The sequence below is a fragment of the Neoarius graeffei genome, chromosome 18 (assembly GCF_027579695.1).
Source record: "Neoarius graeffei isolate fNeoGra1 chromosome 18, fNeoGra1.pri, whole genome shotgun sequence".
Classification (NCBI taxonomy): Eukaryota; Metazoa; Chordata; class Actinopteri; order Siluriformes; family Ariidae; genus Neoarius; species Neoarius graeffei.
Window position 1 is genome coordinate 27215722 of NC_083586.1, and position 72089 is coordinate 27287810.

At 42.3% G+C, this 72089-nt stretch overlaps 1 protein-coding gene across 1 annotated transcript; it reads right to left on the reverse strand.

The window, feature by feature from the left end:
- Positions 1 to 15724: 15724 nt before the first annotated feature.
- Positions 15725 to 55257, reverse strand: LOC132866060 (sodium/potassium-transporting ATPase subunit alpha-1-like). Its single transcript, XM_060898622.1, has 22 exons — positions 55171 to 55257; positions 54957 to 55058; positions 54720 to 54779; positions 42470 to 42673; positions 42276 to 42389; positions 42061 to 42195; positions 38450 to 38567; positions 38089 to 38357; positions 37581 to 37889; positions 37240 to 37374; positions 36963 to 37155; positions 36703 to 36878; positions 36465 to 36601; positions 30385 to 30535; positions 30125 to 30293; positions 29884 to 30038; positions 21898 to 22021; positions 21641 to 21786; positions 21374 to 21504; positions 21166 to 21267; positions 17008 to 17099; positions 15725 to 15966 (listed from the first exon to the last, which is right to left on the reverse strand). The coding sequence occupies exons 1-22, from the start codon at positions 55180 to 55182 to the stop codon at positions 15938 to 15940; spliced, it is 3063 nt and encodes a 1020-aa protein (XP_060754605.1). The 5' UTR covers positions 55183 to 55257; the 3' UTR covers positions 15725 to 15937.
- Positions 55258 to 72089: the final 16832 nt, after the last annotated feature.

Consider the following 72089-nt stretch of genomic DNA (forward strand, 5'->3'; position numbering starts at 1 on the left):
GAAGTGAGGTAATTTTACTTTTGTGCGAAATGCATGGCCACGAAGACGGCGCAACTCCTCCTAGACCGTTCATGGGAATGTCACCAAAATTGATACACATCATCTACAGACATGGCTGACAAAAGTTACTAAATACGTTTCACGTAGGATAAAACGTTCAGAAGTTATACGTCAATCAATTTTCACTTCAAAATTTTACATGCTAAAAAATTCATAACAAATCTTCTAATTGCTCAAAACTGCTCATACTTCACACGCAAATCACTCATTGGGCTTCTGACATGTTACCCAATTTCTGTGATATTTCGCCACTGGGGGCGCTATTTTTGGGCAAAAAATCCAATCTTTCCTCACATTTGGTCAAACTTCACGGCCACCCTCTTACTACCTCCCATGTCATGTATACCGCATTTTGGGAATTTTCGTCCATGGGGGGCGCTGTTTTTGGCCGACGCAATTGCTCCAAAACGGGTTTTTGGTAAATAATTCCATAATGCTTTTCCTTCACACCACTACCTTGTGATAGTGCGTTCCTGTTGTAGACACTTATTTTTCCAACTCATAATCGCTCATGTACAGCATAGCGCCACCTTCTGACATGGGAAAAACCAAAAAATTTATTCTTCAAAAATCTATATCTCATCTTCTATTTACTCAATTGTCATCAAACTTCATACGCAAACTCTTCATAGCTCACCTGACATGTCCGCCAAATTTTGTGCACTTTCGCCCCTGGGGGTGCTGGTTATGGCGGAAATGATATTGCAGCTTCTGATTTGTCAAACTTGGCAAGCAAACTCTTTTCAAGACCCTTATTGGGGCGCTTGCCATGGTCGACAACGCACGAAATTTGGCTCCTTTTTCTTAGACTGCCACCGCTACTGAGAACCAAAAGCCCAGATCCAGCCGGGCCTCAGGGCCTCTATAGCGCCCCCTAACTCGTTGTGATTTTGGCCTCCCGCTTTAAGGTGCCTGGTTGCCATGTAGTTTGTAGGAGTGGCATGCCATTTGGTACGCATATGTATCTCACTAAGCCGGACAAAAATGTAATGCCAATGCATTAGCCACGCCCAACAGGAAGTGAGGTAATTTCACTTTTGTGCGAAATGCATGGCCACGAAGACGGCGCAACTCCTCCTAGACTGTTCATAGGAATGTCACCAAAATTGATACACATCATCTACAGACATGGCTGACAAAAGTTACTAAATAAGTTTCACGTAGCTTAAACCGCTCAGAAGTTATACGTCAATCAATTTTTAATGCAAAATTTTACATGCTTAAAAATTCATAACAAATCTTCTAATTGCTCAAAACTGCTCATACATCACACGCAAATCCCTCATTGGGCTTCTGACATGTTCCCCATTTTCTGTGATATTTCGCCACTGGGGGCGCTATTTTTGGGCAAACAATCCAATCTTTCCTCAAATTTGGTCAAACTTCACGGCCACCCTCTTACTACCGCCCATGTCATGTATACCACATTTTGGGAATTTTCGTCCATGGGGGGCGCTGTTTTTGGCCGACGCAATTTCTCCAAAACGGGTTTTTGGTAAATAACTCCATAATGCTTTTCCTTCACACCACTACCTTGTGATAGTGCGTTGCTGTTGTAGACACTTATTTCTCCAACTCATAATCGCTCATGTACAGCATAGCGCCACCTTCTGACATGGGAAAAACCAAAAAATTTATTCTTCAAAAATCTATCTCTCATCTTCTATTTACTCAATTGTCATCAAACTTCATACGCAAACTCTTCATAGCTCTCCTGACATATCCGCCAAATTTTGTGCACTTTCACCCCTGGGGGTGCTGGTTATGGCACAAATGATATTGCAGCTTCTGATTGGTCAAACTTGGCAAGCAGACTCTTTACGGTATTTCGCGGGGACGCATGCCCCCGCCCCCCCTGGCCGCTGGCGCGAGGGCCCGTCAAGGCCGCTTGCGGCTTTAATTATTATTATTATTATTATTCCTTAGTCGCGGTCGCTGTTCGGCCTTTTTTGGGGCACTTCCTGTGGACGAAAACGCGCATATTTTGGATCATTTTATCGGCATCCCCTACGCTACTCAGATCCAAAACCCCAGATCTGGGCGGGGCTCTGGGCCTCTATAGCGCCCCCTAACGCCTTGAAAATTTTGCCTTTTTTCGAAGGCTCCTGGTTGCCATATAGTTTGTCGTAGAGGAACGAAATTTGGTTCACATATGTATCTTACTGAGACGAACAAAAAACGTTCTATGAATGCATAGCCACGCCCAACGGGAAGTGAGGTAATTTTACTTTTGTGCGAAATGCATGGCCACGAAGACGGCGCAACTCCTCCTAGACCGTTCATGGGAATGTCACCAAAATTGATACACATCATCTACAGACATGGCTGACAAAAGTTACTAAATACGTTTCACGTAGGATAAAACGTTCAGAAGTTATACGTCAATCAATTTTCACTTCAAAATTTTACATGCTAAAAAATTCATAACAAATCTTCTAATTGCTCAAAACTGCTCATACTTCACACGCAAATCACTCATTGGGCTTCTGACATGTTACCCAATTTCTGTGATATTTCGCCACTGGGGGCGCTATTTTTGGGCAAAAAATCCAATCTTTCCTCAAATTTGGTCAAACTTCACGGCCACCCTCTTACTACCTCCCATGTCATGTATACCGCATTTTGGGAATTTTCGTCCATGGGGGGCGCTGTTTTTGGCCGACGCAATTGCTCCAAAACGGGTTTTTGGTAAATAATTCCATAATGCTTTTCCTTCACACCACTACCTTGTGATAGTGCGTTCCTGTTGTGGACACTTATTTTTCCAACTCATAATCGCTCATGTACAGCATAGCGCCACCTTCTGACATGGGAAAAACCAAAAAATTTATTCTTCAAAAATCTATATCTCATCTTCTATTTACTCAATTGTCATCAAACTTCATACGCAAACTCTTCATAGCTCACCTGACATGTCCGCCAAATTTTGTGCACTTTCGCCCCTGGGGGTGCTGGTTATGGCGGAAATGATATTGCAGCTTCTGATTTGTCAAACTTGGCAAGCAAACTCTTTTCAAGACCCTTATTGGGGCGCTTGCCATGGTCGACAACGCACGAAATTTGGCTCCTTTTTCTTAGACTGCCACCGCTACTGAGAACCAAAAGCCCAGATCCAGCCGGGCCTCAGGGCCTCTATAGCGCCCCCTAACTCGTTGTGATTTTGGCCTCCCGCTTTAAGGTGCCTGGTTGCCATGTAGTTTGTAGGAGTGGCGTGCCATTTGGTACGCATATGTATCTCACTAAGCCGGACAAAAATGTAATGCCAATGCATTAGCCACGCCCAACAGGAAGTGAGGTAATTTCACTTTTGTGCGAAATGCATGGCCACGAAGACGGCGCAACTCCTCCTAGACTGTTCATAGGAATGTCACCAAAATTGATACACATCATCTACAGACATGGCTGACAAAAGTTACTAAATAAGTTTCACGTAGCTTAAACCGCTCAGAAGTTATACGTCAATCAATTTTTAATGCAAAATTTTACATGCTTAAAAATTCATAACAAATCTTCTAATTGCTCAAAACTGCTCATACTTCACACGCAAATCCCTCATTGGGCTTCTGACATGTTCCCCATTTTCTGTGATATTTCGCCACTGGGGGCGCAATTTTTGGGCAAACAATCCAATCTTTCCTCAAATTTGGTCAAACTTCACGGCCACCCTCTTACTACCGCCCATGTCATGTATACCACATTTTGGGAATTTTCGTCCATGGGGGGCGCTGTTTTTGGCCGACGCAATTTCTCCAAAACGGGTTTTTGGTAAATAATTCCATAATGCTTTTCCTTCACACCACTACCTTGTGATAGTGCGTTGCTGTTGTAGACACTTATTTCTCCATCTCATAATCGCTCATGTACAGCATAGCGCCACCTTCTGACATGGGAAAAACCAAAAAATTTATTCTTCAAAAATCTATCTCTCATCTTCTATTTACTCAATTGTCATCAAACTTCATACGCCAACTCTTCATAGCTCTCCTGACATATCCGCCAAATTTTGTGCACTTTCACCCCTGGGGGTGCTGGTTATGGCACAAATGATATTGCAGCTTCTGATTGGTCAAACTTGGCAAGCAGACTCTTTACGGTATTTCGCGGGGACGCATGCCCCCGCCCCCCCTGGCCGCTGGCGCGAGGGCCCGTCAAGGCCGCTTGCGGCTTTAATTAGGGCCCGAGCCCTATAGGGCGAAGGCCCTATTGATCTTGTTCGGTTTTTTATTATTATTATTATTATTATTATTATTATTATTATTATTATTATTATTATTCCTTAGTCGCGGTCGCTGTTCGGCCTTTTTTGGGGCACTTCCTGTGGACGAAAACGCGCATATTTTGGATCATTTTATCGGCATCCCCTACGCTACTCAGATCCAAAACCCCAGATCTGGGCGGGGCTCTGGGCCTCTATAGCGCCCCCTAACGCCTTGAAAATTTTGCCTTTTTTCGAAGGCTCCTGGTTGCCATATAGTTTGTCGTAGAGGAACGAAATTTGGTTCACATATGTATCTTACTGAGACGAACAAAAAACGTTCTATGAATGCATAGCCACGCCCAACGGGAAGTGAGGTAATTTTACTTTTGTGCGAAATGCATGGCCACGAAGACGGCGCAACTCCTCCTAGACCGTTCATGGGAATGTCACCAAAATTGATACACATCATCTACAGACATGGCTGACAAAAGTTACTAAATACGTTTCACGTAGGATAAAACGTTCAGAAGTTATACGTCAATCAATTTTCACTTCAAAATTTTACATGCTAAAAAATTCATAACAAATCTTCTAATTGCTCAAAACTGCTCATACTTCACACGCAAATCACTCATTGGGCTTCTGACATGTTACCCAATTTCTGTGATATTTCGCCACTGGGGGCGCTATTTTTGGGCAAAAAATCCAATCTTTCCTCAAATTTGGTCAAACTTCACGGCCACCCTCTTACTACCTCCCATGTCATGTATACCGCATTTTGGGAATTTTCGTCCATGGGGGGTGCTGTTTTTGGCCGACGCAATTGCTCCAAAACGGGTTTTTGGTAAATAATTCCATAATGCTTTTCCTTCACACCACTACCTTGTGATAGTGCGTTCCTGTTGTGGACACTTATTTTTCCAACTCATAATCGCTCATGTACAGCATAGCGCCACCTTCTGACATGGGAAAAACCAAAAAATTTATTCTTCAAAAATCTATATCTCATCTTCTATTTACTCAATTGTCATCAAACTTCATACGCAAACTCTTCATAGCTCACCTGACATGTCCGCCAAATTTTGTGCACTTTCGCCCCTGGGGGTGCTGGTTATGGCGGAAATGATATTGCAGCTTCTGATTTGTCAAACTTGGCAAGCAAACTCTTTTCAAGACCCTTATTGGGGCGCTTGCCATGGTCGACAACGCACGAAATTTGGCTCCTTTTTCTTAGACTGCCACCGCTACTGAGAACCAAAAGCCCAGATCCAGCCGGGCCTCAGGGCCTCTATAGCGCCCCCTAACTCGTTGTGATTTTGGCCTCCCGCTTTAAGGTGCCTGGTTGCCATGTAGTTTGTAGGAGTGGCGTGCCATTTGGTACGCATATGTATCTCACTAAGCCGGACAAAAATGTAATGCCAATGCATTAGCCACGCCCAACAGGAAGTGAGGTAATTTCACTTTTGTGCGAAATGCATGGCCACGAAGACGGCGCAACTCCTCCTAGACTGTTCATAGGAATGTCACCAAAATTGATACACATCATCTACAGACATGGCTGACAAAAGTTACTAAATAAGTTTCACGTAGCTTAAACCGCTCAGAAGTTATACGTCAATCAATTTTTAATGCAAAATTTTACATGCTTAAAAATTCATAACAAATCTTCTAATTGCTCAAAACTGCTCATACTTCACACGCAAATCCCTCATTGGGCTTCTGACATGTTCCCCATTTTCTGTGATATTTCGCCACTGGGGGCGCAATTTTTGGGCAAACAATCCAATCTTTCCTCAAATTTGGTCAAACTTCACGGCCACCCTCTTACTACCGCCCATGTCATGTATACCACATTTTGGGAATTTTCGTCCATGGGGGGCGCTGTTTTTGGCCGACGCAATTTCTCCAAAACGGGTTTTTGGTAAATAATTCCATAATGCTTTTCCTTCACACCACTACCTTGTGATAGTGCGTTGCTGTTGTAGACACTTATTTCTCCATCTCATAATCGCTCATGTACAGCATAGCGCCACCTTCTGACATGGGAAAAACCAAAAAATTTATTCTTCAAAAATCTATCTCTCATCTTCTATTTACTCAATTGTCATCAAACTTCATACGCCAACTCTTCATAGCTCTCCTGACATATCCGCCAAATTTTGTGCACTTTCACCCCTGGGGGTGCTGGTTATGGCACAAATGATATTGCAGCTTCTGATTGGTCAAACTTGGCAAGCAGACTCTTTACGGTATTTCGCGGGGACGCATGCCCCCGCCCCCCCTGGCCGCTGGCGCGAGGGCCCGTCAAGGCCGCTTGCGGCTTTAATTTATTTTTGTTGTTGGTTGTTTATGCGTTAATACAATACACATAAAACTTACCTGTGAGTTGTGTGTGTTTTTGCTCTTCTACTCAATGCAATTTCTGATACCTCTTTCTCCAGTAGCGAGCCTAATCTTTTGATGTGCTGGTCCAAAAGGTAAACATATAGTGGTACAGGCATCTGTAAACTCCAGCGGTTACTCTTAGTAGTGTGAGCTGAAGTAGGTTACATGTTCCAAAGTAATTATGAGCCCATGTGGTTATATCAGATGGCACTGCATCAAGAACCATCATTCATCTAAAGATGAATTCAATTTACTGCATATAATTTGACACATCTTCTGAGCAACGATGCTAGTGGATCACTTGAACCCCAGCTTTTATGAGAGGGAGAGCAAATATGCAATTTTAATTTTCAGCGTAAAGGCTAAGGTGTTTGACTAAACAATATGTTTTCCGTTTCCCTTAATGCCAACAGCATGTTCTAGTCTATCACAGGGAATAGTCTGATCAATGGTGTCAAAATCTGCACTTAAAGTGAAGCAACACAAACAAGGAAACACAACCTTGATCAGAGGCCAGTAGTAGGTCATTTACCACTTTAATCAGTGCGGTCTCTGTGCTATGATGAGGCCTAAATCCTGAGTGATAGATTTCATGAATGTTATTCCTATGTAGGTATGAACATAACTGCTGTACTGCAACTTTTTCTAGGATCTTGGAGATAAAGAGGAGGTTTGATATTGGCTTATACAGTGGTGCTTGAAAGTTTGTGAACCCTTTAGAATTTTCTATATTTCTGCATAAATATGACCTAAAACAACATCAGATTTTCACACAAATCCTAAAAGTAGATAAAGAGAACCCAGTTAAACAAATGAGACACAAATATTATGCTTGGTCATTTATTTATTGAGGAAAATGATCCAATATTACATACCTGTGAGTGGCAAAAGTATGTGAACATTTGCTTTCAGTATCTGGTGTGACCCCCTTGTGCAGCAATAACTGCAACTAAACGTTTGCGGTAACTGTTGATCAGTCCTGCACACTGGCTTGGAGGAATTTTTGCCCATTCCTCCATACAGAACAGCTTCAACTCTGGGATGTTGGTGGGTTTCCTCACATGAACTGCTCGCTTCAGGTCCTTCCACAACATTTCCATTGGATTAAGGTCAGGACTTTGACTTGGCCATTCCAAAACATTCACTTTATTCTTCTTTAACCATTCTTTGGTAGAACGACTTGTGTACTTAGGGTCGTTGTCTTGCTGTATGACCCACCTTCTCTTGAGATTCAGTTCATGGACAGATGTCCTGATATTTTCCTTTAGAATTCACTGGTATAATTCAGAATTCATTGTTCCATCAATGATGGCAAGCCATCCTGGCCCAGATGCAGCAAAACAGGCCCAAACCATGATACTACCACCATCATGTTTCACAGATGGGATAAGGTTCTTATGCTAGAATGCAGTGTTTTCCTTTCTCCAAATATAACGCTTCTCATTTAAACCAAAAAGTTCTATTTTGGTCTCATCCATCCACAAAACATTTTTCCAATAGGTTTCTGGCTTGTCCATGTGATCTTTAGCAAACTGCAGACGAGCAGCAATGTTCGTTTTGGAGAGCAGTGGCTTTCTCCTTGCAATCCTGCCATGCACACCATTGTTGTTCAGTGTTCTCCTGATGGTGGACTCATGAACATTAACATTAGCCAATGTGAGAGAGGCCTTCAGTTGCTTAGAAGTTACCCTGGGGTCCTTTGTGACCTTGCCAACTATTACACGCCTTGCTCTTGGAGTGATCTTTGTTGGTCGACCACTCCTGGGGAGGGTAACCATGGTCTTGAATTTCCTCCATTTGTACACAATCAGTCTGACTGTGGATTGGTGGAGTCCAAACTCTTTAGAGATGGTTTTGTAACCTTTTCCAGCCTGATGAGCATCAACAACGCTTTTTCTGAGGTCCTCAGAAATCTCCTTTGTTCATGCCATGATACACTTCCACAAACATGTGTTGTGAAGATCAGACTTTGATAGATCCCAGTTCTTTAAATAAAACAGGGTGCCCACTCACACCTGATTGTCATCCCATTGATTGAAAACACCTGACTCTAATTTCATCTTCAAATTAACTGCTAATCCTAGAGGTTCACATACTTTTGCCACTCACAGATATGTAATATTGGATCATTTTCCTCAATAAATAAATGACCAAGTATAATATTTTTGTCTCATTTGTTTAACTGGGTTCTCTTTATCTACTTTTAGGACTTGTGTGAAAATCTGATGATGTTTTAGGTCATATTTATGCAGAAATATAGAAAATTCTAAAGGGTTCACAAACTTTCAAGCACCACTGTAGCTGGACAGCTGACGGGGACCAAGGTCAGGTTTTTTTAACCAGGGGTCTGATAAGGCCTAGTTTAAAGGTTTTAAGACAGTGCTAAGGGAAGAATTGATTCTTTTTAGAGGAGGTTTGATTGCTTCTGTTGGTATCTGTTTGAATAAATGGTAATAGATCTAATACAGGGGTTGGCATGGTGGTGGAGTGGTTAGCACTGTCGCCTCACAGCAAGAAGGTCCTGGGTTTGAGCCCAGTGGCCAACGGGGGCCTTTCTGTGTAGAGTTGGCATGCTCTCCCCATGCCTGCATGGGTTTCCACTGGGTGCTCCGGTTTCCCGCACAGTCCAAAGGCATGCAGGTTAGGCTAATTGGTGGCTTTAAATTGACCGTAGGTGTGAGTGTGAATGGTTGTTTGTGTCTATGTGTCAGCCCTGCAATGACCTGGCAACTTGTCCAGGGTGTACCCTGCCTCTCGCCCATAGTCAGCTGGGATAGGCTCCAGCTTGCCTGCGACCCTGTAGAACAGGGTAAGCGGTTACAGATAATGGATGGATCTAATACAGAAGCTGATGATTTTGCTGAGGAAATTAGTTCACTCTTGAAAGGGAGTAAAACCTTCTAATCGCTGATCTGATATGGTTATATTGCAATCTACATGGTTAATTATCAAATTGCACTGCTTTTTTCATTAAATTAATAGGCTAAATTTTTGCCTGATAGTTTCAATTTTGTCACTGAAAAAAAATTCATGGTCATTGTGTGGCAGCGGGGGCGTGGTTGGGCATCAGTTTGTAAATGGAGGGTAGGGTCAGGAAAGGTGAGTGGCCAAGTCGTCACACCTGTTGTCAAAGTGTGTGTTTCTTGCAGTAATGATGGAGCATAAGAGGAGTGCAGAGAAGGGCTGGCTGGGACCAGAACATGACTGTGTGTATGTCTTAGAGTGCCTGTTACAAAGCTGAAAAGCTATAATAAACGTGTTTGAATGCTAGCTCCTGCCTGCTGTACTTCTATACTCCACCCACATCAGGGAAACGATCACAGTGGTGCCAAAACCCGGGAGTACAGAAGAGAACCCATCCATGGAGTCCTTGCCATTCAAGGACCTCATTCATGCCCTTGCTACCACACAGCAGAACCAGCATCAAGCCCTGATCACCCTCTGGAAGGAGCAGGAACCACACTTTGAGGCCTTGATGTTGGCCCAGCAAGAACACCGCCCGGTGTTCCAACACCTGCTTGTGTCAGTGGGGTCCCCTCAACGGCCACCGCAGTGGACCCTCCCCACCTCACCCTAATGAAGATGGGTTTGCATGACGATCCGGAAGCCTTCCTCGCACTCTTCGAGCAAGCAGCCAAAGTGTGGAGGTGGCCGGTCGAGCAGCGCATCTACTTCAGCTGCTGACTGGCGAGGCACAGCTCGCCACGCTGCAGCTCCCCGACAACAGCCGGCTCATATATGCTGACTTAAAGCGAGCCATTCTACAGCGTGTCGGCCACTCCCTGGAACAACAGTGTCAGTGCTTCCAGGCGCTGAAGTTGGAGGAGGTTGGCTGGCTGTTTGCATTCTGCCAACAGCTCCAGGATGCCTGCTGGCGGTGGCTGAGGGCAGATGACCGTGATGCTGAGGGAATTATGGACCTGGTGACACTGGAGTAGTTCATCGCATGACTTCCAGAAGGAATGGTGGAGTGGGTCCAGTGTCATCGCCCAGTGTCACTGGAACAAGCCATTGGGCTGGCAGAGGACCACCTGGCTGCAGTTCCGATGGCAGGAAGACGTGTTTCCTCTTCTCCTCTTTCCTCTCTCTCTCCCCTCCCTCTGCTTCCTGTCCTCACCCTGTTCCCCCAGCCAGTCTGATGCACCTGTGGTGTCCTCCCGTTTTCCCCTTCTGTGTCGGTGTCTTCTCCCCCTCAGGTGAGTGACGCCCAAAACACCAGTGCAGAGGGAGAGCCTGGGCCGGTGTGCTGGCACTATGGAGAGCTGGGACATCTTCAAAGTCAGTGTTCCGCGATGGAGGTGGGAGCGGTGGTCTGGATCCCTGATATACCAGAAACCGCCCTCGATTGGGCCAGAACATATCGTATACTGGCTAGTGTACAAGGGGATACGTATCACGCCTTGGTGGATTCTGGCTGTAACCAGACCTCAATCCACCAAAGCCTGATGCAAGGTGAGGCACTGGGGAGAGTGCAAGTGGTGAAGGTACTGTGTGTGCATGAGGATCTTCACAACTACCCTTTAGTGTCTGTCCACATTCTATTTCAGGGAGAAAAGCATAGAGTAAAGGTGGCAGTTAATCCTCATCTCACCCATTTGCTGATTTTGGGGACTGATTGGTCAGGGTTTAAAGAACTAAGGGAACACATAGTAAGAGGTGGGTCCTGGATTAATACGTCATGGGAAGATCATGGTTTGGCATTGGCTGGGGAAGCGGTCACAGAGCCATCTATGTCAGCACCGTGTCAGGGCGATACAAGGATCGAGGAGCAGCCTGCCCCTCCTCCGTCTCTCGGGGATTCCCTTGAGGATTCCCCATTACAGCAGTCGTGAGATGAAACTCTGCATCATGCATTTGACCAAGTGAGAGTAATCGATGGTCAAATTCTCCAGCCGAGCGTGACACTGTCCTTCCCCTATTTCGATGTTATTAAGGACAGGTTGAACTGAGTGACGGAGGACACTCAAACTGGCGAACAAATAACTCTGTTATTAATCCCAAAGAGCTGTAGGGAACTTGTATTCCATGCGGCTCACTTTAATCCCATGGCTGGACACTTAGGGCAGCCTAAGTAACACTAGCCTGAATAATGGCCCAGTTCTATTGGCCAGGGATTCACGGGGATGTGCGTCAGTGGTGTGTGGCGTGCCACAAACGCCAATTAGTAAAGCCCGTGGCCACTCCAAAAGCACCTTTGCGCTCTCTCCCTCTAATCGAGACCCCTTTTGAGAGAATTGGGATGGATCTCATCAGGCCATTAGATCAGTCAGCACGGGGATATCACTTTATTTTAGTTCTGATGGACTATGCAATGCGATGTCCAGAAGAGGTGCCTTTCTGTGGCATCTCCACATGCAGTATTGCGGAAGTGCTCTTCCGTATTATCTCCTGGGTCAGGATTCTGAAAGAAATCCTGACAGACCAAGGCACTACATTTATGTCACACACACTGTGCGAACTGTATGGGTTAGTGGGAATTAAGTCTATCCGCACCAGTCTATCACCCACAAATGGATGGCTTAGTGGAACGGTTAAATCAGACACTCAAAAACTTAATTAGGAAATTTGTAAGTGAGGATGCGCTTAATTGGGATAAATGACTCGAACCCCTGCTATTTGCAGTTTGAGAGGTCCTGCAAGCCTCCATGGGTTTTTCACTATTCAAATTATTATATGGACATGAGCCACGCGGCATTTTTGGATGTGCTATGTGAAAATTGGGAGGAGGGACCTTTGCTTAGCAAGAACGAAATTCAATACGTTCTCGACCTGCACACAAAACTCCACACACTCACTCACTTAACCCAGGAGAATTTGCAGTAGGCACAAGAACGTTAAGTCTGACTGGTGACGGGGCATGCACCCTAGAGAGTTCACACTGGGAGTCAAAGTGCTCGTACTATTGCTCATGTCGAGCTCCAAATTAATCGCCAAGTGGCAAGGGCCCTTTGAGGTCACACGGCAAGGCAGGGATGTCAACTATGAGGTGAGGTGAACAGACAGGGGTGGGGCATTGCAAATTTACCACCTCAACCTGTTAAAACGTTGGAATGAGGAGGTCCCCATGGCATTGGTGTCAGTAGTCCCAGAGAAGGTGGAGCTGGGGCCGGAGGTACAAAAAAAAAAATTAACATCTCATGCCACTCCAGTCCCTTGTGGAGACCACCTCTCACCAGCCCAACTCACGGAGGAAGCTAAGTTGCAGAGGGAATTTTCTGACGCGTTGCTGCACCCACCTCACAGAACACCAAATTGAGATGCCCCTGGGGCTGGTGGTGTGTGGCCACCCTTACCGCTTGCCTGAACACAAAAAAAAGATGGTCTGGGATGAACTCAAGGCCATGCTTGAAATGGGCATAATCAAGGAGTCTCACAGTGACTGGAACAGCCCGGTGGTCCTGGTTCCCAAGACCGATGTGTCGCTCTGGTTTTGTGTGGACTATAGAAAGGTCAATGCGGTGTCTAAATTTGACACATACCCAATGCCTTGCATTGATGAGTTGCTTGATCGATTAGGCGCTGCTCATTTTTATTCGACACTGGATCTAACGAAGGGATATTGGCAGAGCCCCTTGACTCCTCTATCCTGAGAGAAAATGGACTTTTCCACACTGTTTGGGTTACACCAATTCGTCACGCTTCCTTTTGGGTTATTTGGGGCTCCACCGACATTCCAGCGGCTCATGGACAGGATTCTCTGCTCTCACACTGCCTACGTGGCAGCAATGACATTATCTATAGCAATGATTGGCCGCGGCACCTGGAACACCTTAGGGCCGTCCTGAAGTTGCTGAGGCATGCGGGTCTCACTGCGAACCCGAAAAAGTGTGTGGGTGGGTGGAAGTACAGTATCTGGGTTTCCACTTGGGTCATGGGCAGGTGTGTCCCCAAATTGCGGCCTGCCCAAGGCCCAAGACCAAAAAGGGGGTGAGACAGTTCCTGGGGTTCCTGGCTACTATCGTAGGTTCATACGATAATTATTCAGATGTCACCAGCCCACTGACTGATCTCACTAAAAAGGTAGCACTAGATCTGGTCCAGTGTACAGAGCAATGCCAACAGGCTTTCTCCTAAGGTAAAAGCTGCACTGTGTGTGTGTGTGTGTGTGTGTGTGTGTGTGTGTGTGTGTGTGTGTGTGTGTGTGTGTGTGCGAGCGAGAGGGGGCACTTTTACACTCCCCTGACCTCTCTCTCCTTTATTTTACAGATGGATGCATCGGACAGGGGGCTGGGGGCTGTTCTGTCCCAGAAGGTGGAGGGTGAGCACCTTCTGGGACAGCCGTAAGCTTTCGATGCATGAAAGCAAATATAGCACTATCAAGAAGGAGTGTCTGGCCATCAAGGGGGCAGTCCTCGCCCTCCATTACTACCTGCTGGGATGCCCTTTCATCCTCTGTTTGGACCATGCGCCCCCCCAGTGGCTCCACCTCATGAAGAATGCCAATGTGTGGATCACCTGTTGGTATCTCACCCTCTAGCTGTTGAAATTCGAGGTGGTCCACAGGCCGGGGGCGCAGATGGTGGTGGCAGACTTCCTGTCCCGTGTGTGTGTGTGTGTGTGTGTGTGCATGTATAGGAGTCTGCTGCAGGCCGGACAGTTCCCCGTCCTGAGTTGGGCAGTGGGGGTATGTGGCAGTGGGGGCATGGCCGAGCATCAGTTTGTGAATGGAGGGCGGGGTCAGAGAAGGTGAGTGACCAAGTCATTACATCTGTTGTCAATTAATGTGTGTGTTTTTCTTGCAGTGATGGTGGAGCATAAAAGGAGTAGGAGAGCAGAGGAGGGCTGGCTGGGATCAGAATACGACTGTGTGTGTGTCTCCTAGAGTGCCTGATACAAACCTGAAAACTATTATAATAAACGTGTGTTTGAACACTAGCTCCCGCCTGCCGTACTTCTGTACTCCACCTACACCAGGGAAACTATCACACATTGCTACTACATATTGATTGTGTGCGTGCTTTGTTGATTGTAAGCATTCAGTCATTTGATCAAGTTCTGTGGGGTCACATGGTGATTCAAAGTTGATAACTCTGGGAGATTATGGATAAAACTATGTACAGTAGCTGATGTGAATCTATATTTGACATGGTAGTGTGGCAAGGTGCATATATGATGACTAAGGACACATTTTAAATGAAATGGGATAATGATCTGAGACTGGAAATGTGGCTATATTTTCTATATTTAATCCAAATGTTAGTATTAGATCAAGAGTGTGCTTATGGTTGATTACATTCAGGTCTGCTACATTCTAATTAACCCCTACGCAAACTACAATGGATGCAATCACCGATTTCAGGGTGTCTTTTATGTTATCAAAATGAATATTTTAAAGTCTCCAACAATTAATGCTTTGTCTAAAAAACAACCAGGTTCATTGAGAAAACCATCCATATCTCACTGATGAACATAACTTGTAAATGCAGGGCAGAGGATATCTTTTTTGGACTTTGTGATATTTGCACGTGCAAATGCCACCTGCTTTGTTTTCAATGACAACATTTTGAGAAACGTAGGGTGAGACAAAAGAAAACTGGAGTATGCAGTCTGAAGGAAATTTAAGAAGTTGTTTACATTACTATAGTGGCCAGTGTTGCCCCAGTAAAAAAAAAAAAACCTGCTGCCCAGCTCAATTTAGTCATTTTGGATATGGACTAATTCAATAACTTCATATATGCACTCATGGTTTTAAAGATGTTCAAATATTAAGTTTTGCTGTGAGTATTATTTAATCCTAGTGTTTTTATTTTCCTGTCACTCCTGTCAATTGATTTTTGATCTTGGCTCAGTAAATAAGAAATAGAATAAAACACAGTTACAACACAGAAAAGAGCCATAAAACTGTGCATTTTGTATAATATTTGCTTTGAATATGTATCCCAAAGTATAATTAGTTTGCAACAAGTTCTTTGATTTCTATAAACCAATCACATTAAAAATTGTGTACAGTCACTCATAGCTCAAAGCTGTGTGTATTCTAATGCATTTGTCAATCAATTGCTCACCAAGAATGAAGAAGCTTAGTTTGTGGCTTTCTTTTTTTGTGGTTGCAATAAGTAAACACAATACAGAAAAACAACAGAAGCTGCATTACTTGATTTTATTGGGCTGTTTAATACCATTAAATACAGTTATTTCATACCTAAAATAAGGAATTTGATTGTTTTAATGATTATTGTTTTACTGCAATTAAAATTAAATGCAAAATTTAAATCAGACATCTAAATGCATCATATGCATTAATATTATTATGGATAACTTCATGCGTGTCCATGGAAGTAAGCAAATCTTTATTTAATAATATGTTTCCTTTTCCACCCAACCTAAAAAGAGAAAATAAACCAGTTATCCTTTAGCACTATTATACATTTTCTTTTATTGATTAAACAATATTTAATCTTTTTAAAAACTTTATTATATTAATAAAATGCTCATTGATATTTATTGTATTATTTGTACAATAGATCTTTATCCACTGATTTTATCCAAAACTGAGAAGATATTTCATGTTGGAAGTGATTTAATTAATTTTTGAAGGTATTTAATAATTTCAGTGAGTATATTATACCTGGTGCGCTCTCAGCACATTCATTTGACCAAAGTGAACATAACATTTACACTGAACAAAAATATAAAAACACCACCTAAGGTTTATAAACATTTCATGGACTTATGATGTAAATATTTTAACCAAATAATTCATGTACAGTACCAGTCAAACATTTGTGCACTCTTACTCATTACTATGAATAATCAAAATTTCATTTTTAGTAGTGTGTGTAACCACCATTTGCATTCTGTAGTGCAGTGCATCGTCACATAGTGAATGAAATTATCTGGTCTTAGGTGGTCACACAGATGAGGATGAATTTTCTGACCCTGAAGTTGGTGTTGTGACATGTCCTGTGCAGCCATGCGGTCAATTGGTAAAGGCTGTTTATTGTTGAAAATGACCATTCCCAGCTGCAGCAATCTGGCAAATTGACATAACAGCTTGCAACATGCCAACTGCCCTCTCCCTGTCAACTTTTGACATCTGTGGCATTGTGATATGTGACAAATCTGGAGGATTTGGGGTGGCCTTTTATTGTCCACAATATAAAGGTGTGTCTTTGTACTGATGATATTGCTTCGGCAGTATTTCGACTGACCACACCTGTCTTTTGGGTGGATTTGCTTGTATGGGACTTTACTTATTACTGAGCATATGACAAATTATTATTATTTTCATTTCAAACCCACAAACAATGTACGTCTCTTGAAAAAAATAACAATGAAACTCAACATTTCAATAAAACAAAAACATTTCCCCCATTTTAAGGTGTTGCGTTTATAATCTTTATTCAGAACACATCTGTCCTTACCTCCGGGGCTCCGTCTAAGGATGTATCTTCTAATCTCATCATAGATAAAGATGAGGAAAGCATATGGTAAGGCGCATAACCACCATGATGGCCTATAAGGAAAAGTAGGTCAATTGTTATAATAGATAATTATAAATGACAACTGCTACACTACAGCTGAGTGTCAGTGCAAATGTTTTTGATACTTTTCCAATGGCTTCTAAAAATAGGCTTTTTACTTCTGCTTGATTATGTCAAGGTGTCTGGTCGATTCTCTCTCTCTCTCTCTCTCTCTCTCTCTCTGTGTGTATATGCACACACTAGGTGCATCTCAAACAATTAGAATGTCGTGATAGTTATTTTTTCATAATTTAATTCAAAAAGGTAAACTTTAATATATCCCATATTCATTACATGTAAAGTGAAATATTTCAAGCCTTTTTTGTTTTAATTTTGATGATTATGATTATTTATAGGTCATAAAAATCAGAAATCTCATCTCATTATCTCTAGCCGCTTTATCCTGTTCTACAGGGTCGCAGGCAAGCTGGAGCCTATCCCAGCTGACTACGGGCGAAAGGCAGGGTACACCCTGGACAAGTCGCCAGGTCATCACAGGGCTGACACATAGACACAGACAACCATTCACACCTACAGTCAATTTAGAGTCACCAGTTAACCTAACCTGCATGTCTTTGGACTGTGGGGGAAAACGGAGCACCCGGAGGAAACCCACGCGGACACAGGGAGAACATGCAAACTCCGCACAGAAAGGCCCTCGCCGGCCACGGGGCTCGAACCCGGACCTTCTTGCTGTGAGGCGACAGCGCTAACCACTACACCACCGTGCCGCCCCGAAAATCAGAAATCCCACATCTTAAAATTTTTTGAATATTTCCTAAGATCAATCAAAAAAAGATTTACAACACAGAAATATCAAACTTCTGAAAAGTATGTTAATTTATACACTCAATACTTGGTTGGGGCGCCTTTACCACCAATGCAGTGTGGCATGGAGGGGATCAGCCTGTGTCACTGCTGAGGTGTTATTGAAACCCAGGTTGCTTTGATAGCAACTTTCAGCTTGTCTGTATTTTTGGGTTGAGTGTTTCTCATCTTCCTCTTGACAATACCCCATAGATTCTCAGGTGAGTTGGCTGGTCAATCAAGCACAGTAATATCATGGTCAGGAAACCATTTGGAGTTTTACAAGTTTTGGCACTGTTGGGTGGCACAGTGGTGTAGTGGTTAGAACTGTCACCTCATAGCAAGAAGGTTCTGGGTTTGAGTCCAGCAGCCAATGGGGACCTTTCTGTGTGGAGTTTGCATGTTCTCCCTGTGTGGGTTTCTTCCGGGTACTCCAGTTTCCTCCACAGTCCAAAGACATGCGGTTAGGTTAACATGGGGCAGCCATGGCCTGAGGTTGGGCTGAAATGCCCTTGAGCAAAGCACCTAACCCCCAACTGCTCCCCAGGTGCTGTAGCATAGCTGTCCACTGGGTATGTGTGTGTGTGTGTGTGTGTGTGTGTGTGTGTGTGTGTGTGTGTGTGTGTGTTCATTGCTCACTTATGCGTGCATGTGTGTTCTCACTGCTTCAGATAGATTAAATGCAGAGGTTAAATTTCACTGTGTGCTTATGTCTGTGCTTGAGTGTACATGTGACAAAGGCTTCTTGGCTTGGCAGATGCTAAGTCCTGCTGGAAAAGGAAATCGGCATCTCAATGAAGCTTGTCAGCAGCTGGAACCATGAAATGCTCTAAAATCTCCTGGTACATGGCTGCACTGACTTTGGACTTGATAAAACACAGTGGACCAACACAGATGACATGACACCCCAAATAATCACAGACTGCAGAAACTTCACAGTGGACTTCAAACACCTTGGATTCTACACCTCTCCACTCTTCCTCCAAACTCTAGGACCCTGATTTCCAAATGAAATGCAAAATTTACTTTCATCTGAAAAAGGACTTTGGACCACTGAGCAACAGTCCAGTTCTTTCTCTCTTCAGCCCAGGTAAGACCCTTCTGTCATTATCTTTGTTTCAGGAGTGGCTTGATATTAGGAATGCGACAGTTGTGGCCCCCTTCCTGAAGATGTCTATGCGTGGTGGCTCTTGATGCACTGACACCAGCCTCAGTCCACTCCTTCTAAAGCTCTACCAAGTTCTTGAATAGCCCCCAAACATAACTGCATCATCACTTGTTTATCACAATACATTATGGGGCTAGCCGGGGTCAGTAGTTGGACAATATAGTGGATATTAGATTACTTTTACGTGAGAGTGATGTGAGAGGAGCAATTTTGCCCTGCTCTGTCATGGAAGACAATGAAATTGGTGATTTAAAGAGGTGGATAACATGTCAAGAGTTTACAGCAGGAAAATCTGAATCCAAATCAAGCTTGGTGAGAAGGTAGGACATAAGTGACAAGAATTCGTACAACCTAGAGATTGACCGTGTCTATCTCTGTCTATTCCGAGATTTGATGGGCAAACATCAAATCTCACAATGTCTTATCAAAACATTTATAAATTAGTAATTAGTTAAAGAAAACTTGATATCTGCACTTATTTCAATAAATGTTGCTAGTGAGGTACACTGAACATTATACATACCCGAAAGAGAAACCTTCGTGGTTTGGGAATTTTATCAGTCTGACAGGCTCGTCTGGCTGCTGAGTGCTTCAGTACATTGAGAGGCAAAGGTTGAAGAATGCTTCTTTGTTTTACAGGCTTTGGAATATTGCTAGTTTCAAACGATGAACAGTGTTGATTGTTATAATCATCTATAACCAAAGGCCATTTCACAGACCATGGAAATATTGCTGGGTCACAGTTTAAGTATGTCTTTTTCCCACCAGAGAAATGTAAGCTACAAACATTTGTCCATTTCAATTCAGTTTGAAGGTTTTCGTTGTGGATTACACTTATCTGTTTCTTTCTTCTCCTTGACTGGCAGCTGATAAAAGCTCAAATTAGGTGTTCTCTTTGTTGTGGAGACAGTTAAGCACACAACAATTCACTTTAGGCATGGTTAAAACCAGTTAGACAGAACAGTGCAGTGTTTAACAAAGGTGAAAGTAAACAATATAGTGGCGCTGACCCCGGCTATCGCTCATAATGCATTGCATTAAACAAGCAATGACGTAGTCATGGGTTAGGGTTATTGATTTTTGACAATCTTCTCAAGGCTGTGGTCATCCCTGTTGCTTGTGCACCTTTTCTAGCCAGCCTTTTCAGCAATGACCTTCTGTAGTTTACCCTCCTTGTGGAGGGTGTCAGTGATCATCTTCTGGGCAACTGTCAAGTCAGCAGTCTTCCCCATGATTGTGGTTGCATGTACTGAACTAGACTGAGAGATACATGGTATTTATACGGTTTTACTCGAACTCGAAATCAAATATTTTGAGATGGTTTTGCACTGTAGGCCATAATTGTCAAAATTAAAATCGAAAAATGGTTGAAGCATTTTAGTTAATGTGTAATGAGTCAAGAATATATTAAATTATATATATATATATATATATATATATATATATATATATATATATATATATATATATATATATATATATTAGCCTATACATTATATATTTAGGGGCTAAAGTAAACAATTGCGACATCCAGTATGCGTCCCTATTTAGAAGCATGTTGTCTAAACTATCTTGAGCAGCGTTAACTATTGTTTCTATACAAATGAATTCAAAATCATTCAAATTATGGGGAGACTGATTAAAATGTTTGGCTACTTCACATGTTTTTTGTTGTTTTTCATACTAGATTTATGATTACGAAAACGTACTTTAAACTCCGTAGTACAAGATCCAACATATTGGAGATTACATTTACGGCAAGTTGCTAAATATATTGTATTGCAGGAGGTACAAGAAAGATGTTGGCGAATTTTGTATTTCCTTCCGGTTACGGAGCTGACAAAATTTTTTTCTATTTTTCTATTCTACATTTTATATACATTCTTTAATATATTCTGGACTCATTACATGTGAAATAAAAATGTTTCAAGCATTTTTCAAGCATATATATGGGGATGAGGCTAGAAAAAAAATCAGAAGCTTCCTTAATTTCTTATATTCCCTTTTTTGGGGGAGAGTGGGATAATCATTTTGCAATCAACTTAAAATTTAACTATACTATTATTTTTCCCCCTTAGACTTACTTAAGTGGATACATTCTAAGTGCAACATCCATGCCTGGACAATATGACAGAAAGGAAGCCAAAGCTGTCTCCTCCAAAAGCCCAAAGATAAGGATTTTATTCCTATAAGAAAACAGAAAGGATGGTGAAAATCAGATTCAGAATTTGGCAGGTAATTCTGAAATCTGACTCTTCATTAAATATAACTGCTTGAAAGTGATTTACATACTTCATTTTTTGCTGTATAATGGAATTCATCCTGGTCTTACAGATGATCAAATCAGCCCACTGCACTATCACAATGCTGACAAAGAATGCTGTCTGGCATGTGTATTCTACAATTTTTCTGCTCTCAAATGTCTGGAATAAATATATAGTACATACATACTTTTTTGATTAAAACAGATACGGAACATTTTACCATCTTTTTGTAGATAAAGGAAGTTTTAACATCTTGTGTATTTTAATCCATTTTGACCACATTTGAAGGACATACCCACTGTTGGCCATAGCTGTCCTCCAAGTCATTAAAATATTTATCATCCCAGTCAATACGCAATCCTATCAGGTATGAGGGAAGGAATCCATTCTCGGCAAGGATTGCAAAATAAGTGAAGAAACCCGCAGCTGCTTGCATCATTCCTAAAAATAGAAAATGTTAATTCAGTTAACATTACCATAAACCAGATCTGAATGATTAATAGCCTAATTATATTAAATTCAATATACTTTACAGTGTCTCAGTCATCTTACCAATTTGTCCATATGCCATACTAATTAGCCTTTCATTCACTAACTTGTCTTTTTGTGGGTTTCTGGGCTGTCTTTTCATGATATCACTCTCAGCACTTTCATAGGCAAGTGAAATAGCAGGCACCTGCATAAAAAAAAGGAAATGAAATGCAATGGCATAAACATTTTATGAGATTTCACCAGGTACTCGTAGATCCCTACCCAAATGTACTATTCACTTTTGTGATGATATCTTTGTGGTAAGCCTGCCAAATTCCTGCTGAAATCTGTTTGGCTGATGGTAGTCATGTTTTTTTTTATTAATTAGGTAATCAAAAATACACTTATAAATTAGCACTTAGCTGTATCAAATTACCAAAATGCCAAATCAGCAATCAAATTTGTTTTCTGGTTATGGATAAAACATCCTCCAAATCAAAAATCTGAGAAACAACTTTTGTTTTGACTGGTCTTTGATACAATACTTTGAGACAAATGTTGTGATTCAAATTCTTTACATCAACATCAATCAGCACCTTCCAGAAAACTAAAAGAAAAATTCTACATGGGTAGACAAAAACTTCTTACAGCCCCTTACAAGAAGGTTCTTTACTCATATACAAAATTTAGTCTGAAAATTTTACACCATTGCTAAGATATGACTTCACTTCTTGCTTGGAAAGTTTGTTGTCAAATTTCTTTGGCCTATATGGACAAAAAACCTGATAGTCTTATTTGGGTCTGTCTCCTGATGCGGTCTTCCTCATTTCATGGTCAGTGGACAAATTTTATTGGAGAAGAAGCACAAAAACAGTTTTTGTTAAACTTTAAAATGGCTGACTTCCTGTTTGACAAATCATAAATTTGTTACATAATCAACATTCTCAACACCTTCAGGGGAATCATGAGAAACAATAGTCTTGATTTGACGTTGTGCAGTTCAAAAGTTATGAGGAATTTTATGAAGATATAAATTATAGCACCACCTAGCAGACCCTTAGGAATAGGTATCTCAGTTATCTACCAAGATCAAAATATGTTAGTGTTGCTGAGATACTCCCTCACTTCCTATTTGATGGCTTCACCATGAAACAAGATTTAAGTAAACCGTTCACCATATCACAAATTTGAGAAACAAGTTCTCTCCAAGTGGTATCCTCATGTGTTCTCCCAAAGTTCATAGTTATAGGATAAAATTTGTAGAACAAGAAATGAAAAAAAAAACCCAATCCTGTTTTTGAAAAAAATTAAAAATGACCAAAAAACCCCAACCAAACAAAAAAATGACCCAGATGTGTCAGAAATTAACACAAGTGAATTTGGCTTGACCCAAAGAATCAGAAGAAAGTGAAATCATTCATATTATACAGTGGTGCTTGAAAGTTTGTGAACCCTTTAGAATTTTCTATATTTCTGCATAAATATGACCTAAAACATCATCACATTTTCACACAAACCCTAAAAGTAGATAAAGAGAACTCAATTAAACAAATGAGACCAAAATATTATACTTGGTCATTTATTTATTGAGGAAAATGATCCAATATTACATATCTGTGAGTGGCAAAAGTATGTGAACCTCTAGGATTAGCAGTTAATTTGAAGGTGAAATTAGAGTCAGGTGTTTTCAATCAATGGGATGACAATCCGGTGCGAGTGGGCACCCTGTTTTATTTAAAGAACAGGGATCGATCAAAGTCTGATCTTCACAACACATGTTTGTGGAAGTGTATCATGGCACGAACAAAGGAGATTTCTGAGGACCTCAGAAAAAGCGTTGTTGATGCTCATCAGGCTGGAGAAGGTTAAAAAAAATCTCTAAAGAGTTTGGACTCCACCAATCCACAGTCAGACAGATTGTGTACAAATGGAGGAAATTCAAGACCATTGTTACCCTCCCCAGAAGTGGTCGACCAACAAAGATCACTCCAAGAGCAAGGCGTGTCATAGTCTGCGAGGTCACAGAGGACCCCAGGGTAACTTCTAAGCAACTGAAGGCCTCTCTCACATTGGCTAATGTTCATGTTCATGAGTCCACCATCAGGAGAACACTGAACAACAATGGTGTGCATGGCAGGGTTGCAAGGAGAAAGCTACTGCTCTCCAAAAAGAACATTGCTGCTCATCTGCAGTTTGCTAAATATCACATGGACAAGCCAGAAGGCTACTGGTAAAATGTTTTGTGGGTGGATGAGACCAAAATAGAACATTTTGGTTTAAATGAGAAGTGTTATGTTTGGAGAAAGGAAAACACTGCATTCCAGCATAAGAACCTTATCCCATCTGTGAAACATGGTGGTGGTAGTATCATGGTTTGGGCCTGTTTTGCTGCATCTGGGCCAGGATGGCTTGCCATCAGTGATGGAACAATGAATTCTGAATTATACCAGTGAATTCTAAAGGAAAATGTCAGGTCATCTGTCCATGAACTGAATCTCAAGAGAAGGTGGGTCATGCAGCAAGACCCTAAGCACCAGTGTTGTTTTTGGCAGCTATTTTTGGTTTAGTTTTAGTCTTAGTCTTTTGGACGAATGCTTATTAGTTTTAGTCACATATTAGTCAATTCTATCCTTGATAGTTTTAGTCCAGTTTTAGTCAGTCAGTCATTTTAGTCGAAAAAATAATTACTTTAAAATATTAAATTAGGCCAATACAGAGATAGGAAATTGTAATCGAGGTTGACAGGTTGTGCATAACATACTCTCGACACAAACACTGTCTAGTGTGCATGCTCTCTACATAAACGCTGTCTAGTGTGCATACTCTACATAAACGCTGTCTAGTGTGCATGCTGTCTACATAAACGCTGTCTAGCATGCATGCTCTCTACAACCCTGATTCCAAAAAAGTTGGGACAAAGTACAAATTGTAAATAAAAACAGAATGCAATGATGTGGAAGTTTCAAAATTCCATATTTTATTCAGAATAGAACATAGATGACATATCAAATGTTTAAACTGAGAAAACGTATCATTTAAAGAGAAAAATTAGGTGATTTTAAATTTCATGACAACAACACATCTCAAAAACGTTGGGACAAGGCCATGTTTACCACTGTGAGACATCCCCTTTTCTCTTTACAACAGTCTGTAAACGTCTGGGGACTGAGGAGACAAGTTGCTCAAGTTTAGGGATAGGAATTTTAACCCATTCTTGTCTAATGTAGGATTCTAGTTGCTCAACTGTCTTAGGTCTTTTTTGTCGTATCTTCCATTTTATGATGCGCCAAATGTTTTCTATGGGTGAAAGATCTGGACTGCAGGCTGGCCAGTTCAGTACCCGGACCCTTCTTCTACGCAGCCATGATGCTGTACTTGATGCAGTATGTGGTTTGGCATTGTCATGTTGGAAAATGCAAGGTCTTCCCTGAAAGAGATGTCGTCTGCATGGGAGCATATGTTGCTCTACAACCTGGATATACCTTTCAGCATTGATGGTGTCTTTCCAGATGTGTAAGCTGCCCATGCCACACGCACTAATGCAACCCCATACCATCAGAGATGCAAGCTTCTGAACTGGGCGCTGATGACAACTTGGGTCGTCCTTCTCCTCTTTAGTCCGAATGACACGCCGTCCCTGATTTCCATAAAGAACTTCAAATTTTGATTCGTCTGACCACAGAACAGTTTTCCACTTTGCCACAGTCCATTTTAAATGAGCCTTGGCCCAGAGAAGACGTCTGCGCTTCTGGATCATGTTTAGATATGGCTTCTTCTTTGAACTATAGAGTTTTAGCTGGCAACAGTGGATGGCACGGTGAATTGTGTTCACAGATAATGTTCTCTGGAAATATTCCTGAGCCCATTTTGTGATTTCCAATACAGAAGCATGCCTGTATGTGATGCAGTGCCGTCTAAGGGCCCGAAGATCACGGGCACCCAGTATGGTTTTCCGGCCTTGACCCTTACGCACAGAGATTCTTCCAGATTCTCTGAATCTTTTGATGATATTATGCACTGTAGATGATGATATGTTCAAACTCTTTGCAATTTTACACTGTCGAACTCCTTTCTGATATTGCTCCACTATTTGTCGGCGCAGAATTAGGGGGATTGGTGATCCTCTTCCCATCTTTACTTCTGAGAGCCGCTGCCACTCCAAGATGCTCTTTTTATACCCAGTCATGTTAATGACCTATTGCCAGTTGACCTAATGAGTTGCAATTTGGTCCTCCAGCTGTTCCTTTTTTGTACCTTTAACTTTTCCAGCCTCTTATTGCCCCTGTCCCAACTTTTCTGAGATGTGTTGCTGTCATGACATTTCAAATGAGCCAATATTTGGCATGAAATTTCAAAATGTCTCACTTTCGACATTTGATATGTTGTCTATGTTCTATTGTGAATACAATATCAGGTTTTGAGTTTTGTAAATTATTGCATTCCGTTTTTATTTACAATTTGTACTTTACCCCAACTTTTTTGGAATCGGGGTTGTACACAAATGCTGTCTAGTGTGCATGCGCTCTACATAAACACTGTCTAGTGTGCATGCTCTCTACATAAATGCTGTCTAGTGTGCATGCTCTACATAAACGCTGTCTAGTGTGCATGCTCTCTACATAAGCACTGTCTAGTGTGTATACTCCATTGTTCACAGACTTGTGTTTCTGCCTCCATTTAACATGTCGCAATGCGCTGATAGAGCACAAACGTCATGATGAACACACAACTAGAAGATGACCACGCTGTCTGTTAATGTAAATATGATGGCTAAACATGCTGCTAACGTTAGAGTAGCCAGGTGTGCTGCTGCTCATTTAGACATATTAAGGCACAGCAACAGGTGTGAAAAGCTACATTTCCCCCCATGTGTTTCACAGTAACTCAAATATTGGTCAATATATGACAAAGCATTCAGTTGCTGTCCCACCAATAATCCCTGCAGGACAAGTGTTACTCATGACATGTTAATTGAATTTAAGTTAGCTTAACCAAGCCAACTTTAGCATGAAGCTAGCGGTCCCATTCATTTTCGCCAGGTCACAGTGTTTTGGAAAACTTCATAGGAAATTCATCACAGACTGATTGTTGAGTGACATTAACCAAAGCTAGCAAATGTATACATGATTTGTTAACAGGACTTCTTGTAACATTAACTTACCGTCGCAGAAATAGCAGCATGGTGAGCCTTTAGATGCCTCTTGAGGTTGGTTGTATTCTTGCCACGTAGTTTATAGCCACAGCGTTTACCTCTGTCTCCCACTACAAGGCATTCCATTTTATTTTCTGCTGGATTATGTGTAAAGTATGTCCATAAATCATCGCGTCTTTTCCGCCCACCAAGCCCTTGTGCTGGTGTTGCCGCTGCCATGGTCCATGAACTGTGTGTGGCTGCCCCAGTGTGCACTGTGCCTGGACATGCCTGGTGGTGGGTGTGACCAAACAAGGACAGGATGCAGGTGCATTGCTGATATTTTCAGCAATTGGCAGACAGACTGCATGCACCGTTGGAGGAAACGCCATGCATTTTGATAGTGCTTTAGCCAACCCACTAACGTTTTCGTCTCATCTCGTCAACAAAAACAGATACGTCTCATCATATTTTCATGATCAAAGAGTTATGTTTAGCTCATCACTGTCTCATTTTAGTCATGAAAAAAAGGTGCGTTAACAAAATAATTTTGTCATCGTTAACGAAAACAACACTGCTAAGCACACAAGTTATTCTACCAAAGAATGGTTAAAGAAGAATAAAGTTAATGTTTTGGAATGGCCAAGTCAAAGTCCTGACCTTAATCCAATCAAAATGCTGTGGAAGGACCTGAAGCAAGCAGTTCATGTGAGAAAACCCACCAACATCCCAGAGTTGAAGTTGTTCTGTACGGAGGAATGGGCTAAAATTCCTCCAAGCTGGTGTGCAGGACTGATCAACAGTTACCGGAAATGTTTAGTTGCAGTTATTGCTGCACAAGGGGGTCACACCAGATACTGAAAGCAAAGGCTCACATACTTTTGCCACTCACAGATATGCAATATTGGATCATTTTCCTCAATAAATAAATGACCAAGTATAATATTTTTGTCTCATTTGTTTAACTGGGTTCTCTTTATCTACTTTTATTACTTGTGTGAAAATCTGATGTTGTTTTAGGTCATATTTATGCAGAAATATAGAAAATTCTAAAGGGTTCACAAACTTTCAAGCACCACTCTGTATATATATACAGTGGTGCTTGAAAGTTTGTGAACCCTTTAGAATTTTCCATATTTCTGCAAAATATGACCTAAAACATCATCAGATTTTCACACAAGTCCTAAAAGTAGATAAAGAGAACCTAGTTAAACAAATGAGACAAAAATATTATCCTTGATTATTTATTTATTGAGGAAAATGATCCAATATTACATATCTGTGAGTGGCAAAAGTATGTGAACCTCTAGGATTGAGCAGTTCATTTGAAGGTGAAATTAGAGTCAGGTGTTTTCAATCAATGGGATGACAATCAGGTCTGAGTGGGCACCCTGTTTTATTTAAAGAACAGGGATCTATCAAAGTCTGATCTTCACAACACATGTTTGTGGAAGTGTATCATGGCATGAACAAAGGAGATTTCTGAGGACTTCAGAAAAAGCGTTGTTGATGCTCATCAGGCTGGAAAAGGCTACAAAACCATCTCTAAAGAGTTTGGACTCCACCAATCCACAGTCAGACAGACTGTGTACCAGTGGAGGAAATTCAAGACCATTGTTACCCTCCCCAGGAGTGGTCGACCAACAAAGATCACTCCAAGAGCAAGGCATGTAATAGTCGGCGAGGTCACAAAGGACCCCAGGGTAACTTCTAAGCAACTGAAGGCCTCTCTCACATTGGCTAATGTTAATGTTCATGTGTCTATCACCAGGAGAACACTGAACAACAATGGTGTGCATGGCAGGATTGCAAGGAGAAAGCCACTGCTCTCCAAAAAGAACATTGCTGCTCGTCTGCAGTTTGCTAAAGATCACGTGGACAAGCCAGAAGGCTATTGGATAAATGTTTTGTGGACGGCTAAGACCAAAATAGAACTTTTTGGTTTAAATGAGAAGCGTTATGTTTGGAGAAAGGAAGACATTGCATTCCAGCATAAGAACCTTATCCCATCTGTGAAACATGGTGGTGGTAGTATCATGGTTTGGGCCTGTTTTGCTGCATCTGGGCCAGGATGGCTTGCCATCATTGATGGAACAATGAATTCTGAATTATACCAGCGAATTCTAAAGGAAAATGTCAGGACATCTGTCCATGAACTGAATCTCAAGAGAAGGTGGGTCATGCAGCAAGACAGCGACCCTAAGCACACAAGTCATTCTACCAAAGAATGGTTAAAGATGAATAAAGTTAATGTTTTGGAATGGCCAAGTCAAAGTCCTGACCTTAATCCAGTCGAAATGTTGTGGAAGGACCTGAAGCGAGCAGTTCATGTGAGGAAACCCACCAACATCCCAGAGTTGAAGTTGTTCTGTACGGAGGAATGGGCTAAAATTCCTCCAAGCCGGTGTGCAGGACTGATCAACAGTTACCGGAAATGTTTAGTTGCAGTTATTGCTGCACAAGGGGGTCACACCAGATACTGAAAGCAAAGGTTCACATACTTTTGCCACTCACAGATATGTAATATTGGATCATTTTCCTCAATAAATAAATGACCAAGTTTAACTGGGTTCTCTTTATCTACTTTTAGGACTTGTGTGAAAATCTGATGATGTTTTAGGTCATATTTATGCAGAAATATAGAAAATTCTAAAGGGTTCACAAACTTTCAAGCACCACTGTATATATATATATATATATATATATATATATATATATATATATATATATATATATATATGGGTTTTTATTGTAAATCTCTGACCAAACTTGCTGTATTTTTGCCACTACAAGGCTTGAGTGGCGCACGCCTAAATTTTTGTGAGGGTATTTGAGACTGCATATGAAACTTTCATTGGGCTGCCATAGACTCCCATGTATAATAATAATAATAATAATAATAATAATAATAATAATAATAATAATAGGCTTCTTACCATATCAGTACCTAAGTCAATACAAAGTATAGTGACCGTTCCAAGAGGGAGAGGAATGCCAGCAATGATGAAGAGCAGGAAGGGGGAAATCTCAGGAATGTTGCTGGTTAAGGTGTAAGCAATTGATTTCTTCAAGTTGTCAAAGATGAGACGGCCTAGAGAGAGAATTATATTTGTTACTTATTTGGTTAAACTCAAACCAAACTTGAAAAAAAACATGCAATTCAGATTATTTTTAAACCTTCTTCTACTCCAGTAACAATAGAAGCAAAGTTATCATCAAGGAGAATCATATCAGCAGCCTGTTTGGAGACATCAGATCCAGCAATACCCATTGCTACACCAATATCAGCCTTCTTCAGAGCAGGAGAATCATTCACACCATCACCAGTCACAGCCACAATGGCACCCTGTCAGCAAATAATGCAAAGATATTTACCCATGAAAAGGTTAAATTCACTTTATTAAAAAAATATTACTAAAATAAAAACTAGTTCATACCTGTCTCTGACAACCTTCCACAATAATCAATTTTTGCTGAGGAGATGTTCTAGCAAACACAATCTCAGTGTGGTGTTTCAATACATCATCCAACTGCCCTGGTGTCATTTCCTTCAACTCTGCACCATGGACCACACAGGCCTTTGCTTGTCTGCAAAGATGTCTGGTGTAAGTCTGGTTTATTTACTAGCTTAAGGAGTCACAGGAGTGTTTTACACTGTAGATACATACCGATCAGCCATAACATTAAAAGCACCTGTGTAATATTGTGTAGATCCCCTTTGTGCCACGAAAACAGTTCTGACATGTCAAGGCATGGACTCCACAAGAGCTCTGAAGATGTGCTGTGGTATCTGGCACCAAGACATTAGCAACAGATCCTTTAAGTCTTGTAAGTTGTGAGGTGGAACCTCCATGGATCGGCCTTGTTTGCCCATGACATCCAACAGATGTTCAATCTGAATGAGATCTGGGGAATTTGGAGGCCATGTCAACACCTTTAATTCTTTATCATACTCCTGATCAATTTCTGCAGTGTGGTAGGGAACATTATCCTGATGAAAGAAGCCACTGCCGGAATACCGTTGGCATGAAAGGGTGTACTTAGTCTGTAACAATGTTTAAGTAGATGGTACATTTCAAAGTAACATCCACATGAATGCTCGGACCCAAGGGTTCCATGTAAAACATTGCCCTGTCCATCACACTGCCTCCACCGGCTTGCCTTCTTCCCCTAGTGCATCCCAGTGCCATGTCTTCCCCAGATAAGCAGTAAACACACACCCGGCCATCAACATGACATAAAAGAAAATGTGATTCATCAGTCCAGGCCTCCTTCTTCTATTTCTCCAAGGTCCAGTTCTGATGCACACATCTATTGTAGGCACTTTCGGCAGTGGACAGGGGTCAGCAGTGGTACTCCCACTGGTTTCCATCTACGTACATAGGAAGCCCCATACATAGCAAGCCACGATGCACTGTTCTGACACCTTTCTACCATAACTGGCATTAACTTTTTCCGCACTTTGTGTTATAGTAGCACTTCTGTGAGATTGGACCAGATGAGCTAGCCTTTGCTCCCAACACTCAATGAGCCTTGGGAGCCCATGATCATCTCATCGGTTCACCAGTTGTACTTCCTTGGACCACTTTTGGTAGGTACTAACCACTGCATACCAATAGTTTCCCACAAGACCTGCTGTTTTGGAGATGCTCTGACCCAGTCATCTAACCATCAAAATTTGGCCCTTGTTGAAGTCACTCAGATCATTGTGCTTGCCCATTTTCCCTGCTTCCAACACATAAATTTCGAGAACTGACTGTTGACTTGCTGCCGAATATATCCCACCCCTTTGCAAGTGCTATTTTAATGAGATAATAATGCTATTCACTTCACCAGTGGTTTTAATGTTATAGCTGATCGGTGTATACATTTTTTCACTCAAACTGGTCCACTGACAATGCTGTATCTACAGCTCAACACCTATCCCTAACCCACCTTGACAAGAACACATGTCAGAATGCTGTCATTGATTTCAGCGCAGCGTTCAGTACAGTGATTCTGCAGAAAGTAGTTACAGTACATAGCTGAAGCTGCTGGCCTTCACTCCCTACTTCTGCAGTTGGATTCTGTACTTCCACAGAATGACCACAGTCTGTTCAGATCAGATGCAACACCAGATGCAGAACCATCACACCAAGCCAAACACACCCCAAAGCTGTGTGATTGCGCTTTGATATTCACTCTGATGAACAGAGCAGAGGTTGAGTAGCTATGGAGGACTTTCACATGACATCATCATAACTGCGGATTTGTTTACATCACCATGTTGCTGGGCGAGCTTTATGTTGGACAATGACTGGCACAAGTGTACGTGAGTTATTGTAAGCTCAATTCAGTAAACATCTACAGATAAACTTGTAGAAGTTGCATCTAAAAAAACAATGCCAGAGACCTGTAATGCTTTTGGATGTAATAACAGATGTGGAGATAATCCTGGTTTAACTTTTCACTGCTTCCCAGCGAATCCAGAAAGATGAGAAAAATGGCAAGTTGCAGTTAAACAAAGCATCCCCATGTGTGTGCAGAACATTTTACAGTGTCTTGCAAAAGTATTCATCCACCTTGGTGTTTGTCCTGTTTTGTCACTTTACAAGCTGGAATTAAAATGGATTTTTTTTTGGGGGGGGGTTAGCACCATTTGATTTTCACAGCATGCCTCCCACTTTAAAGGTGCAAATTGTTTTTTTTTTAATTGTGACACAAACAATAATTAAAGATGAAAAAACAGAAATCTGGCATGTCCATTAGGTATTCACCCTCCAAAATCAATACTTTGTAGAGCCACCTTTTGCTGCAATTACAGCTGCAAGTCTCTTGGGTTATTAGCTTAGCACACCTAGCCACTGGGATTTTTGTGCATTCCTCAAGGTAAAACTGCTCCAACTCCTTCAAGTTAGATGGGTTGCATTGGTGTACAGCAATCTTCAAGTTATGCCACAGATTCTCAAATGGACTGAGGTCTTGGCTTTGACTAGGCCATTCCGGGACATTTAAATGTTTCCCTTTAAACCACTCCACTGTAGCTTTAGCAGCATGTTTAGGATCATTGTCCTGCTAGAACGTGAACCTTTGTCGCAATCTCAAACCTCTGTCCGACTCAAACAGGTTTTCCTCCAGAATTGCCCTGCAATTAGTGCCATACATTTTTCCTTCAATCCTGACCAGTGTTCCTGTTCCTGCAGATGAAAAATATCCCCACAGCATGATGCTGCTGCCACCATGCTTCACTGTCAGGATGGTGTTCTCAGGGTGTTGGGTTTGCACCACACATGGCATTTCCCATGATGGCCAAAAAGATCAATTTTCATCTCATTTGAACAAAGAATATTCTGCCATGTGTTTGGGGAGTCTACCACATGCTGGTGGACAAACTCCAAATGTGTTTTCTTGGGCAGTGATTTTTTTTCTGGCCACTCTTCCATAAAGCCCTACTCTGTAGAGTGTACGGCTTGAAGTGGTCCTATGGACAGACACTCCCATCTCCGCTGTGGATCTTTGCAGCTCCTTCAGTGTTATCTTTGGGGTCTTTGTTGCATCTCTGTTTAATGCCCTCCTTGCCTGGACTGTGAGTTTTGGTGGGCGGCCTTCTCGTCAGGTTTGTAGTGGTGACATTCTTTCCATTTTGCTATAATGGATTTAATAGTGCTCTCTGGGATATTCAAAGTTTGGGATATTTTTTATAATCTAACCTTGATCCATACTTCTCCACAACTTTGTCTCTGACCTGTTTGGAGTGCTCCTTCGTTCTCATGTTGCTTGCTTAGTAGTGTTGCAGAGTCAGGGTCCTTCCAGAACAGGTTGATTTATACAGAGATCATGTGACACTTTGATTGCACACAAGTGGACCTTAATCAATTAATTAGCTGGACCGGCTCTTATTTAGGGATTTCATGTGAAAGGGGGTGAATACCAATGCACACACTAGATTTCTGTTTTTCCATCTTAATTATTGTTTGTGTCACAATAAACAAAATTTTCACCTTTAAAGTGGTAGGCATGTTATGTAAATCAAATGGTGCTAATCCCCCCGAAATCCATTTTAATTCCAGCTTGTAATGCGATAAAACAGGACAAACAACAAGGAGAATGAATACTTTTGCAAGATACTGTATATGAGGTTAGTGTTAAAGCTCTGTGCAACCTTAAAATGCATATCTGTATGTGGGCTTTGGATGCAATATATTTTATTAGTCCCTTGGCAAAACTTGCAGCATATTTGTTATGTACTGATAATGGAGACTTGGCTAAACACCATAAAATATGCTAGATCTAGGCCCTGGCTTGTTTATTACTACTATTAGAAGTTGATGTTTGAGCTTATCTTTGTCATAAGGTATTTTTTTTATCGGGAATTTCCCATAACATTCCGGCATGCCCCTGCGATGACCTGGCGACTTGTCCAGGGTGTACCCCGCCTTTCGCCCGTAGTCAGCTGGGATAGGCTCCAGCTTGCCTGCGACCCTGTAGAACAGGATAAAGCGGCTAGAGATAATGAGATGAGATGAGATTCCAGCATGCACGAAACCTGCCTTGAAATATTGGTAGGCATCTATATTTTTGTATGCCTTTAGCACCTCTACAGTGTATTTAAAAGTCCTAAATACTAAATAGTTCAGGATGTCATAGTATCCCAAATCCAGTAGCTGGTTTGTCATACACTTTTCAATTGGAATAAATACATTTGTGGGTAAATTAAGAAGAAGCAGCCTTTATTTTTATCACATGTACACTCAAGCACAGCAAAATTCCTCCTCTGCATTCAACCCATCTGCATGCGTGTGCGCAAACTTGCGCGTGCACAGAGAGAGAGAGAGAGAGAGAGAGAGAGAGAGTGTCCAGTGGACAGAATAAATAACAAATGAATATATGTGTGGGTAAATTATATAGATCTGAGATGTTTGCATGTTTCAGCTTTTGGATGTAATGTGATCTGTTGGTATAATCTAAATTTTTAGTTGTTTCAGAGAGATTGTACTGACTGCAATTGTCTCGATTTTCATTATTAACTGTCACGACTGCTTCTTTGTTTGCCTGGCAATAAAGTGGATGCTGCATGATAAACAGAAATTTGTGACATCAGTGAAAGACCTCTATGAGACTGGTGTCAGCTCAACAAAATGCCTTTTAACGTTGACAAGACAAAAGGGATGATTGTAGATTTTAGGAAGACCAGGGCGTGCCACTCATCACTGTTCATCTACAGCTGTCCTGTAGAGACAGGGTCAACCCGTAGGTTTCTTGGGATGCTCATGTCTGACAACCTATCCTCAAAGACTGTGTCCCTGACCAAAAAAAAAAAAAAAATGCAGCAGTTCTTCCTTACCATATTTTGCAGAGACCTCATCGAGAATATAATGTCTCTCTGCTTCTAAAGTAAGACATATACATTACCCCAAATGCTGCCTCAGTAAAATCAAGATAATGGTGGCTGTCCCCTCCCATCCTTCCCTTAAACTTTTCATACCACTGCAATCCACCAAAATATACTAAAATGTCTAGGCCAAGTTCACCAGACTCTGGAACAGCTTCTTTCCACAAGCTGTCAAAACCCTCAGTAATACACTTCCTCACTCTCATCTCCTGCAGAATCAGTGGGCACAGTCCCCAAGGCCACACACTTTCACTTTAAGCACTAGGCACCTTGTCTCTTTGTCTTGTTCTTTTTCATTACTATACCACATTCCTAAATGCATACTCAGGAATGTCACAATGCACTGTCCACCTCAGTAGTATCACTTCTGTCCTTTTAGTGGTGATAAGGTTTTATTCACCCTACACCAACCCAGATGACATTGTACTAATTAATATACTGTACTGTATGTTGTACTGTTATAATGCTTATGTTGTGGTGTTGTTAATGTCTTGTGTTGTATTTATTGTGCACTACCACTTTCCCCCTACTGTAATTTTGCATTCCATGTTGGTGGGTCAATGGAAAAGTGGTACAGAAAATGAATGAATGAATGAATGAATGAATGTTATCAGGTGTGTTCACTTTCTGGAATGTTAAATCAAGGCCGTGCAGAATGCTATTTCATTCTACTGTATACTTGTAAATGACTAGAATGATAAGCAAACTTTCTAATCTCTAATCTCTTATTCATTTGGCAGAAGCTTTTATCCAAAACAGCTTACAGTTGGTTAGGGGACTTACACAAGAACCCAACAGTAGCATCTTGGCATTGTTGGTATTTGAACTTACACCTTTCCATTTAGTTGCCCAGGGTCTTAAAACTGCTGATTTATTGAAAAGTTTTATTTGAAACAATTAGTGGTGAGTACACAAGGTAATCATGTGTGTTTGTAACAAGCCACATGAAAAGTCTCTTTTGGTTATCTGTCATGACGGTCAAATTGCCTCTTTCAATCAAAGTACACAATCCTTGTCCATATTTATTAATGAAATATACCAGACTCTCTGGTGAATGCTAGAGGTCTGGCTTATAAGACTACTGAGGCACCACTGCATAGCCTATTTCATAATAGACATTAGAGCAAATGAAAAATTCCAGGTAACCTGGGGTTGACGTCTCCAACAGGGATGTTCAGACGATCAGCAATGTCTTCCAGAGTTTCATTGCCTTCAGAGATGATACCCACACCCTTAGCAATGGCTTTAGCTGTAATTGGATGATCTCCTGTAACCATGATAACCTGGAACCACAGGTAAGTATTTAAATATGAGATAATGATAATCTAATTACATTCTTTCAAGGTGTCCTGCATAGCACTTTTACATGAATTAAAGAGCCTACCTTGATTCCAGCACTCCTGCACTTAGCTACAGCATCAGGTACAGCAGCACGGGGAGGATCAATCATAGATATGAGGCCAAGAAAGCATAGATTTTCAGTAGTGAAGTTTACTTCCTCTGTGTCAAATGCAAAGCCCTCAGGGAACTGATCATCAGGGAGACTGAGATGGCAGAAACCTGGAATGTATAGGAGAGCACAGTCAACTATCATAATATCAAATTATTCATTTTGCATCTGTGTATTCAATTAAAATTTCTCACCTAATACCCTTTCTCCAAGGCTCCCAAGCTTCACATAGGCATGTTGGAAAGCATCTTTCATCTCTTCATGCAAGGGTTGCTCTTTCCCCTGAATCATAATGGTTGAGCACCTGGCCAGAATGCTCTCAGGGGCTCCTTTCATTACTAAGATGTGCTCAGTCTCTGAGGAGTTGGGGTTCTTGTGGACTGAGAGCTTATGTATGACAGTTAAACTTCTGTTAGGGTTAACAATGGGTATCAAATAATCACAATTTATTTTATGGTTAAACCTAAACACCTGGTATTTGTTGGTAGAGTTGAAGGGGATCTCAGCAAGCTTTGGATAATTGTCTCTCATTTCCTTCACTGAGCCACAGCAAAGCTCAATACACTTTAATAAGGCAGACTCTGATGCATCACCAGCTGTATCTTTCTGTAAGATAAGGAAATACACAAAATTAGAAATGGTTTTCTTATTTCAGTGTTCTTGTTCCTTGCATGGTGACAAATGACCTTTTCAAGGTTGCAAACCTATCAAAGCCATAAAAATGTGAGAAAAAGGGACTAAAAATTATTTAGAAAAAGTAGTAGATGAAATAACATTAAAAATAACCAAAAACCTTTGATATTTAGACAAACCTTAAGTATTGGAACTTTGCTCTGATTGCCAAGGAAGACTGCACGGTTGCACAGGCCAGCTACACGAGCAAGGGCAGACCAAGTGGCAGAGCTTCTGTCAAAAGAGGTTCCACTTTGGTCTTCTGTGGTATCAGCTTCATGAATTTGATTATCAAACCACATATGCGCCACAGTCATACGGTTTTGGGTCAGAGTTCCTGTCTTGTCTGAGCAAATAGTCGAGGTGGAGCCAAGGGTTTCTACAGCTTCAAGATTCTTTACTAGACAGTTCTTCTTTGCCATACGTTTAGCAGTTAGCGTTAAACACACCTATAAGAAAAACATAAATCTAAAATATATTTTTCTTTTTTTTTTAAATGCTATGAAACATTGGCTACCTTCTTGGTTCTTGATTTTAATTAAAAAACAAAAAAACAACCTAACTTCATAAAAATCAAGAACCAAGAAGGTTATGAGTGAATAAGTTTAATGTAGAACCATCATGGAGATTTTTAGGTATAGTGCTTACAGTTACTGTTGCAAGCAGACCTTCGGGTACGTTGGCAACAATGATTCCAATAAGGAAGATGACAGCCTCAAGCCATCCATATCCAAGAATAAGGGACAAGATGAAGAATGACACACCAAGGAAAACAGCCACACCAGTAATAATGTGGATAAAGTGTTCAATCTCTTTGGCAATGGGTGTCTTTCCACCTTCAAGACTTGAGGCAAGAATAGCAATACGACCCATGACTGTATGATCACCAGTGTTGATGACGATACCTTTGGCTGCACCTGAGAAAGAATAGTGTATACATGTATCAAGTATATATTTGTATAGTGTACAAGAATAGTGTACTGTAAGTGTATCAAGTGTATATTTGTACCTTCCAGGCAATTTGTGGAAAAGAACACAATATTCCTTGTCTCTAGAGGATTTTCATTTGAAAAGTCAGGGGTACGAGTTTGCGGCTCAGATTCTCCAGTAAGAGAAGAATTATCCACCTGCAAAGGCACAAGTATAGATTTGTACTCACGTAGGTGTGGTTATGTTTTTGTCTCTGTCTGCCCAGCCAGCTTTTAAGTTATCCTTCCCAAAACGCTATTATAGTAACTATTTATAATACATGGGGTAAGTACAGTGGCACAGTCTTGTGCACATTTAATGTTGCTGTTCTACAGCATTTGTCTTGCTATGTTTTTGTTAATAGATCATGTATTTGAGTATGACTGACCTTTGTGGCTCTGGAAGTATGGTCGTAATTGATTCCAAAAGACAGTCATCTCATAAAACACGTAAATACAGTATGTTCCTAAAATATGATCAGTGTCTTGACTGATACAATTCAATGTAAACAAATATGAACATTTTTTTAATAAAAATATTGCATGCAAGGGAGAGGATAGAACAAGATGTTGTCCTCCTCTAGAGGTTTAGGGGTAAAAGGGAGAGAGAGTCCTAAAGTATAAAGGGAAATAATTTTTTTAATGGCATTGAAATATGCAGTTTCCAAGCATTTCAGCTTATTTTATGACATTTACTGTATATGGGTATCAAAACTTGCAAGTGAATAGATCTGCTGACAGTTTATAACAGCGCACATTTAGTGTCTGACAGCACCAAGCAGTGTTTATTTTGATGGGGCAACGACCTTTACATTTGATAAATCACACATTAGTCTTATCATTATAGACATTAGACTATTATAGGTCTACACTAGAGTTTATCAGATGCAGATCTAGATTTTAGATACACAAAAACACTGGGATATTTCTAACATATGGATCGCTTCACAAACCAGTAAAGGGAAATTTAAACATTAAGCCTTGATCTTGTAAATAAGTTATTAAAAATAATATATGCTCACTGTGCAGAAAGCTTTGCCTGGCTGACCTTTCACAGGCTGTATACATGGAAATGCAAAAGACCACCCTTTATTGAACTTAATGTTAGAATGCACATGTTTTCTTTTGTTGGGTATACTTGTACTTGGTCCATCATAATCTGACATGATTACACAAATGACTGATGCATACAAGATATAAGTTACATATGGTAGAGATCAATAATTATAAAGATTAACTTACATATGTACATGCATGCAGTGACCGCAACTGTCATATATCTGTAGGCTTGTAAACTCGTGGGCCCTATCAAAGCAATTGGAAAATCTTGTCATGTGAATTGCCAAAAAGCAGTTTCAGAAGTGGTCGAGTAGTTAGACTGTTGTGAATGAAAAGACCAGATTTCATTCGTTACTCGTCAGCATGACCAGCAGAGGTGCCCAATCAACTAACCCCGTAACACAAACTGCTTCAAAAGTTAATGCTGAAACCTTTCTGTTTTAGCCAGCATGAAGTTTTTCAGCAGTTTGTGCTACAGTAGCTCTTCTATGGGATTGGACCATATGGGCTAGCCTTCATGCCCCATGCAAATCAGTGAGCAAATCAGTGAGAGGTTGCCAAGTTACAAAAGGAATTTTCTGACATGTTCTCACCCCTTCCTGGCCACACCCACCTCATAGAACACCACATTGAGACGCCCCCCAGGAGTGGTGGTGCATAGCCGCCCTTATCACTTACTCAAACACAAAAAAAGGTGGTTCAGATGAACTCAAGGCCATGCTCGAAATGGGCATAATCAAGGAGTCACACAGTGACTGGAACAGTCCGGTGGTATTGGTTCCCAAGACTAATGGGTCAGTCTGGTTCTGTGTAGACTACGGAAAAGTCAATGCAGTGCCTAATTTGATGCATACTCAATGCCTCACATTGATGAGTTGCTCGATTGGGTAGGTGCTGCTCACTTTTATTTGACACTGGATTTGATGAAGGGATATTGGCAGATCCCCTTGACTCCTCTATCCCGAGTGAAAATGACCTTTTCCACACTATTTGGATTACACCAATTTGTCATGCTTCCTTTTGGGTTATTTGGGGCTCCAGCTATGTTCCAGTGGCTCATGGACAAGATCCTCTGCCCCCACACCACCTACCTTGATGACATTATTATTTACAGCAACGATTGGCCGGGGCTCCTCAAACACCTTAGGGCCATTCTAGAGTCACTGAGGCATGCAGGTCTCACAGTGAAATAGTGTGCAATTGGGTGGGTGTAAGTATGGTATCTAGGTTTTCACTTGGGTCATGGGCGGGTGTCCCTCCAAATTGACAAGACTACAGTGATTGCGGCCTCCCCAAGGCCCAAGACCAAAAAGGGGGTAAGACAGTTCCTGGGGCTGGCTGGCTACTATCGTAGGTTCATACCTAATTATTCAGACATCACCAACCTGCTGACTGATCTCACTAAAAAGGGAGCACCAGATCTGGTCCAGTGGATGGAGCAATGCCAACAGGCTTTCACTAAGGTAAAAGCTGCACTGTGTGTGTTTGGGGGGGCATTTATACACTCCCCTGACTTCTCTCTCCCCTTTATTTTACAGATGCATCGGACAGAGGGCTGGGGGCTGTTTTGTCCCAGAAGGTGGAGGGTGAAGAATGTCTCATGCTGTACATCAGTTGCAAGCTCTTGATGCATGAAAGTAAGTACAACACCATCTAAAAGGAGTGCCTAGTCATCAAGTGGGTGGTACTCACCCTCCAATACTACCTGCTGGGGTGCCCCTTCACCCTCTGTTCGGACCACACGCCCCTCCAGTGGCTGCACTGCATGAAGGATACCAATGCGCAGATCACCCGTTGGATCTTGCCCTCCAGCCATTTAAATTCAAGGTGGTCCACAGGCCGGGGGCACAGATGGTGGTGGTGGACTTCCTTTGGAACTCTCTGCCTCCTCATATCTGTAATTCTGACTCTCTCCCCATCTTCAAGTCTAAACTCAAAACTCACCTGTTTAAGATTGCTCACTCATTTTAACTTCTATTACACTTTCCATTGTTTCTTTTATGTATGTTGATTTTATTTATTGTTTTTATTCATTGTACAGTATCCTTGAGTGTCTTGAAAGGCGCTTATAAATAAAATTTATTATCATTATTATTCCTGTCCGGGAGGAGTCCGCTGCAGGCCGGATGGCTCCCCAGCCTAAGTTAGGCGGTGGGGACATGGCCAAGCGTCGGTTTGTGAAGGGATGGTGAGGTCAGGGAAGGTGAGTGGCAAAATCAATACACCTATTGCCCATTAATGTTGTGTGTGTGTTGCAGTGACAGTAGAGGATAGAAAAGCAGAGAAGAGAGCTCTCCCGTCCAGAACACACACATGTGCGTGTGTGTGTGTGTGTGTGTGTGTGTGTGTGTGTGTGTGTGTGTGTGTGTGTGTGCGCACGCGCATGCAGCAAGTGAGTGAATGATGCTGAAAAGCAAAGAAATTCGTAAAAATAAAAGTGTGTGAGAACATCAGCTCCCGCCTGCTGTGCTTCAGTATTCCACCCACACTAGGGGCGTACTACAACTACCAAAGCCAAAATCCATGGACTTGTTTGTGAAGTGTTTGAAATGTATGTGTTTCTTTGAACTATTTGGAAGAACTCTTGCCTTACCTTGCATCCATGAGCAGCAATAATGCGCAGATCAGCAGGAATTCTATCACCACCTTTGAGTTCCACCAAGTCGCCAACAACAACCTCTTCAGCATTAATACTTTTTCTCTCACCATCACGAATAACCAGGGCTTGCTATATAAAAAAAATACAGTTACATGAAGCCTGAAATCTAAACATTTTATATTCTTCTGTATAACTTCATTGTATTTTACATGGGGAACAAGATTCTTGAAGGAGTCCATGATCTTTGAGCTCTTAGCTTCTTGGTAGTATGAAAAGCACCCAGTAATCAACACCACGGTGGCCAGCACAATACCCAAGTACAACTATAAAAAAGGCAAATATTATTTCCTTTATACATTTAGAAAACAGTTATATAAACTTAAGGAAATTTAACATTTCTTACGTTATCATTTTCTGGTTCATTCTCAGTAGTAATCTGAATTGCAAAAGCCAAGAAACAAAGAAAAGCTCCAATCCATAGTAATGTACAGAATCCCCCAAAAAGCTGTTTGCAGAATTTGACCCATTCTGGGGTGGTGGGAGGAGGCGTCAGAACATTGGGTCCATCACGTTCAAGGATCTCCTTTGCTCGGGCATTAGACAAACCCTTAAAAAATAAGAAAAAAAATTAAGTTGAAATTAGCTAATAATGAGGGTTTTATTTATGAGCAACTAATACAAACCCCATTTCCAGAAAAGTTGAAATATTTTCCAAAATGCAATAAAAACAAAAATTTGTGATTTGTTAATTCACATGAAACTTTATTTAACTAACAAAAGTACAAAGAAAAGCTTTTCAGTAGTTTTACTGACCAACTTAATTAATCAAATCAATCAAGCCGTAACTGCTTATCCTGTGCAGGTTCGCGGGCAAGCTGGAGCCTGTCCCAGCTGACTATGGGCGAGAGACGGGATACACCCTGGACAAGATGCCAGATTGTCGCAGGGCTGACAACCAACTTAACTGTATTTTGTAAATCTACACAAAGTTAGAATGTGATGCCTGCACTACAGTAAAAAAAAAAAGTTGGGACAGAGGCAAAATTAGGCTGAAAAGTTTATAAAAGTAACACCATTTTGGAAGATTCCACAAGAAGCAAGTGTGGCAGTGAGGGCATGGCCAAGCGTTGGCTATGAATGGCGAGAAGTCAGGTTGAACCAGTAGGTAATGTGATGAGATGCACCTGTGTCTAATTACTTGCTGTCTATTAACCTGCATCTCTCTGTATCTTTCTGACAGTCAGGTACAAAAGAGAGAGTGGTGACACCCCATCCTGCGTGTATGTGTGTGGTGTGTCGATTGCAAGTCATTGAAAAGTTTGAAAATAAAAAAAAGAACACACCTGTTCTGAAGCCTGCTTCCAGTTCCTCTGTTCCCCCAAAGTGAAAGAGTTGTTATACTGGTGCCAAAACCCAGGATTGAGGAACAAACACCGCCACAGAGTCCGAACCAGTCAGAGAGCTCCTCCAAATGCTCACCAATGACTTCCAGTACCAGCAGCATGCCCTTGTTGTGCTGTCAGTAGACCAGGGGCAGCGCTTCTGGGCTCTGCTTGAAGCCCAGGCAGAAGACCAGCAGGTGATCTGGAGCTGGATCCAGTCAACGGGTGCTCCAGCGATCAGCCCTGCAGTCAGCGTGCCCATCCAGCTGGTCAAGGTGGGGCCACAGGACAACCCTGATGCCTTCCTTGAACTGTTTGAGCATGTTGCAGAGGTGAGCTCATGGCCAACCTCACAGTGGGTGGGCTTGTCTATTGCTGCTCCTGTCGGGGGAAGCCCAGCTCATGACTTGGCAGCTCTCAGCCACCAGCATGCTGGAGTACCCCAATCTGAAGTGAGCCATCCTACAGTGGGTCAGCTGCAGCACAGAAGAGCAGTGCTAGTGCTTCCACTCACTTGCATACAGCAAAGTAGGCCAGCTATTTGCATTCATACAACAGCTGCGGGACACCTGCCGACAGTGGCTGCTGGCTGGTGCATGTGATGTCGAGTCCATCATTGAGTGAGTGACACTGGATCAGTTCATCACCCAGCTGCCGAGTGAGACATCAGCGTGGATCCACTGCAGGAGGCGGTCTGGCTGGCTGAGGACTACCTGACAGTGTTTCTGGGAGCAGGCGCTCTCACAACTTCTCCTCCACACACTCTCTCACTTTTGTTTTCTCCCTCTCCACTCCCCCATCCCTGGAGAAATGGGGGCCAATTCCCCCGAAACTCACTCCCTGTACTTGTGTCGGTCCTCATGTTTTTTCTCTCCCTTCTCCTTCTGTGTTTGTGCCACCATTAACCCCCCCACAGGTGAACTCATCCATGCCCACCAGAACTGAGAGCGAGCCTGGATAGGTCTGTTGGTACGGAGGGAAGGCAGGGGATCAGCACTTCTGCAAGGAGGCAGGGCTACTGATTTGCTTCCCTGATGCACCACAGGCTTCCCCTAATTGAGCAGGGGCATACAGGATAGTTGTGAGTATTCATCAGGCTTTGGTAGATTCTGGTTGTAATCAGACCTCCATGCATCAAAGTCTGATTCAGTGTGGGGCACTGGGAAATGCACAATTGGTCAAGGTTTAGTATATGCATGGTGATATAATATAAATATCCGCTAATGCCCATCACTATTCACTTCCAAGGAGAAAAGCATATTGTGGAGGCAGCAGTTTGTCCTAGCCTCACCTGCTCACTGATCTTGGGAACAGATTGGCTGAGGTTTAAACTGTTAATGAAATAGTTAGTAGTGGGTGGGTCCTGGAGTAGCACGTCACCAGGAATCCCGCCACAACATTAGCTGGGAAGGCGGTCCTAGGGCTGTCTGCGTCAGCTCCACATCATGATGATACGAAGAGGGAGGAGAGTTCTCCTCTCTCTCTGGGGAATCCCTTTGGGGATTTCCCATTGGAGCAGGCATGTGGCGAGTCTCTGAGACAAGCTTTTGACCAAGAGAAAGTAATTGATGGTCAAATCCTCCAACTTAAAAGGTAATTCCAGAGAGGGCAGAGCTGGGACTGGAGGGAAGTCTAAAAAGTGTGACCCAATTCACCCTGGTTCCCTGTGAAGACCATCTCTCACCGTCCAAGAGAGCACAGGTTATTAGGTTGCAGGAGGAATTCTGCGATGTGTTCTTGCCCCTCCCTGGTCACACTGCCCTCATAGAACACCAGATTGAGACTCCCCCAGGGGTGGTGGTGCGCAGCCGCCTGTATCAGCTTCTCGAGCACAAGCAAAATGTGGTTTGGGACAAACTTCAGGCTATGCTTAAGATGGAGGTAACTGAGCAGTTGCACAGCGACTGGAGCAGCCTGGTGGTCTTGGTTCCTGAGACCGATGGGTCAGTCCGGTTCTGTGTGGACTATATAAAAATTAACATGGTGTCTAAATTTGACACATATCTGATGCCTCACATTGATGAACTGCTCAATTGGTTAGGCACAGCTTACTGTTACTCAACATTGAATTGAACAAAGGAATATTAGCAGATCCCCTTGACTTCATTATCCAGTGAAAAAACTGCTTTTTCCACTCCGTTTGGTTTACACCAATTTGTCAAACTGTATTACGCAATGAGGAAACCATTCATCAGTTCCATGCAGAATCGCTGCTTATTTCTCTGGGCCTAAACTCCTCTTGCATGGACTGAAAGGCAGTGGAAATGTGTGCTGTGGTCAGATGAATCCACATTTCAGCTTGTTTTTAGGAAAACTGGATGTCAAGTTCTCCATGCCAAAGGTGAACATGACCATCTGGTTTGCTATCAGAGAAAGGTGCAAAAGCCAGCATCTGTGATGGTATGTGGTGCATCGTCATCATTTCTTCCCACGTGGCATGTGACTGGCCTTGGGGTGTGCCATTGGAAACTGATGTTCCAAAAGACACTCAAGGTTCTTTTTGTCCACCATTATCTTTCATGCTTGTTGCTGATCTACTCCTAATCAGTCTTCCATATTTCTCCATGTCTTGTTAGATGTGCATTGATGTGCAATGTGGTCAGATGAGTCCATTTCAGTTTGTTTTCAGGAAAACTGGATGTCAGTTTCTCCATACCAAAGTTGAACATGACCATCTGGTTTGCTATCAGAGAAACAATGCTTGTTTGCTCCTGGTTTGCTATTTTCTATTTGGCAAACATGAGCCAAGTATTTAAATGGCAGAAATCTTGAATGGGCTGTGAGTTAGTGATTTTATATAACCGTTAGTTTGATATCTTGAAAGCCCAGTTTAGCTGGCCTTTGACTTGATTTGCTGGGTTTATTCCTTTCTTCATATCTTTGGGTGGGGGGACATTCTTGCGAGCATGCCCTGCAGACACCATTTTCCTCAGGAAACCATACCATACTTTTTCTAAATTTTCTATTTCTTTCATGGAAAGATCCCATGCCTGGGTACTATAGAGCAACTGAGAGTGAAAGCATGCATTTAAAATCTCACAATCAGTCAGAACATGTTTCAGCTCATTCCACTTCTGAAAGGCAGAAGAGATTGTTCTAATGCTATGAGTTCTATGAACTCAGCATTCTACTCATCATAGAATTTTATGATGAGCAGAATGCTTATGAGTTTTCGGTATTAGTAATTTCATATCCAAGGTAGGGGAAACTCCTGACATTCTTGATATCACAGTTATTCACAGTTATTAAGGATTTCTTCTCCTTGATGGATTCATCCACATGGAATGTCATAGAACTGCAAAGTTCATATGGTAACACTTCTATTTGTATTGCAAACTCTACCATAACACCAGTCTCAGGAAGTTGTTTCAAGATTTTGTGTCTTGCACATTGCATGACAAAGTCCATATAAATGTTAAAAGATAAATGGACTCTCTTCAAGGGCACCTTGAGGACATCGTACCAAGGTCTCAAAATAATGGCTTGCACCCTTTATACAAGCTTGGGTGGCGCAGTGGTGTAAGTGGTTAGCATGGCTGCCTCACAGTAAGAAGGTTCTGGGTTTGAGCCCAGTGGCCAGTGGGGACCTTTCTGTGTGGAGTTTGCATGTTCTCCCCGTGCCTGTGTGGGTTTCCCCCAGGTGCTCCAGTTTCCCCCACAGTTCAAAGACATGTGGTTAGGTTAATATGGGATGGCCTTGGGCTGAGGTGCCCTTGAGTGAGTCACCTAACTCCCAGCTGCTGCCCGGGTTCCATTAGCATGGCTGCCCACTGCTCTGGGTGTGTGGGTGCACACGCGCATGTGTGTGTTCACTGCTTCAGATGGGTTAAATGCAGAGAGGTATTTCACAAGCATGTGATGAATAAAGTTGTTGTTGTTGTTCTTCTTCTTCTTCTTCTTCTTCATCCGGGTGTAGAGGGGTCTGATGATTGAGATGAGCCTGGGGTAGCAAAGACGAATTTCTAGAATGTCAAACATTGCTTCTCAAGGGATCCAATCATAGGCTGCTTTAAGATTGATGAAGCAGATAAAACCAAAACCAAACTGTGTTGACTGCAGAATCTTCTCATATACTGGTTGAATCCTGTCCACAATAAATCACTGATGCAATTTTTTGATAATGTTGAAATGATTTACAAACCATGGTAGTTTTCAGCTAAGCTTTTTAGCCCCTTATGTAGGCAGATTATTGTTGATGGTAACCATGAACTGGGGACCATGGTACAGGATCAAACAATGCCCATTAGGATAATGAAATACTGAAGTAAATTTCTAGATGGAGAGTATTTCAGTTGCTCACTTAAAATCCCATCACTGCCTTGGCATTTACCATTCTTCAACTTCTTCTGACAACCCTTTATCTCTGAAACATCTTGTGGGTTCTTACTGATGTACTCAACTTCTCCTGGTGGTAATGTATGAGGATAGTTTTCTGGGTGTAGTAGCTCTGGCTGTGGCTAGTATTCTCTTTTACCCAGATGTTGAAAGAAGTGTTCCTCAAACTTCTCTACTTGACATTGGTGTGGATGTCTATCTCTTGGCCAGTCTGAATTCTTCCTCTGCATCCCTTTGTTCAATGGCAGTGTTGATTTTAGTTGCTTTCTCCTTGAAATAGGTGCTTTTAAGCTTCAAACAGAGCTTTTTGATTTTGGTAGACAACTCTTTTCTAACCATATGGTCACGCTCTTTTCGCCTTTTGTCTAGCCAAAAGAGAAAATCATCATTAACCTAAGCTTTAGAGTCCAGCTCCTTTTGTCTGAGAGGGATAATCTGCTCAGAGGTAACATGAATAGCATGGACAATAGAATTTTCAATTTCATCAACCTGATTTGATGACGGTGTTTATTGCAGGAGTTCATCAAGTCTTCTGCTGTAATTTTGCCGAGGTCCTCCGAATCTCTAAAGGACCTGACATCTGGGAAGTGATGATTTTTAGCAGGCTTCTTTGCAAAGATTACTCTACACATGTGCTTAGTTGGGAACATGAAATCTTCCCCTTTTGCTTCAGGACAAACTGAACAGGATGCGAGTGGACCCCTGCCTGGTCACCTGGATCTCCAGCTACCTCACCGACAGGCCGCAGTACATCAGGCTGAAGGACATCATGTCTGACACTGTGATTAGCAGCACCAGAGCACCCCAGGGCACATTGCTGGCCCCTTTTCTCTTCACCCTGTACACCGCGGACTTCTGCTACAACTCGGAGCTGTGTCATATTCAGAAGTTTGCCGATGACACAGCCATCATTGGGTGTATCAGTGACGACAGAGAGGAGGAGTATAGGAGCCTGGTGAGGGACTTTGCTGTGTGGTGCAACAGGAACCATCTGTAGCTCAACATCTCGAAGATCAAGGAGCTGGTCATTGACTTTGGGAGGTCTAGACCAAGGTCACAACTAGTTCTGATCGAGGGAGTCGAGGTGGAGGCAGTGGATTCCTACAAGTACCTCGGGCTGTGGCTGGACAGCAAGCTGGACTGGACTTGCAACACCAATCACTTATACAGGAAGGGACAGAGCAAGCTATACTTCCTTAGGAGGCTGCGGTCCTTTAACATCTGCAGGAAACTCCTGTGGATGTTCTATCAGTCTGTGGTCGCCAGTGTCCTGTTTTACACCGTGGTGTGCTGGGGGGGCAGCACATCCAAGAAGGACACATGCAGGCTGGACAAACTGATCAGGCAGGCCGGCTCTGTGGTCGACATGAAGCTGGACTCTCTGGTGACAGTGGCAGAGAATAGGACTATGGACAAACTATTGAACATCATGGACGATGCCAGTCACCCTCTGCACACAGTCATCAGCAACCAGAGGAGCCTGTTCAGTGACAGAATGCTCCTTCCCAAGTGCAGGACGAACAGTCTTAAAAACTCCTTTGTCCCTCATGCCATCAGACTGTACAACTCCTCTCTGGGGGGGAGGGGTAACAGGAGGACAGAGGACGGGAAGGAGCAGTAGCCTAGCCTAACAATAAGCAATACTGAACAATGTGCAATATAAAGTGCAATATCTCTCCTGCTGGCCCCTTTTTTTCTTCCCCCCTTCCTCTCTTCTCCATATCTTATTCTTTTTATATTTGTATATATAAATACTTAATTTAATTTATCTAGAAGTTTTTCTCCATTTTCTATTCTCTGTTTATCCTGTAATGATGCTGCCGGAATCTTAATTTCCCTGAGGGAACCCACCCAAAGGGATCAATAAAGTTCTATCTAATCTACTGTAAATCTAATCTGGTACCTGAAACAACCAATCGATGGTCAGAGTCGAATGGATCACTGACACTTGGGTAGACTCTGCAGTTTTTGATGCTCTTTTCACATAACATGCTCCTAAAATATAAATCAAGTCGTTGTTCATAGCCTAAGTTTGATTTAAAGGATCAACGATGCCTTGCTGATCTGGTGGCAAACATGGTATTTAAGATACATAGACCATTGTTCTCAGCAGTTTCTATCAGCTTCATTCCATTAAAACTTGTGGGTTGTGCGTCATTGTAACGCCCCAAACATCTCCGGTTATCATATCAGTTCCAATAGTTGCGCTGAAATCTCCACATGCAACCATTTTATATGAGGGATGTAATTTCTTGATATTGCTGAAAGCTTTTGACAGATTATGAAATTATTCTTTACTGCAATATGCATATTCTTCAGTGGGTGAACAGCATGAAAAAAATACTCAAATTTACCTCTTGTACATGGGCTCTTACCATCAGTATTCTACCTTTCATACAGTGGTGTACATCAGTTAGTTTCACCTGTGGTGATAATACTATTGCTACTCCTACCCTTGCTTTCTTCTTCATACCATTGTAAACTACCTTCCATCCTTTAAGTACCAGGTCATCAAACTCACTTTTGCCCTGGCCTGTAAAATGCAGGTTTCCTGTAGGCAGCATATCAGATGTTTCAATGTTTTGATCAGTGGCGGCTGGTGAAAAAAATTCTTGGGGTTGGTGTGTGCCAGTAGAGTTCCCTGCCTAGTCCAGTATAAGCATTCAAATGAACAGTCAGAAAATGACAATTCCACAATAATAATTTAATTTCCTTCTCAAAATCAGCAGTTTCACAGATAAAGTAAATTAACAATTTACAGCTATATTAGGCTCCATTTATGCTTTGGAAAGGAACGGTTTCAAATACAATACAATACTCAAGTTCTTGAGAGAACTTTACAGCAAGGGTATGATTTCAGCTGAATCTATACAAATCAACTGTGTGTGTGTGTGTGTGTGTGTGTGTGTGTGTGTGTGTGTGTGAGTGAGAGAGAGAGTGTGAATGAGTGAGTGAGAGAGAGGGAGGAAGGTTTCTAAGGTGAGTGTGGGACTGAGTGAGGTGGTGTGTGTGTGTGTGTGTGTGTCTGATTCTAAGGTGAGTGTAAGATTTCTGTGTGAGAGAGTGACTATGAAATGAGGTGTGTGTGTGTGTGTGTGTGTTCTGAGCTAGGTGTATTTCTGTGAAACGAGACAGTGAGAGGGGGAGCGAAACACAGTGTTGACACTCTTGTTGTGAATACAAACTATGACAAGAAAGATGTGTGATTATTGTCCAATATGAACCAAAAGTCTAGTTTTGAACATCAAAGACAGAGAGAGAGAGAGAGATGCATTTTCTGTAGCAGGGGCGAAATTTCCAGCGCCCCAAAACCATTAAATTCGGCGATGCTGATTGGCCAAATATTTATGATTTTTCCCAAGCAACCATACACGATTGGCTATTCTGCTGCACTTCTGGGGCACTTTGCCGAGCGCCCAAGAAGAGAAATGATACGCGTCTGTCGGTGGAAATTCACCATTGAATGAGAGTCAGTTGGTGGAAATGTTGTTTAAATAATTCAGATCGCATGTAGGCACACACTATTAAGTAAAACTGACATTGATAATAAAATTTGTAAAAATATATATCAATATATTTTATATTTTTTTCCCCTCCACATCTGGGAGGGCGGCGCCCGAGCGTCCCCTATGAGCCAGCCGCCACTGGTTTTGATGTGTAGAACATGCTCTGCCAGTTTACTTTTGCACTTTGCTGTTACATTTGTTGAGCCAATCCTGATATGTTGTTAATTCTTTGGCTTCATCTTGAAAACTTTCTTCCTCTCCGTGTGAAATCCAATTTGGAATTAAAGCAATCCATAAAGAACCTTTTAACCAAGCTCAATCATTATAAGATGAAAGAGGTTACTTTACATATTGTAATAACTCCATTAACTCACTCTGCCGTAAGGCCAGGTTCCCCAGGGTGCACCATGAGGAGGTGGAGGTTTGAGTGTGAGAGGCAATTAGTCTTACCAGGGCTTATCAATGCCTAATAATCCTAATGGTATAAATCTGTACGTTATGCTTCAACACATGTTGCACCCCATCAGTGCCCACGGCATGGGTGAGTTGCATGTCTGGAGTTATCATTGACGTGGAGGCTATATTTGGATTTTAGAAAGACACTTGTTGCCATCAAGGCGACATCTCTTCCTGGGAAGTCCATACCTATTTCAGCAGGACAATGCCAGACTTCATTCTGCACAGGCTACAACAGCGTGGCTCTGTAGACACAGAGTGCATGTGCCTGACTGGCTTGCTGCCAGTCCAGGGGTGGTTTTCCCAAAAGCCTCTTAACACTAAGATCATCTTAACTAGGAGAGAGTGTTCATTGTGCTGCTCACTCTACCATTTAATGATTATCTTTGTGCTGCGATGCTTTTGAGAAACTCAGGCCAGATCTGCCTCCTATTGAGAATATATGGCACATCATGAAGAGGAGACTCAGACAACAGCGACCACAGACTGTTGAGCAGCTGAAGCCTTATCAAGCAAGAATAGACAAAAATTCCAACTGCAAAACTGCAACAATTCGTATCCTCAGTTCCCATATGATTAAAAAGTGTAATTAAAAGGAAAGGTGATGTAATACAATGATAATAATGCCTTTGTCCCAACTTTTTTTTCAAATTGTGTTGCAGGCATCAAATTCTAACTTCGTTTATATTTACAAAACACAATTAAGTTGGTCAGTAAAACTATTGAAAATCTTTTCTTTGTACTTTTGTCAGTTAAATTAAGGTTCACGTGAATTAACAAATCATAGATTTATTTATTTATTTATTTATTTATTTATTTTTTACTTTATTACATTTTGGAAAATATCCCAACTTTTCTGGAAATGGACTTTGTAATGAGTGTTTTTAGATATTTGTTTTAAGACAACAGAACCGGGGCGGCACGGTGGTGTAGTGGTTAGAGCTGTCGCCTCACAGTAAGAAGGTCCGGGTTCGAGCCCCGTGGCCGGCAAGGGCCTTTCTGTGTGGAGTTTGCATGCTGTCCGCGTGGGTTTCCTCCGGGTGCTCCAGTTTCCCCCACAGTCCAAAGACATGCAGGTTAGGTTAACTAAATTGACCGTGAATGGTTGTCTATGTGTCAACCCTGTGATGACCTGGCGACTTGTCCAGGGTGTACCCCGCCTTTTGCCTGTAGTCAGCTGGGATAGGCTCCAGCTTGCCTCGACCCTGTAGAACAGGATAAAGCGGCTAGAGATAATGAGATGAGAAATAAACTTATATCACAATGACCAAATTTAATAAGATGAGATGAGATGAGACAACAGAACTGATTACGTTTTGATTGAAATTCAGTGGGATAAAAATTGTGAAATATAGCATTGTCATAATTGTAACATCACCATATGTCGTCATATTACAGTGACAAATGAATGGAAAACCATCATGTCTTCTTAATGTGTGCCATAAACTCCATTATTTTCATCCTTATCAATCTGTTCAGTGAGCCCACATGCCCTGTGGATGGGGAGTCTCATCCTGAAAGAGAATACTCCCCACATAGAAATGTTTCATCAGTGAACTTTGTAAGGATTCTTTCCACTAAGGGGTGAAGTAGACTCAAACCATGCCAGCTAAATTCCCCCGCAGCATAAAGGAGGCATTGTTTTTGTCTTTGTCGCTGTATATTATGTATTAATTATATCTTAGATTAACTTAGAAAGTATTTTAATGAAAAATTGCCTCAGTGCTAACAACACTGATATGATATGTGAAATATGCTCCGCTGGCTAGTACACCAAATGATTTTCAGATATATAATTAATGGCCACAACATACAAAATCAAGGTTACATAATTTATGCCTCATATCCACACACATTCCTTCTTCTTTTGCAAAATTTTCGATTGTTAATTTATCAAGTACTAAAATTGTACCCTCCTCCAAAGAAACATATCTACATATACAGTTATGTCAAAAATAGATATATTTATACACTCTTAGTTGGAAAATAGATTTATTTTGTACTTCAAAATTGATTTCCTTTGCAACTGGAGAGATTTTTCAATACAAATGTTCTATAAGTTTGTCTTCTGCAACTATATTAATAGTTCATGCCTCTAACAAGCCTATTAAAGATGTCGGGTTTCATCACAGAAAAAAGGCTGTTTTGGGAAGTTGTTATTTTGCAAACCAGTTGCAGGGCAACAGCATGGTTACTAATGGATGCAGCTCACAAAAATTCTTACAGAAGGCTATCCATATATGAACAAATGCCTCGAAAACTCTTGCAGCATCCTATCTCGCAAATTTCCTCAAATCCCACCAGTGACCAAATTTCATATGGCACATGATAAACTGTCCAGATAAACTTCAGATAAACTGTGACAAACTATGAAATATATATTAAATTGAATGGTATCTGGACCACATTTGCTTGTTCAGACTTAGACAACTTAAATGACTCAAAATCAAAACAAGGGGACAGTTGAGACTGATTCATAATTATAATTAGCAAATTGAAAATAGGGGGAAATAAACCACATTGCTAATTTCAGGACCTCAATTTAGTCTTTTCTGGCTTAATTATTTAATGTACTGGCCTCTCCAAACCTCTGTATAACTTCTCTCTGTAACTAGATTCATAAATGTATCCCCCCTCCCCCCAGCAGAATATTTAGATATTTACTTACAGTATTTATTTAAAAAAATGTGAATGCATCCAAGCATCATTAATAGGATACTTTCAGTATTTTACAGTGCTAAAATGACCAGAAGTGGACAGACTCACAATAATTATTTATAATGTCATGACACATGGGAATTTCCTTCCATACAACCTTTGTAACTGTCCATCTGTGAAATAACACCATCAAAATTCTGAATTTCAGAAATTCTCTAAAAAATTAACTGATCTTTAAAACCTGAAGATTTTAGATGTTTAAACAACTTTTTGGGTGATTAAATGTATTTTCTCTTCCAAGAAATCTTCTACTCACTCTGTTAATGTCAGTGCCATATTTGTGATGCAGTTCATCTAAAGTTAGCTTGTGATCATCCTGCAAGGGTAAATATGATTTAGACATTAGTCAAACAATAGATTTTCCATCAAACATTTTTCATAATTCCATTTTCCATAAAACAAAATGCAATTATATAAAATATTTAATGTATTGTTTTGATATAATTTCAATATTCTGTGAACTGTAAAAAATACAGAAAAGTGTAATATTTACCAGCTCCACTTCTTTCTTAAGTTCATATATGTCCTTCCTCTTTTTCTTCTTTTTCCCCACTTCTTCTGAACTTGTAGCCAACATGTACTTGTCATTTCCTGTCTGCACAAAATTTGTAAAAGATTAACATGAAAAATTGCAATGTCTAGTTTAAAATCATAATTAAAAATCAATTACAAAAATCAAGGGTAATGTAAGCACATAATCCACTTACCCCGAACCCCATTTTAAGTTTTTTTCTTCTAGTAACTGATCAAATGATGTGCTTAAATCTGTCAGAGAAAACTTTATATCTTAGCCATTCACCATTCTCAAAGGGAGGAGTTTTGTTTAAAACTGGAGGCAAGTCATTTTAATTCCTCTATGGCAACCAAGCAGTTTCCCAAAACATCTGGGAAAGGGGTGTAGTGTTTGTGGAAAAGTTTTAGGTATTGTAGATACACAAAGTGTCCATACAGGTAGGTAATTTAAACTCTTCAAGTGTGTTTACATAGTAATATACCAACAATATTATCCCTACATTTCTTGGAATATTTTAATATTTATCACAAATTCTACATATGACCATCTACATATCACATTACTGTATTTAAACTCGTATATGTGGAGTAGTGTGCTCTTTCTAGGATAGCATGTGTCAAAATTTCATTCAGTAAGGTTTTACTTGCCGTAGTGTTTACTGTATGAGGCATACAAGAAACTAACATTAGCCTACAGTACATACATACACTATAAGCCAAAACAATCGTGGAAACCTGATCATCTCACTCATATGTGATTTTTGAACATCTCATTCCAGATTTAGTCCACCAATGCTATTAAATTAACCTCCACTCTTTTTGGAAGGCTTTCCACTAGATTTTGGAGTATGGCTGTGGACATTGGTCCATTTAGCTATAAGAGCATTAGTGAGGTCAGGCACTGATGGCCGAGGTGATTTGTGGCACATTCGATGTTCCAGTTCATCCCAAAGGTGTTCAGTGAGGTTGAGGTCAGAGGTCTGTGCAGGACATTTGAGTTCAACCCCAACCTTGGTAAACCATGTCTTCACGGACCTTGCATTATGCACAGGGGCATTGTCATATTGGAACATGTTTGGGCATCTTAGTTCCAGTGAAGGGAAATTGGAGGAAAAGTTTATCCACAAACTTATGATGCATATGGTGCATTTACAAAGGCTTATTTATAAATTTATTACAACTCCACATCAAAAAAAAAAAAAGTTGGGACAATATGAAAATGCAAATAAAAAAAGAAAGCAGTGACTTCTAAATTTACTTTGACTTGTATTTCATTCCAGACAGTATGATTCCATGATATTTCATGTTTTGTCTGGTCAACTTAATTTCATTTGTTAATATACATTCATTCCTCATTTTAGGCCTGCAGTATATTCCAAAACAAGTTGCAAGAGGGACAATTTAGGGCAATTGACAATCTTTCAGACAATGGCTGGAGTAAGGGAACCAAACTGGGAGAGCTCTTGCAGGTCAGGGAATGTCATTCTCAGTGGCAGCAAGATAGCTTGCAGGTAGAGGGAGGAGACATCAGCCTTGTTGCACATACTGTATGGAATTTAACTGACCTGTTTGTATAGTGGTGACTTCTTATACTCTCATGGCTGCTCATGGAAGGTGAAGAGAGGGACCACTTAAACCCATGCATCTGTGTGCAGTCCCTCCACCTGCACAGGGACACTGGGAGCAGTGGCCATGCTGTCTCTTGTGGTCCAAAATGCTTGTGCTTAAGGCAGAGTGGTCTTTTCATCACCATTGGACCAGTAGAATGAGGAGTGACATGAAATAATGTACAGGCAGGGGTTTTCTTGAGCCACCATCACATGTCCCTGTTTTTTGGTCATGGGCCAGGGGTACTCGCAATCTGCTTCGATTTTCTTCTTCTCGGCCTTTAGTAACCCCTGGCCAATGCAGTATCCCAGGTACTGTGTTTCGATCAGCCCCAGCTGGCACTTGCAAGGGTTGGCAGTGAACCCAGCCATCCTCAACTCCTCTAAGGCAGGTTTAGTTTACTACAGGTGGTCATTCCAGGTAGATAAGTGTAATGTGATATTGAGATGTGCCACAGCAAACTCTTGATGGAGGTACAGAACAATGTCCATGAGGCACAGGAATGTCACTGGTGCCCCATGGAGGCCAAAAGGGAGGACCTAGTACTACCATTGGCTGGACATGGGTGAGAAGGTGGTTTTGGACCAAGCTTCTGGTGTCAGTGCTACATGCCAGTATCCCTTTGTCAGGTCAAGGGTTGAGACAAAGTGGGCCCTCTCCAGGCAGTTGATCAGCTCATCCATTCTGGACAGAGGGTAGATGTCAAAGTCTGAGGTTTTGTTGAGTTTCCTGAAATAGTTGCAGAGTCTCAGACTTCCATTGGGCTTCGTCACCACCATGATGGGGCATAGCTAAGGGCTGGTGGACTCTTCGATGATGCTGTCTCACAGTGTTCTAGCCACCTCTTAATTTTTAGCCCAGTGGCATGTTTCTGGGAGGCAACAACAGCACCGTCTGGCCACCACCCTGGGGGTGAGGGGTGATATCATGTTGGATCAGGTGGGTAGAAAAACATCCTCAAACTAATCCATCAGTTCTCCCAGCTCTTGTCACTACCTGTCAGTTTGGGGATGGTACACTGAGGTGCAGACCTGTTTTAGCTGCAGCAGTTGGCAGACATCCGCTAATCAACCTTGACATGAAGGGTGTACCCTGGTCTGTGAGAAGGTCATTTGGGAGGCCCACACACAAGGGCCAGAATGTCACCAGAGAACTGGCCAGCAGGACCAGTTCTCTGATGACATTCTTGGAGGATGCTTTTTGGAGGGGGACCGGGGCGGACTGACAATCTGTGCGTTCTGGAAAAGTCCAGAATGGCTGTCCGGTCTACGGCCATCAGCCCTGTTCAGTAACCAAAATTTTCAGTCTATCAACTAACAACAGGTGGCACGAAGACAATAATTTATCCGTCAATCATTATTCCATAGGCCTAAAAGCCAACAAAGAGTAACGTTAGTGTGTCAACAGAAAGATGGCAAGCAGAAAACATAAGGAGAAAGGTGGATGGGAAAAGTTAAAACAAAAGAAAGTGAAGTCACTTGAAGAAGATGCTTCAAAATGTAGAAAGCTCACAGAGCTTTTTGGCAGCAGTGCAACTGCAAGCAGCAGCAGTAATGTTCATGTCACATTATCACCGAGCGAGACTGAGAACCAGGTGGACATCCAACCTGACCAACCACATGCTGATGATGATAGTCATGATGAGGGGCAGGCAGCTGAAGGAATTTCACCAGAGGAGGAGGTACCGGTAAGTGACAACGACATAAAAGCATAGCATAAAACAGGTTATGTAAAGGCCACTCATAGACCCCTCTCATAGTAGGCCAATCTTCTATTGAATGGATTTGCGGTGTGATGAGAAATATGTGGTTTATTGCTGTCAAAACAAACATGCAACTACCAAGCAAGCCAATTATAAATAGGCAAGCACAAATGGCCGCGATTTCATATGTTCACCTCTGCATAATTCATGTAGATTAGGCTCTTTACGTTCAAGAGAACCAAAGCTCTAGCCTATCATTAACCAAAAGTTTGAGGGGGAGAAGCGTTTTCCATTTTGGCACTATTTATCTTTGTCTTCTCTTTCGTGGTGCGTGGTGTAATGTCTGTGGAATAGGCTACAAATGTTGTTTGAAGGATGATTGGTTGAATGGTATCATAACTAATCACAGCAGCATTGCATTGTGCAATTTGTTAATAGCCTAATTTTAGATCTGTTTGTCAGGTTTACCTACCAAAAAATCAGCATAATATTAAAACTATAAAATGCGTCAAGCAGGCTAATTCTTACACAGAATAGACCTAAAAGGCTAAAAATGTAATTGGGATTTAGGAAAAACCTCAAAATCTGTTTTATTCTTCTTGTCTGTAGCCTAGGTATCAAATGCTATGTTTATCCAAAGTTTTGGCTGGTTTTTAAAAATAGAATTTTGAGGTATAAGTACAGGTTTAAAGGCTGTTATTCCAAATAATGCTATTAAACAAATGTTAATCAAGCATATGTCAGTGCACAGTGTGAAGGGTTTTCCTAGATGCCATTGCATAGTTTAGATATAATCAACAATAGCATTAGCATCCAACTTCATCTTTTCAGTTGTTTGTTTATTCAGGTTGAAGATAGTGGCAGCTCAAAAGATGACAGGGAGAGTCCAGGAAAGTGAACTGTGGGTGGTAAAAGAGAGCAACTGGACTTGCTTGAAGATTCTTGAAGACGTTTCACCTCTCATCCGAAAGGCTTCTTCAGTTCTGTCTGACTGGTAGGGAGCAACAGGTATTTATCCTCTCATGGATGAAAAGCTCATCTAAGGTGTCATTGAGTCATCCTGTTGGTGTGGGTCAACGGGGGCTGGTTGTGAATGGCCTCGAGAGTCGTTAGGATGATCAATGGATTGCCCGTTAGGGTGATCAATGGAATGCTGATTCTCTCTGTCCTCCTGTGAGTCACTGAAAACAGCTGGATTTTGGTGTGCATTCAGTTGCCTGGGAAGTGTGCCAAGGACTGCATTGTAGGTGGCTGAGAAATGATGTCTTAGACCCCCACCTCTATTCAGTGATGGCCGTTCAGATGACGCCTGGGTTAAAATCAAAACCCATGAGGTGGAAGCCTTCTCTAAGCACATCAATGCAGTGGATATTAACATCAACTTCACTCAGGAGGGCGTCAGTGGGAATAATCTAGCCTTCTTAGATTGTGATGTACACATTAGACAAGACAGAAGCCTGAGCATCGAGGTCTACCGGAAACCCCCCCACACAGACCAGTACCTACTCTTTGACTCTCACCACCCACTGGAACATAAATTGGGGGTCATTAGGACCTTGCAACACAGGGCTCAGAATATCCCTACAACGATAGAGGGAAAAGAGAAGGAACAGAATTACATCAAGAAAGCACTTCAGAACTGCGGGTATCCCAACTGGTCTTTCCTCAAGAGCAGAAAAAGGAACAGAGCGGACAAGGAGGATAACAGGAACAAATGCAAGAGCATTGTCATTCCCTACATTTCTGGTCTATCTGAGAAGCACTTCAGAACTGCCGGTATCCCAACTGGTCTTTCCTCAAGAGCAGAAAAAGGAACAGAATGGACAAGGAGGATAACAGGAACAAACGCAAGAACATTGTCATTCCCTACATTTCTGGTCTATCTGAGAAACTCAGGAGGATCTTCTACAAACACAACATTCCGGTACATACAGATCCAGTAACACTCTGAAGCAGAAACTGGTCCACCCTAAGGACAGAATACCCAGACACAAACAGGACAATGTAGTGTATGCCATTCAGTGCAGTGAGGAATGCACGGACTCGTATATTGGGGAGACAAAGCAACTGCTTCACAGGCGCATGGCTCAACACAGGAGAGCCAGTTCCTCAGGCCAGGACTCTGCTGTCTACCTTCATCTTAACAACAAAGGACACTCATTTCAGGATTGCAACATACGCATTTTAGCCAGAGAGGATCGTTGGTATGAGCGAGGAGTTAAAGAAGCCATTTTTGTCAACCTGGAATGGCCATCACTGAACAGAGGTGGGGGTCTAAGACATCATTTATCAGCCACCTACAATGCAGTCCTTGGCACACTTCCCAGGCAACTGAATGCACACCAAAACCCAGCTGTTTTCAGTGACTCACAGGAGGACAGAGAGAATCAGCATTCCACTGATCACCCTAACGGGCAATCCATTGATCATCCTAATGACTCTCGAGGCCATTCACAACCAGCTCCCATTGACCCACACCAACAGGATGACTCAATGACACCTTAGATGAGCTTTTCATCCATGAGAGGATAAATACCTGTTGCTCCCCACCAGTCAGACAGAACTGAAGAAGCCTTTCGGATGAGAGGTGAAACATCTTCAAGAATCTTCAAGCAAGTCCAGTTGCTCTCTTTTACCACCCACAGTTTACCATGACCTGGATGACTGAGAATCTTCACAGACATGTCCAGGAAAGTGCCAGAATGAGGGATCAGTGCCCCAATATTTGTGTGGGTTTTGTTATGACAGACAATATACCACTATAGCACTTTACTATAGCACTATAGTATAGTATACTATAGTATAGTGGGCCTATTTGGGGGGGAAAGTCCAGGGCTGTTTTTTGGTCCCAGTCCGTCCCTGAGGGGGACTGCATTGGGGTAACAGTTGGCATAATCCACAATGACAAAGATGTATTCATGGCCCTTGGCAGATTTCAGCAGGGGGCCCACAAGATCCATGCCCACTTTCTCAAAGGGGATTCTGATGATGGGCAAGGGAATGAGTAGTTCTGGGGCAGGTTTCTTCAGGGCAGTGCACTTACATTAGGGGCAATGGTGGCAGAAGTTTTTTAACTCTGCATTCATCTGCAGCCAGAATTGATCCTGGATCTTCTCAAGGGTCTTCTGCACCACCAGGTGACTGCCCAAGGGGTGGGAATGGATGAGATGCATTGCTAGGTCCACTGTCAAGCAAGGTACAATGAGTAGTTTGGTGGGTTGGACTTGATGCACTGTGTGGTGGTACAACAGTCCCTGATAGACAAGGAAGTAGAAGGCCAGAAGAGGCAGGCCTGGTTGTTGATCCCTGCCCTTGATGAGTCATACCTGCCCCCAGCAATGTTTTAGTCACTCATCCTACTTTTGTTCCCTCCCAAAGTTCCCTTCCTTTGTCATCTGCTGAAACACATGTAAGAGTGGGTTAGTGAAAGTGTTTGTCTCACTTTCAGTACCTCTGTTGGCTTCATTCTTGTGTTCACCAGCCAAGCACATGTAGAAGGGCAGCATGTGGCAGGTTCCAGACATCTGGCAAAGCTATCAACATCTCGTCCTCCTCATGGTAGGCAGCAGTTTAGGGAAGCCAGGCCAGTCCCACCTGAGGAGGAGATATAAGGTCAAGAATCATGCCTGTAATCAGCATCCACTCACCTCTTTCATTGTAGACCCAGACATTGGCTGTGGCCACCTCGTGTGTCACCATGCACATAGGTGATGTTGACAGTGTCTCTGTGTCCCATAGCCTCAGGCAGGATGGAGGGGCAGGCTAAGGTGATGGTACTGCTGGAGTCGAGTAAGGCGAGCACCGGACATCCCTCCACCTGCACAGGGACACTTGGATGCTGGGGGCTCAGGAGGCGTGTACCACACAGCCAGTGAGCCAAGGATTCTGGGCCAGGTTTGGCAATGGTATCTCAGGAGTGGTGGGCATGAGCTCTTCTCACAAGGGCATGGATGGGGCTGGTCATGCTTTGGAGCATTCTGATTTACCCAGATGGGGGGGGGGGGATGAGGAGCACCGGGGGGAAGCTGAATGGCCCTGGGAGCCTCAGATGGTGTGATCTCCATTGTGGTGATGGCACATTCCAAGGCCTTGAACAACTCCAAGGGCAACCAAGGGGTCCTTGTCCCAATGGGGATGCACAGGGCTGGAGGAAGAGCCTACACAAACTGCTCCACAGCAACCCACTCTGCAACCTGGGTGGCTCAGAATTGGTGTGGCTGTAGACCCATGCCAGCCTAAGACAACCAGTGGTAGTACTCTGCTGTAGCCTGGCAGACTGAAAACCTGCAAGAGTTGATAGTTTGCCCTTTTAGTTGCAGGTAATCATTTGCCAAGGCATAATATGCCAGCTGGGCCTCCTCAGTCAGCAGAGGAGCCAGAATCTGGGTCCACTCATCCTCTGGCCAGCTCTCCCTGATGGCCATCTGTTGAAGATGTAGATATAGGCCTTGACGTCAGCAGGGTACAGTTTTGGCAGGAGATGAAGGGCCTCTTCATCTAGGTCTGGATAACTGTTAAAGAGTAGTCTCGATCTGGCTCACTGGTGCAGCAGCCTGTGAGTGGCAGTCTGCATGCTCTGGGCTAGCTCCTGGGTCCCCTGCTGCTGCTGAAGGCTGGCCTCCAGAAGGTGCTGGAGAAGCAGCTCCATGGGGGGAGGGGGGTTTGCCATGGCTGTGCCCAAATTCTCCACCACTGTAGCAAGCTACAGTGGGTAAACACAGGCACAGACCCAGGAGTAGAGGAATTCAAGTGCTCTTTATATTGAGTGTTGAGGTTTGTTGGGGAATAAGGGAGAGAGAGAGAGAGAGAGAGAAATCAGTTGCAGTGATGTCAAGAGGGCTGCAGGAATCTAGCAATGATCTGGTAGTCACTCATGCAGGGATGAAGTGGAGGAGCCAGCCGGGCTGTGGGTCACAGGCATATTTTTTATTCACAAGATTTTCTTGCATAATAAATCATTATTGACTGATCAATTCACAGCTAGAGAAATTTCACCAAAGATATCCATGTTAAATTCTGAATAGCAAATGGTAGGACCATGTCACCAATGCTGAGGTTCTTGATTGGCCTTCTGTGACAAGCATTGAGGCTATGTTACAGCAAAAAAGATTACACTGGTATGGACATGTGGTTTGAATGGATACACTCTGCCTAACTAAACAGCTTCTCTTCAGTCAACTATCGACAGGAACCAGAAGTGTTGGTGCGCCAAAGAAGAGATTCAAGGATGTCCTCAAAAGGACCTTCAGAGATTGTGAGATTCGAAACTGGACTACAGCCCAACTAAATAGATTGGTGTGGAGGAAAACAGTTTGTGATGGTGTGAAGACCTTAGAAAGCAATAGGCAGAAGGCTGAGGAAAAGAGACATTTCAGACAAAAGGCTGCTGAGACTCTCAAACTGGGACAAGCTCCTTGGGTAAACACCTGAATAAACTTCATTTGGACCACCTGTCAGGGTGCAGGTACTTACTGTACAGATGCAGGCACAGGGTGGCACAGGAGAAGCAAACTGTAGACAGAGCCAAAACAGTAGATAGATAGATAGATAGATAGATAGATAGATAGATAGATAGATAGATAGATAGATAGATAGATAGATAGATAGATAGATATCTTTGTAATTGTAACATGTACAATGAAATTAAATTAAAGTGCAGGCTTTAATCAGTGCAACATAAAAGGGGAAGTTATAAAATATACAACCCCGATTCCAAAAAAGTTGGGACAAAGTACAATTGTAAATAAAAACAGAATGCAATAATTTACAAATCTCAAAAACTGATACTGCATTCACAATAGAACATAGACAACATATCAAATGTTGAAAGTGAGACATTTTGAAATTTCATGCCAAATATTGGCTCATTTGAAATTTCATGACAGCAACACATCTCAAAAAAGTTGGGACAGGGGCAATAAGAGGCTGGAAAAGTTAAAGGTACAAAAAAGGAACAGCTGGAGGAACAAATTGCAACTCATTAGGTCAATTGGCAATAGGTCATTAACATGACGGTATAAAAAGAGCATCTTGGAGTGGCAGCGGCTCTCAGAAGTAAAGATGGGAAGAGGATCACCAATCCCCCTAATTCTGTGCCAACAAATAGTGGAGCAATATCAGAAAGGCGTTTGACAGTGTAAAATTGCAAAGAGTTTGAACATATAATCTACAGTGCATAATATCATCAAAAGATTCAGAGAATATGGAAGAATCTCTGTGCATAAGGGTCAAAGCCGGAAAACCATACTGGGTGCCTGTGATCTTCGGGCCCTTAGATGGCACTGCATCACATACAGGCATGCTTCTGTATTGGAAATCACAAAATGGGCTCAGGAATATTTCCAGAGAACATTATATTATCCGTGAACACAATTCACTGTGCCATCCGCCATTGCCAGCTAAAACTCTATAGTTCAAAGAAGAAGCCATATCTAAACATGATCCAGAAGCGCAGACGTCTTCTCTGGGCCAAGGCTCATTTAAAATGGACTGTGGCAAAGTGGAAAACTGTTCTGTGGTCAGACGAATCAAAATTTGAAGTTCTTTATGGAAATCAGGGACGCCGTGTCATTCGGACTAAAGAGGAGAAGGACGACCCAAGTTGTTATCGGTGCTCAGTTCAGAAGCCTGCATCTCTGATGGTATGGGGTTGCATTAGTGCGCGTGGCATGGGCAGCTTACACATCTGGAAAGACACCATCAATGCTGAAAGGTATATCCAGGTTGTAGAGCAATATATGCTCCCATCCAGACGACGTCTCTTTCAGGGAAGACCTTGCATTTTCCAACATGACAATGCCAAACCACATACTGCATCAATTACAGCATCATGGCTGCATAGAAGAAGGGTCCGGGTACTGAACTGGCCAGCCTGCAGTCCAGATCTTTCACCCATAGAAAACATTTGTCGCATCATAAAACAGAAGATACGACAAAAAAAAAAAAAAACTAAGACAGTTGAGCAACTAGAATCCTACATTAGACAAGAATGGGTTAACATTCCTATCCCTAAACTTGAGCAACTTGTCTCCTCAGTCCCCAGATGTTTACAGACTGTTGTAAAGAGAAAAGGGGATGTCTCACAGTGGTAAACATGGCCTTGTCCCAACTTTTTTGAGATGTGTTGTCATGAAATTTAAAATCACCCAATTTTTCTCTTTAAATGATACATTTTCCCAGTTTAAACATTTGATATGTCATCTATGTTCTATTCTGAATAAAATACTGTATGCAATTTTGAAACTTCCACATCATTGCATTCTGTTTTTATTACAATTTATACTTTGTCCCAACTTTTTTGGAATCGGGGTTGTATACATCTCATCTCATCTCATCTCATTATCTCTAGCCGCTTTATCTTGTCCTACAGGGTCGCAGGCAAGCTGGAGTCTATCCCAGCTGACTACGGGCGAAAGGCAGGGTACACCCTGGACAAGTCGCCAGGTCATCACAGGGCTGACACATAGACACAGACAACCATTCACACTCACATTCACACCTACGGTCAATTTAGAGTCACCAGTTAACCTAACCTGCATGTCTTTGGACTGTGGGGGAAACCGGAGCACCCGGAGGAAACCCACGCGGACACGGGGAGAACATGCAAACTCCGCACAGAAAGGCCCTCGCCGGCCACGGGGCTCGAACCCGGACCTTCTTGCTGTGAGGCGACAGCGCTAACCACTACACCACCATGCCGCCCAGGGTTGTATACAAAATTTAAAATATATACAAAAATATAAAGTAAAATAAACACAGCCACACAATACAAAACATCCAGATGCTTGCAGCATTCAGTGTGCTGACAGCTACTGGGAAGAAGCTGTTTCTCAGTCTGTCTGTCCTTGTTTTAAATGTTCTGTATCGTCTGCCTGATGGCAGCAGTTCAAACAGTGTATGACCTGGATGTGATGAGTCTTGCAGAATATGTTGAACTTTCCTGAGGTAGCAGGAACTGTGTAGTTCTTCCAATGGGGGGAGAGGGTAGCCTATTATTTTCTGGGCATCCTTTAGATTAGATTAGATTAGATTAGATTAGATTAGATTAGATTAGATTAGATTAGATTAGATTAGATTAGATTAGATTAGATTAGATTAGATTAGATTAGATTAGATTAGATTAGATTAGATTAGATTAGATTCACTTTATTCATCCCACATCGGGGAAATTCACATGTTACAGTAGCAAGAAAATGTCAAACAGATAACAAATAAAACTGAAATAAAAATTAGACAAATGAAGGATTAAATACAGAGGGCTATTTGCATTATCTACCATGAAAAAGTATAGAAAAATTGAGGCTTGGAAAAATTGCACATTACAGGTAGACTCCGTATATAGTATGCATAAAAATAGTTTAAGGCCTATATTATTGCACATAATAATTGCATTGATGAGAGATGGCAGAGGTAGTAGTGGTGAAGTAGTACAAATTAAATGACAAACAGGTTATTGGTGCTACGTTACAAGTTGTGGGTGTTATACAGTCTGACAGCAGCAGGTATGAATGACCTGCGGTATCTCTCCTTCTTACACTGTGGGTGTAGCAGTCTACTACTAAAAGAGCTGCTTAAAGCCCCCACAGCCTCATGTAGGGGGTGAGAGGGGTTATCCATGATTGAGGTCAGCTTGGCTAACATCCTCCTCTCACCCACCACCTCAATGGAGTCCAGAGGACAGTCTAAGACTGACCCAGCCCTTCTGACCAGTTTATTAAGTTTCTTCCTGTCCCTCTCTGAACTTCCACAGCCCCAGCAGACCACAGCGTAGAAAATCGCTGATGCTACCTCAGAGTCATAAAAAGTCCTAAGCAGTGTCCTGCACACACCAAAAGACCTCAGTCTTCTCAAGAGGTGGAGATGACTTTGGCCTTTCTTGTACAGGACATCCGTGTTGTTAGTCCAGTCCAATTTGTTGTTAAGGTGAACACCCAGGTATTTGTACTCCTCCATGATCTCAATGTCCAAGCCCTAGATGTTCACTGGTGCAATTTGAGGAACCGTCCTTCTGAAATCAATCACCACCTCCTTTGTCTTGCTGGCTTTGATGTGCAGGTGGTTCAGTTCGCACCAGGTGACAAAGTTGGTGATGACCTCTCTGTACTCCAGATCGTCCCCCTCTGACACACGTCCAACGATGGCTGTATCATCTGAGAACTTCTGGAGGTGGCAGCTGTCCGTGTTGTAGCTGAAGTCAGATGTGTAAAGAGGAAAGGAGAGAGCACTCTACCCTGTGGAGCCCCTGTGCTGCAGACTACCACATCAGACACACAGTCACGGAGCCTCACATACTGCGGTCTGTTAATGAGGTAGTCGATGATCCATGCAGCCAGGTGGCAGTCAACACCAGCTCCCTCCAGCTTCACCTTAAGCAGTGATGGCTGGATTGTGTTGAAAGCACTGGAGAAGTCAAAGAACATGATTCTCACAGTGCTCCCAGTGCCCTCCAGGGCCCTGTACTACGAAGCGGGTTTTCTGGCTTACCAGGGTAACTTCGAGAGTAACTTGATCACGTGCAGCGTAACTTCCTGATTAACCCATACTACGAAAGTTGGCTATGTTCAAACTGAGGTATGCTGCCATGGCAACTTACGCTGCATCTCAAACCTGCTCGTCTCAGGTTATGTTCTTGGTTAACCCGAGGTTTACGATTAACCACACCCTTTTTAAACACCACCTCTCCACCGATATTTCCTCTAGAGACAATGCCAGCGTACCTGGATGACCCGTGCGATATCGGAGCGCAGATTAGAGATGGGATTTATGGCTCTTTGATGGGATCCGCATCTTTGTGATCCGTTCTTTGAAAAGAGCCATTCAAAAGACTGGCTCATTTGGCTCTTTTTAAATATTTATTTAGTTTTAAGAAGACAGCGTCTAAGAAGCCAGATCCCTCTGCTTAGACAGTGACATCAATATTTCTGGACATACCTTTTATATAAAGCAACCTAGACTTACATTATTGTAACCCCTAAACGCTCATAAATAACCATTAAAAAACAATGAGGGCTTCAATGAATGTCCATGCAGAACGGCTTTTCTGTAAAAAAAAAAAAAAAAGAACCCACTCAAGAACATAGTTACCAAGAACGCAAGAATATTTTATAGAAAAACACTTGTTTTACAAAAATATTTAAGTCTGAGATACAAAATAGATACAACTACAATAAATATAACACAAGAACTAGTTATCACACAAGAACATTTTAATAGAAAAAAACAAACTTTCTATATTAAAAATATTGAAATTGTAACAAAAATAGATACAACTAAACAGTCAGATAAATAGATAAAGTTATAACAAGAACACAAGATTATTTTAATAGGAAAAAACAAACTATTAATGCAAAAAATATATTATTAGAAAAATAGATACAACTAGACAAACAGATAAATAAATAAAATACACAAAAATAGAACAAACAAAATGACGATAGAATAAATTAAATTAACGTCCGTGCAAAGTAGTTTTCCCACAATATTATCATTAATATCACACAACAACATTATAAACTATATACAAAACAATTTGAACTATTAGGCAAACAGATAAAACTTGAATAAATAAAAGGCAAATGAATGCTTGCTTGCACGCACGCACGCACACACACACACCATTATGAATGATGTTTTTATATTTCATTTTCACCTGTTGCCAGGTGCGTTTGGCACTGCTGTTGCCTCTGAAATGTTCACAGGACATACACCAACTTAGTCAAAGGGACTGAACAGTCAGTCATCCTAATTCATGTGACTCTGTGCACATATCAGCTTAAGTAGGCTACTCCATGAATTTACCATACCAAATTTTATTCAGGATTTTTCGGACATTAAACAAGCTATATATGACTGGGGCCACATCGAAGGACCATTTTCTGTGACTTGTGATTGATCATGAAGCTTTCTCTCATCCTATACTTCTGTTCTGGAACATGTAGAGGGGAGAATGTACTTACGCATTTACCCGATCGGCAATTAGTTGCCAACATGCTTGCCGCTCCTTATTGGCAGCCGCTGTGTTAGATTTTGCTCTTAATGTTGTTTTGAACTCCTCGTAGCTTTGCATTATGACAGCGCATTCTTCCTCCGTGAAGTATGGCGACCGTGCCATTGTGAACAGTGGTGATTTGCGCTGATAACCTCCCCTTTAACTTGAACGCGCATTAACCCTGATTAGGTTAAACCAGGTTCAACAAATCAACTTCATAACTGGCGTCGTAGTACCGTTTAACCCCAAACAAGATAACCAGGTTTTGTCAACCCCGGTTTAGCGGGGGAACCCTGGGTTACTTCTGGGTAGGTTAACCTCCGTTCGTAGTACAGGGCCCAGGTGCAAAAGTGACCGGTGTAGCAGGTAAATGACAGCATCATCCACACCAATGCCCAGTCGATATGTGAACTGCAGGGGATCCATCTCGCTGTTCACCAGGTGTCAGAGGTGGGAGAGAACAATCCTCTCCATGATCTTCATTAGGTGAGATGTTAAAGCTACTGGCCAAAAGTGATTGAGCTCCCTGGGGTGTGCAGTCTTGGGAACTGGAACCACACATGATGTTTTCCACAGAAGTGGAACTTTCTCCACTGGATCGTCTTCCTCTGTGCCATCGTGCAGCTGGTGTACCACACACAGAGACAGTAAGTTAGAATGCTCTCAATGGTGCAGGGGTAGAAAGACACCAGCAGTTTTTGAGAGATATTGTTTTTCCTGAGGACCCTCAGGAAGAAAAGTCTCTGCTGGGCCTTCTTTACCAGTACCGTTGTCATGGCGCCCCAAGTCAGGTCCTCCAAAATGTGGACACCCAGGAAGCGGAAGTCAGAAACCCTCTCCATGCTGTCCTTGTTGATGAATAAAGGCTGAATTATTGCTTTCTTCTTCTTCCTAAGGTCCACAATTAGCTCCTTGGTCTTTGTTGTGTTTAGGAGCAGGTTGTTGTCACTGCACCATGTCACCAGCTGCCCCATCTCGTTTCTGTAGGCAGACTCATCCCCTCCAGAGATGAGCCCCACCACTGTGGTGTTGTCCGCAAAATTGTTGCTGTGGTGCGTGGGCGTGCAGTCATTAGTGTAGAGAGTATAGAGCAGGGGGATCAGCAAACAGTCTTGTGGGCAGCCAGTGCTGAGGCTGATAGCCATGGAGGTATGGGGGCCTACTCTAACCCTCTGAGTGCGGACAGTTAGGAAGTCCTTTATCCAAAGGCAGGTGAGGTGTGGAACTCCCAAGACTGACAGTTTAGACACCAGTTTATGAGGAAGGATAGTGTTGAAAGCAGAGCTAAATTCCACAAAAAGCAACCGTGCGTAACTCCCCTGCTGCTCCAGGTGGGTCAGTGCAGCATGGAGGGCTGTGACTATGGCCTCCTCAGTAGATCTATTAGCCCTGTATGCAAACCGGTGTGCATCAAAGCTGGGATGGATAAATGACACGACTGCGGACCAGTTTCTCAAAGCACTTCATCACCACAGAGGTGAGTGCTACTGACTGGGAGTCATTAAGGCTGGAGATGGTTGGTTTTTTGGGCAGGGGGACTATGGTGGAGACCTTCAGGTGGGGTGGGACAATGGACTGGGACAGGGACTGGTTGTAGATCCTGGTGAGGACCCCAGCCAGCTGGCCCGCACAGTCCTTCAGAACGCATCCAGAGACACCATCAGGTCCAGCAGCTTTCCTTGGGTTGACAGCTCGCAGTATGTGCCTCACCTCACCCTCCACACTGTGTCTGGTGTGGCTGCTTCTGGTGGTTCCTCCTCAAAGCGGGCGAAGATGATGCTCAGCTCCTCTGCCAGTGAAGCATCCCTATCAGCCATTCTGATGTTAGTCCTGTAGTTGGTGGGGTGCTGGACTCCCTGCCACACCTGCCTGCTGTTGGTGCTGTCCAGATGGTCCTCGATCCTCCTCCTATAGTCCAACTTGGCCTTCCGGATGCCTCTCTTCAGGTTGGCATGGGTTGCGTTGAAGAGAACTGTATCACCAGTCCTGAAGGTGATGTCCCTTTCCTTCAGCAGCCACTGGACCTCCCTGGTCATCCAGGGCTTCTGATTGGGATAGATCTGGATGCGTTTGTCCACTGTGACAATGTCCGTACAGTACTCGATGTAACACAGAACATGGTCAGTGAACACCTTCAGGTCTACATGTTCGAAGATATCCCAGTTAGTTCTGTCGAAGCAGTCCTGCAGCTGCTGAGAGGCTTCATCAGACCAAGTTTTAACAGTCTTAATGGTGGTGGGAGCAGTTTTCCTGATGGGGGTGTATGTGGGGAGTAAAAGCAGAGACATATGGTCCGACTGGCCCAGGTGTAGTAATGGTCTACCCTGCTAGCCCAGCTTGATATTAATATAGACCTTGTCCAGAGTGTTGGCTCCCCTAGTCGCACACTTAACATGCTGATGGAATTTGGGGAGCACGGCTTTTAAGTCCATGTGGTTAAAGTCCCCTTCTTTGATGCACACCATGTCAGGATAAATGCTCTGCTGACTGCAAATGCTGCCATACAAATGTCCAAGAACCAAGTTAGCATTAGCATCTGGTGGGATGTGGACAGCAGTGATCATGACCACAGTAAACTCCCTGGGAAGGTAAACGGGTCTGCATTTGACAGTCACATACTCCAAGTCCGGGGAGCAGTGACTGTCTACAGTCACTATGTTAGTGCACTAGGTGTTATGTATGTACACACACAGCCCCCCCCTCCTCTGCTCTTACCAGAATCACTGGTTCTGTCATGATGCTGTGCTGTGTAACCCGCTAGCTGGATGGCAGAGTCCGGAATGGATGAACAAAGCCAGGTTTCTGTAATCAACAGG

What these genes read in the sequence shown, in the direction of transcription:
- LOC132866060 (XM_060898622.1), bottom strand. An exon ending in TTGCTGCTCATGGATGCAAG is followed by an intron (nt 38,568 to 42,060) that starts GTAAGGCAAGAG and finishes GTGCCTTTGCAG; the next exon opens with GTGGATAATTCTTCTCTTAC. An exon ending in GCAGGAGTGCTGGAATCAAG is followed by an intron (nt 36,602 to 36,702) that starts GTAGGCTCTTTA and finishes CTGTGGTTCCAG; the next exon opens with GTTATCATGGTTACAGGAGA.